The sequence below is a fragment of the Labrus mixtus genome, chromosome 4, assembly GCF_963584025.1.
Source record: "Labrus mixtus chromosome 4, fLabMix1.1, whole genome shotgun sequence".
NCBI classification, from domain to species: Eukaryota; Metazoa; Chordata; class Actinopteri; order Labriformes; family Labridae; genus Labrus; species Labrus mixtus.
Genome location: NC_083615.1, coordinates 7,426,379 through 7,489,917, shown reverse-complemented (window position 1 = coordinate 7,489,917; position 63,539 = coordinate 7,426,379). Strand labels below are relative to the sequence as shown.

The 63,539-nt window shown below is 42.6% G+C and overlaps 5 protein-coding genes across 10 annotated transcripts in view; 3 read left to right on the top strand and 2 right to left on the bottom strand.

The window, feature by feature from the left end:
* Positions 1-2,900: 2,900 nt before the first annotated feature.
* zmp:0000001167 (protein phosphatase 1 regulatory subunit 12A) lies at positions 2,901-19,528 on the bottom strand. 5 transcript variants are annotated; one of them, XM_061035511.1, is made up of 25 exons: positions 19,184-19,527; positions 14,897-15,027; positions 14,561-14,679; positions 12,862-13,018; positions 12,555-12,699; positions 12,400-12,474; positions 12,215-12,294; positions 9,370-9,575; positions 9,175-9,284; positions 8,876-9,079; positions 8,671-8,753; positions 8,444-8,533; positions 8,200-8,301; positions 8,005-8,100; positions 7,841-7,931; positions 7,617-7,742; positions 7,445-7,538; positions 7,236-7,339; positions 7,079-7,138; positions 6,965-6,987; positions 6,806-6,869; positions 6,331-6,435; positions 5,531-5,581; positions 5,243-5,293; positions 2,901-4,228 (listed from the first exon to the last, which is right to left on the bottom strand). In XM_061035511.1, the coding sequence occupies exons 1-25, from the start codon at positions 19,457-19,459 to the stop codon at positions 4,142-4,144; spliced, it is 2,730 nt and encodes a 909-aa protein (XP_060891494.1). In that variant the 5' UTR covers positions 19,460-19,527; the 3' UTR covers positions 2,901-4,141. The 5 variants fall into 5 exon arrangements, with proteins under 5 accessions (XP_060891494.1, XP_060891496.1, XP_060891498.1 ...); XM_061035513.1 differs by having other exon boundaries at positions 9,370-9,551; XM_061035515.1 differs by lacking the exon at positions 5,243-5,293 and having other exon boundaries at positions 19,184-19,528.
* Positions 19,529-21,041: 1,513 nt separating this feature from the next.
* On the bottom strand, positions 21,042-28,044 carry pnpla2 (patatin-like phospholipase domain containing 2). The gene is made up of 9 exons (XM_061035517.1): positions 27,632-28,044; positions 26,721-26,953; positions 25,863-25,928; positions 24,774-24,983; positions 24,600-24,660; positions 24,186-24,368; positions 23,070-23,202; positions 22,706-22,828; positions 21,042-22,245 (listed from the first exon to the last, which is right to left on the bottom strand). The coding sequence occupies exons 1-9, from the start codon at positions 27,816-27,818 to the stop codon at positions 21,945-21,947; spliced, it is 1,497 nt and encodes a 498-aa protein (XP_060891500.1). The 5' UTR covers positions 27,819-28,044; the 3' UTR covers positions 21,042-21,944.
* A 2,351-nt stretch (positions 28,045-30,395) lies between these two features.
* pidd1 (p53-induced death domain protein 1) lies at positions 30,396-41,630 on the top strand. Its single transcript, XM_061035510.1, has 15 exons — positions 30,396-31,316; positions 31,450-31,863; positions 32,017-32,169; positions 32,302-32,347; positions 32,462-32,663; positions 33,486-33,635; positions 33,727-33,900; positions 34,014-34,161; positions 34,579-34,714; positions 34,848-34,998; positions 35,109-35,232; positions 35,358-35,473; positions 36,582-36,689; positions 38,725-38,921; positions 40,152-41,630. The coding sequence occupies exons 1-15, from the start codon at positions 30,719-30,721 to the stop codon at positions 40,384-40,386; spliced, it is 2,952 nt and encodes a 983-aa protein (XP_060891493.1). The 5' UTR covers positions 30,396-30,718; the 3' UTR covers positions 40,387-41,630.
* Positions 41,631-41,781: 151 nt separating this feature from the next.
* slc25a22a (solute carrier family 25 member 22a) lies at positions 41,782-55,673 on the top strand. Of its 2 annotated transcripts, none has more exons than XM_061035508.1 (11): positions 41,782-41,939; positions 47,613-47,818; positions 47,914-48,039; positions 48,194-48,249; positions 48,903-48,993; positions 49,675-49,729; positions 50,453-50,513; positions 50,886-51,030; positions 51,130-51,284; positions 51,373-51,448; positions 51,717-55,673. In XM_061035508.1, the coding sequence occupies exons 2-11, from the start codon at positions 47,799-47,801 to the stop codon at positions 51,868-51,870; spliced, it is 939 nt and encodes a 312-aa protein (XP_060891491.1). In that variant the 5' UTR covers positions 41,782-41,939; positions 47,613-47,798; the 3' UTR covers positions 51,871-55,673. The 2 variants fall into 2 exon arrangements, with proteins under 2 accessions (XP_060891491.1, XP_060891492.1); XM_061035509.1 differs by lacking the exon at positions 41,782-41,939 and adding an exon at positions 42,779-42,930.
* A 3,546-nt stretch (positions 55,674-59,219) lies between these two features.
* Positions 59,220-63,539, top strand: part of syt7a (synaptotagmin VIIa) — an 87,542-nt gene continuing 83,222 nt past the window's right edge. Inside the window, exon 1 of the mRNA XM_061035507.1 lies at positions 59,220-59,586. Coding sequence (XP_060891490.1) covers positions 59,553-59,586 — 34 coding nt within the window. The 5' untranslated portion in view covers positions 59,220-59,552. The remainder of the gene's footprint in view (positions 59,587-63,539) is intronic.

Genomic DNA, 63,539 nt, shown 5'->3' with positions numbered 1-63,539 from the left:
CAAGCTGCTGTTGTCAAATGGTCTTTAAAAAATGTTGCTTTATGTTGAAATAACCTTTTCACTCTATATTTATTTCCACTTGCTGCTCACTCAAATTACAGTAAAGAGCACTTTGCTAAATTTCTTACTTTTCAACTCAAATGGTAAACCTGGACCACAGTACAGAAAATTACTGTACTTTCAATTTTGGGTATGAAGCATTGGATGTGCATTTAGCAGTCCATCTTTGAAACATTGTGGTTTCATTGTAGATAACATCCAGCCTAATCTAATAGTGACGTCACCTGTAAGTAAAGACAAAGTCTCCTCGCACATGTTTTTGTTTATTACCAAGTATACATGAATTTGTTTTTGTTACAGTCTGACAGGTTGTCTAAATACAGGCTGCAACATCTGCCACTTTATGCATACATATTTATTATTAAAACACCAGGACTGTGTAGCTGAGGCTGTAAAAATACTCTGCAGGTCACCGTGACAGTGTTTACATTCTCATCCTGTCTTCTCCAAGAAGCATTACGTCACTCCCTCCATGCAAGATCATGTCATCTCTACTCTGCTGACCAAATCACACTTCATTCAGTTCATCACCACCTTTGGGTTGGGGTAAAGACTTTGAAGATGTATGTGATGTAGTATAATTATTACTGTTGTTGGGGTCTGAGGCAGGAATGATCGTGTCTTTATGGCAGCTATGTGTGGAAGTTATTAATGCAGATTAACATTGACCCCAAATAGTTATGATTAAACACACAACACTAAAGCAGCACTGCCCTACAAAGGCAAAAGGCAGTAACTTCAATTTTTTCAAAAATTTGTTTTTGTCATTTTTGGAACATATGTACAACAGATGTGCTTTATCATGTGGACAGATATCTTGAGTCAATTGTGTTGTTGTTTTTTTGAGAAAATAGTAGGTTGTATTTGCCTTAACTTCCAAAAGCCCTCGAGAAACCAAAGCAGAGTCCAGTAACTTCACTCATCAGGGTCTTTGTACTGCAGCATTCAGGAATGCTCAAACTGAGTTAAGGTCTTCTGCCTTTGTTTTACATGCGGATCAAAGTGAAGTTACTGTTTCACTGCAGTGGAGTTAAGGTGTTATGCCTTTGTTTTGATATCTGTCATCAAGCACTTAATTGTGCCATGATCACTAGATTTCATGTATATGTTATCATTATTTATCATATACTGATTTAATATAGTGATCAGCAACCAAGGGAGCTAACAAATGGAAGTTAATGCTTTTTGCCTTGGCATGACGCCTTATTATTGTACAGGCAATGCAACGGCAGAGTACCTTAACTTCCAAATAAGGGTCAAAGGTCATGTTTGAGCTAAAGATTTTTATGTACATTAATAACCTCATTAAAAAGACAAAGAATTGCCACATTTCCAATATTCTGCCTGCAACTCATTTGGCTGGACAACAAAAAGACTTTAAAGTCATTTATCTCAGTTCTACACTCTTTGTAGGGCAGACTGCAGGCCAAGAGTTATCAGTGTCCGCCTTTGTTGTGTGTCAATTCTAATAAGTCTCTTTCCTAATTTTCTATCTATGCATGCATTCATAAAATGTTAATGTTCTATTTTGTATGAAATAAAAGCAAGTTAATAAGGCAATGTGATCACCTCAGGTCAGCTATTATTCGGCTCATTAACAGGCTGTGTTGCTTTGCCAGTTGAATGTTTGAAAGATAAGAGCTTTTAATACAATAGGCAAGGAGGGTTTAATGAAGGGTATTATGGGAAATGTAGGATTCAATACATGTTCAAAATATGTCCTCCTCTATTTTCCCAATTTTATGGCAGTAAATGACCTTTTAGTTGCATGTTCACAGTTTTACACAACTCTCATGAAGACACGATCTTAAGAATAAAATAAATCAGTTGATTGTGTCTTATTGAGCATTTCACAAACAATGTTTCCAATAAATCAAAGCATAATGTTATACAAATAACCTGGAGCCTTCTTGCAAGGTCTTTGGATAACATGAGCTTATTCTGGGGTTCCTTAGTTGTTCATGAAAGCAGGGCTATTTGTAATTTATTTTAAGTCAACCAATTGTTCAAAATGTATGAAAAAGTAATTCCCATGATACTTTTTTTTTCAGCAAGTTATATGAACTGCAGCAACAAATTTGGTACACCACTTGGTGGCGCTGAGGAGCTGTTTGTGTAGCGTCTGGCATCATGCCGGAGGTCAGAGCCACAAACCCTGGGAAAAGCAGTGCTTTGTCCATATAAGGCTGCAATCCATCCGCTTCCCTCTTCCTCCCCAGCTCCCTTCCCCTGTCTTTCTCAGACCTGAGGGATATTTACAGAGAGAGCCTTAGCCAGCCTGCCCTTCCTTATTAGGAGCTCAGCCTGTTGTCAGTACTTCTCCCCTGCTGTACAGTGGTCCATCTCTTGCTCTCTGAGATGAGACAAACAGATGAATGTCTGCTGTTCACTACACGTTAAAGCTAAGTAGACAACAGGACTCTGACAGCATTACACAGACGTCCACTGAGTAGAGGCAATGACACTGACGATGTACGGGCCCGCCTGGGAGCAGCACCAGCTTAATGCAACAGTCTAAACACACTGGAAATACATCTGTGTTGCATTGCTTCTCCTATTTCGCTTGCTGTGTGTGAGCGTAGTAATGCTGCAGCTGTTCTTCTCTTTTTTTTCCCCCCAACCCGAGTGATGTAGGACATCTGGCTACCAGAAAAGGATGATACAAGTTTGGTGAAGCTAGAGCAGCAAAAAGGCAAACAAACTCATGACTGCACATGAAATAGAAGACAGGAAATAAGTTTCAGTGTTGTGGATGGGTACAACGTTTGTAAGCAGCTTATATAATAGTGATATTTATCTCAAATTAAACCGATGTCACTACATAAAAACCAGGCAGTGGCTATAAACAATTTTTTTTATTAGGGTGCAGACATCCATTCAATATATTAGAAAACCAACATGTGAAGAAAGGCTACATGGGACTGATGTCAGAAAGGGTATTATTCAAGCCTAATATTTATACACATTTAATATACATAACCATGCTCGCTTGCACGAGAGGAATTGACGATAACAAACTATGAAAATAATATCTTCATAAATGGTAATAATTAAACCCCTCCATAGCATGAAAAGCCTTCGACAGAACAGCAATTTCCATAATTGTGCAATGATCTTTGACCTTAAGCTGTAGGTTACTTCTCCCTCCACTACACCTCAGTGAGAAATGAGTTTGTCTGGAGGACGGACAAAGCCTCACGGGTCTTTTATTGCTTTGTAAGGAGTAAAGTGCTGTGGTCAACTGACCGGATTCTGCGGTCATGTTCTTTTTTTTCTTCTTTTTTTTTTTAAAGAGCATGGAGTGAGTCTGTTGTCACAAAACTATAAGTATGAGGGGAGGTGCATAGGTGGAGAGGTAGGTGGGTTCAAACACTTGCATGTGGAAACAAAACAACCCAACAGCTTCATGGACTTCCCCCTGTCGTCAGGACGTTGTTGAATGTAAAGACAGAGCCTGAAATGGCTTTTTTTTTTTTTTTTTTTTAATTTAAAGAAGATCTTCACCAAAAACCTGCTTGACGACGTTACATTTGAACTGTGAGGGGGTTTAAATTGGGTTTTAAATTTGTGAAGAATGTGACGTGAGTGTGTTCACTTAAAATAAATACTATATATGGTGGGATCTTTAAGGCCCAAGCTGCCTTGTGCGTTCGTGGAATGTGGCATCGAGGAAGTGTGTGATGCACGCATGGGAATGTGTGTGCTTGTTAGTGTTTCCCTGATGCAAAGTACATAGATGTTGTGTTGTGTGTGTGCGTGTGCGTGTGTGTGTGTGTGTGTGTGTGTTGCACCAGCTGTGGGCATTCTGGCTGTTGTCAAGTCTCATGGTGCTGCTGTTTGAGCCTCCTTTTACGCCATCCTGTGACAAAACGGGCATTAAGGCACGCAGAAAAAAAGCCTCTCCAGCTGTTCACAGGGAGGCGTCACAATCCAAGTCAAGCTGTGGTGTTCGTGTACATGTAGGACATTCTCTCCCCCTCTCTCACTCTTTGGCACTCGGAGGAATGTGTGGAAGGATGGACGGATAGATGCATTGAGGGAGGGGGCGTTCCCTGATCTTGGTGTCTCGCACTCCCTCAGTCTATTTGGAGAGTTTGCTGATGACACGGATCAGTGCTCCATTTTCATCTTTAAGACGCTGGTTGTCTGCTCTCAGGTCGACCAGAACCTGGTGGGTGGGGGGGGGGGGGAGGAGGAGAGAGAAAATGAACTTTCCTTAACAAAACAATTACAATTATTGATATGGTTGTATTGCTTATATTAACATTAACATTATGGATGTTGATATTAAACATGATCTGCAGCTAAATCAGCAGACCAGGTGCACCTCATTCAGGTTGAGGTTTATTTTTATTTGTACCCGTAGATAGATTTGTTTGCAGCCAGCAAGATCGACCTCCATCATGGCACACAGATTGCAAGACAAATGCAACAATGAACAACACATAAGAGAGAAGGCGATCTAAACCAACTCAAACATGTAACTAAAAAAGATAGGAAGTGATAGAAGCACTCAAGGTTCCACCAATCAGGGCACAGGTGAGAGAGAAACCTCCACCGATAAGACCAATTAAAAACACAAGTAAATAATCTCTCCAGATGGGGTACAAATACGTTTTGGCCATAAATAAATAAATAAATAAATAAATAAGGTGTTTGTGCAAACGTGGCTACAGCTTGTTCCCTGCAGTGATAGCAGCAGGAACAAAGCTGTTTTCATACCGCTTTGTTCTGCACCTTGTGACTAAAAACCTGAGGAGGGGAGGAGCTGAAAAGCACTGTGCAGAGGGTGGGAAGCATCATTTCAAATCACGGCAGCTATCCACTGCAACTGTCTTGTATACAGGGACGCCAGGAAGGGTTGTGACTCACCAATCAGACGACTGGACCATTTTAAGGTTGGTTTAAGGAGTTTTTCTCTCACGTTTGACCGAATAACATATATTATCGTATTATTTCATATTATATGTATTATTTCCCAGAAAATGACTCATGCTTCCCAAACTAATCACACGTCAGAAAAAGAAGTCCCATCTTCTGAAAACAACGTGTTGGATGATACAACTCGACAGCACAACTCCGCGCCAACACTGGCCTGCACGAAGCTAAAGCCGAGCTAAAAAAGCAGAAGCATGCAAAGTCTCTGTGGGCGTGACGAGATTATTTCCGAACGTCTCCTCACCTTCAGCTGCTCTTCCAGCTCTGCCATTCGCCGCTCCAACATCTTCCGGTCCTGATGCCAGGGAAACGCATGTGTGTGTGTGGGGAGGCAGAAAGTGGTGGAGACATGAAGCAGGGCCACAAACGAGTGAAAACCGGTGAAAAAGTGGTTCAAGTGGAGAGAAAAGAGGAGAGAGCGTCAATGAACGGTGGGGTGGCAGATGTGAGGCATATGAAGCCGCTACAAAAAAAACAACAAGAGGAGGCATCACCAGCTGGGGGGGGGGGGGGGGGGGGGGGGATGCGTTACCTTTCTCTCCAGCTCCAGTAAGGCTGAGCAGTCACTGAAGCGCTCCTGTCGCTGTTGGATACAACACAAAATGAAATCAACACAAACACGATCACAGGAAGTGTGGAAAAGAAAAAATTCAAATTACAGCATCAAGAAACAAAACCACAAACACTGTAGGTACAGTGACAACTACAGGACAGGGGTGAAGGTGAAATCAAAGCGCAACCCTGACAAACGTAGCACTGAAGTCAAGAAATGAACTACAAGTCATAACAGACGCATCAAGGTTGTAAAGACAAAGCTCCTGAGGAAATCATTAAGTTCAAGTGTTTTAAGCTTACTGTTATTTCTTTATTCTTTTTTAAATATATATATCTCAGGCTTTTTGCCTCCTCTTGACAGGACAGCAATAAAGACAGGAAATGTGGGAAGAGAGTGGGGGAAGACATGCACCAATAACGCCAAATACGGGAGTTGAACCTGTGAACAGTTGAACGAGGACTGTAGCCTCTGTACACGGGGTGGCTTCTCGATCAACTTAGCGAAGCCAGCACATTATTTCTTTTGATTTTGAGAATTGTAAAATTGAAAGCTTCTTTAAAAACTAATGAAATAAAAATAGAACCTTTATTTGTTATCGGATGGACAGTTTGACAAGTTGTGGCTAACTAAACTGAACACACAGCCCGCTCTGAAGTGAACTTTTCTTTGAAACACGAAGCACTCATTAAAGGTTCGTCAAGAGGCTTTCTTTTGGTCTCTACATGAGTGAGGGTACAATTAAAGTTTGACCACTCAGTGTGTGTCTGTGTCTTCACCTGTGTGGCCTTTTCCAGGTCCAACCTGGTCTGACTGACAATCCTCTGGGTGTCCTGCAGCTGAGACTGGAGCTGACTGTTTTCTCTGGACACGTCTTCGAACATCTGACACACGCAGACACACACACACACACACACACACACACACACACACACACACACACACACACACACACACACACACACACACACACACACACACACACACACACACACACACACACACACACACACACACACACACACACACACACACACACACACACACACACACACACACACACACACACACACACACACACACACACACACACACACACACACACACACACACACACACACACACACACACACACACACACACACACACACACACACACACACACACACACACACACACACACAGCAATTAATACAAAATAATATATATTAAAACGAAACAATTCTGACCTTGACATCAGCTCTGTCAGCTCACCTTCTTAAAATCCCTGGACTCTGAGCTCCCGCCCTGGGACCAGTCGTTACAGGATAAGTCCAGCCTAAGCGGTGGAGCAGAGGATGAGCGGTCAGAGATTCTGCTGTCTCAAAGATTAAAGAAGGTTGTGAATCAAACAGGTCAAAGGCTGGAACTCACCTAGAACTTAAGTGTTGGTCCGTCTGGAAACAAGAAAAGACACGCAGACAGGTTATGGATGCGTCTGAAATTGCAGTCCACTGAGACAACGAAAGAATGCACACAAACACACACCTGTTGGTCCTGCCCACTGCCTGAGAACTCTTCCTCTCCACTGGGATCATTGTCATCGCTCTGTTGATGATACACACAGCGCATCATGTTCTAGCATTCTACTGAATCAAGTCTCTTATTTCTTGTTTTGTCAGTCAGAATGTTTGCAGGGATGTACCTCCCCGGTCTTTTGTGCTTTTCTTCTGGCTCGAGCTTGCCTCCTCTCCCTTCGCTCCCTTGCCCATCGCTCCGTCTCACTCTCCCCTGAGCTGGCTTCAATCTCTGCAGACAACAACAAGACGTTTTGGAACAAATCAAATGCGTTCAACATTGTAACCGCTCTACATTTTGTAAGAAAAAGGGGGGGGGGAGAGTGGTGGAGCGTACCTCTCCTCTCGGGCCTTGCCGTGCCAGTGGGCTGCGTGAGGCCCAGCAGGTCGGACTTCTGCAGGCTGGCGATACGAGACCTCCAGCTCACTTCCTGTAAAACGCAGCGTCCCGCTATTTAATGTCACGCGACTTTAAGAGCTGGCCTATAACCCTGAAACACTGCGCTCACCCCTTCCTCTCCCTTCTTTGGCTTGGCTTCCTTCTCTTTCTCCTTCTCTTCGTCGTCCTTCTCTCTCCCTTTGTTGTCCGTCTTCATCGTCTTCTCCGCTTCCTGCAGATCCGTGAGCGTCACCCCCTTTATATAACAAAGAGGCAAGCCTGTCTCATTATCCAGTCCACCGACAAATGGAGCGTATGGAGTTGATAAATGGTTTAAGCAGGTGATGTTTGTACCTGGGTGGAGCGGCGGGACTGCCGTGCGTGTCTTGATCGAGCTTTCCTCTGTGCTTCTGCCTCCTCATCCCGCACTGGTGTCAGATATGACCTACACACAGAGAGGACCACGATTTACAAACACAGAGCCCTTTCACATGAGCGCAAACAGAACAAGGACTCACTTGCGCCTCTGTTTGGTCTCCTGCTCCCCGGCGATGCGCGAGTTGAAGGTGGTGACGGCCGACTGATCCTTCTTCTCTGCCTGTTCCTGAGGAAGTCTGAGGACGAGAGGTGGGAGGTGGGATTTCAGATCCTTCAGACGAGTGAGGGAAAAAATGAACTGGAAGTTGGAAAAGTGAAAAAAAAAAAAAAAATACCTCTGGGCCAAGACGCTGTTGAGGCGGCTGAGTCCGGAAAAACTCGTTCCTGTGCTGGTCGAGGTCACAGTGGGATCATCCAGTCTCCGTCCATAAGATGAGCTGGTAAGACAAATCCCATTGGAAACACAAAGGCATCTTTCACAGCCACACGCATTAGCAGTCATTGTCATGGGGGGGGGGGGGGGGGGGGGGAATAGGAGAGCAAACAAATACAAGACGTGCAGTGGGCAGCAAGACTGACCTGTGAAGCAAAGAGGGGGTGGAGCTAGTGAGATCATTCCCTGACTGACTATGGAGGCGCCTGGTGTAAGAGGAGCTACGGCTCAGCCAGCTGAGAGAGAGAGAGAGAGAGAGAGTGAGAGAGAGAGAGAGAGAGAGAGTGACAAGGGCACGTATGCAGTGACTCAGAAAAAAAAAACAGATTCTGGTTTCACAAGCGCGGGGGAGCACATGAGGAAACCGGCCCACCTGTTGGAGTTGTCAGGGCTGCTGTCTGGTATACTGAAGAGCCTCCGTGTCGGGATGGGCGGCACGCGAGCGAGCCGTGGTTCCTGAGGGCGAAGAGGATTATGAGGTTTTTTTCTTTCATGCGAGTCTTGGCGCGGTCACGTGACAAGAATTTGTTCAATGTTTTCTAAGTGTCTGACTGATGTGAGCGCTCGCCAATGCAGACCTTGGTATCGGCCTCGGAGCTGAGGCGGGGGCTGGAGGCGGAGCGGGTCATGCCCAGGGCGGTTTCTGGAGGTCTGCTGGAGTCCTGGGTAGAGTCGGAGATTCCAGCCGAGCCCAGAGTCACTGAGCTGCCTGCTTTCCTCAGGGATGTTCTCCAGGAGCCTGGAGCGGGAGCCTCTGGGACTTGAGGCTTGCTATGGTCTTGCTATACACCCAGGAACAAGTTATCATTGTTATATTTCATCATTGCTAAAACAGAATCTATGTTCTCTTTCTATTCTCCTTTTCTTTATCTTTTACCTTTTTCACTTGGCTTGCAGGAGTGCTTGTTGACATGGAGGTAGGAAGCAGGCCAGTGGCGTTGCGTTTGTTGTTCAAGTTGTTTATGATCTCTCGGTTTTTTGCTTTCTCTACACAACAAAGTACAATCATTGTAAAAAAAAAAAATCACAAGCCACGATAGTCCCAAGTACAGACACAGGCCTCTTTCCTTACCAGACTCCGCGTCACTCTCCGATTCGCTCTCCTCCTCTGAGCTGGAGCTGCTGGAGGCCTTCCCTTGGTTCTGAGTCTGGCTCCGCCCCGTCTGGCCTTCCTCCTCCTCCTCCTCAGCCGGGCTGCTGGGCAAGGCGGGAGGCGGGTGCTTCTCTCGCTCGTGGAGGCAGATCTTCTCCTTGCTGCTCATACGAGAGATAGAAGTCCTGCAGGGGCGGGGCCAAGGTGGGGTGGAAGGACAGGTGGCATGCAGGGAGCTGATCAGTGAGGGCTATCATTCCATGTGCAGCCGATTAGAAGGAGCATGCGCCAATCAACACTCAGTGTGGAAAACGGAGGCCTTGTCTGTGATACCGTTTTAAGCACTGCTGTCTCATCACAATATCAACATTAAGCTTTATTTTACTCCAACCTTCAGCCTTTTACTTCTAATCCCTTGGGGACCATGGAGGCTGTAGTCCTCCAAGCGGGCAGCCAGGTTCAGGTCTGCCCTGTGGCTTCTTTCCTGCATGTCATTCCTCATTCTCTTTCCCTACTCTATCCACTGTCCTATCTCTCCAATAAAAGGCACAAAAAGCCCCAAATAAATCTTGAAAAAACAATCCCTGATATGTGATCATTCAAACAAAGCCCACATAAAAGACAATGTGAAAATAATTATGCTTTGAACAAGTACCGTATTCTCAATTTTAGCTTTAAGAGTGCAAAAATATAAATTGGCTTGTTTGTTTTAAAGTTCTGCTAGTAGGGGCGCCACTTGGACCAGGGGTTAGTTCACGCGCCCCATGTGCAGAGACATGGGGCAGAAGTCCTCGAAGTGGGCGACCTGGGTTCAAATCCCACCCTTGGCTTACTTTCCCTGGTGTTCCGCTCTGTACACTGTCCTATCTAAATACAGGCGTAGGCATTGAACGCTGAAAATAAATGTCCAAAGAAACAAAAGTTCTGCTCGTATTCATAGCTTTCAGTGACGTCATCAGCGCGGAGTGCTGCGTTGAAAACCCTGTAGAACTGCGTCACGGGCTTTTCATTTAACATCTCCTTTAAACGACAACATCACCTGACAACCATAGCAAAACCAGGGTTTTTAAGATAAACTTTGAGTTTGGGGCAGTTGCGATACTTTAACAGCACACAGAACACTATTTATATCGCTAGAAACGATATAGAAGTCTGTGCCGGTGTAACGGTTAAAAGAGTTACCATGTTAACTGATGACTGTCAGCCGGGTGAGTCTGGTTGTCGTACGTTACGTGTCCTAACGAAAGCCTATTTGTTTAGCTTTCATTTAAACATATCTCTTAAGTAATTTTGACACTATGATATGACAAAGAGGCGTTTGTTAGGACACTTTCAGTCGCGTTTGTCTGAAAGTCATCAGTTAACATGGTCACTCTTTTAACCGTAACACCAGAACGTCACTTCACTGATCTTGCTGGAAAAAAAGAGGAGAATTCCTCTCCTTACACCGCTGTAGGAGGAAAGTCTACAAACATACAGGCAGCTTTATGTATTATTGATCGGTCTGGGTTGATAAAAGGGCAAGACATTTCTCATCATTCAAGCATCGGTGAGTGTCAATTTTAGTGTTCTGGGGCAGTAATTTGAGTTAACGGCAGGAATATTCAGCTTTAGTCAACATAATAATTGATGTCAGGATGAGGAGAGGTCCGGTGTTTCCCCTCACAGGGGAGACACCGGAGACACCTCGCGGAGGGTCTAACTGCAGTAGTCCACAAAAGTCCTCCTTTCAGGTTTTTTTTCTCGGATTAAATTTTGTAGAAGCAAAACTCGGGCACGTCTCCTCGTCGGTTAGCGTATCACATTAAACAACAACTGTATTTCATTTGAAAAATAAAACAGATAAAAACACGTAGGGGGCAACTGAGACGAGTAACTTCTCAGTAGCGTACAGAGGTAGGGAGCCTCCAGGTGGGCGGTTCCATAAGAGTGTGACGTCATGTGAAAGCTATGAACACATTTATCAGTTGTCAGAGAGTCAACCATGATGCTAATACAAAGGTTACTATTGGCAAATCATTTCTACTCACTTCATTATACCAATAGATTTTGTTTTAACAGCAAAGACCTGATGGACGATTTGGAATAACGCAGTATCTCATTAATTCAATTTTTTCACTTAAAGCTCCTGTGAGCAGTTTTTATGAACATACTGTTGCACCTTATGAGACCGTCAGCCATGACACTGTCATCAACTAACTAATTCAGTTATTTATAATGCCTGTTACCACTGCCATTGGGTCAGAGTAAGAAAATGTAATGAACAGCAAGCTGCTGAAACAGCCTTTGCTCACATTTTCCACTGCAAAGATTCATAGTTAGTGATTCACCTGGCCATCAAAACAAAGAAGGATATGATATCTTCCTCAGAAAACACTACTTGCAAAGTTAAAACGAAGGTTCCTCACAGTGTTTTTAATGCTTTATTTTATCTTTCCCTTCATGATCCTCCTCTGGGATGGCAGAGTTGCTCTAGAAAGCTGTTTATAATCGTAATCCATCTTTCCCTTTTCGTTCCTGTGCGTAGGACAAATGATTCCATTAAAACAAAGTTGAACTTTAGCTGACATTTTGGTTGATGTACTACATTCTTTTTTTCCCCTTTACCCAATGTGTAAACACTACATGCTAAAAGCAGGAACAGTATGAAATGGGGACTATTGCCGACTGCTACATCCTCTACTCAGTGGCATGTCAGTGGAGGTAAAAACATCGCACATCTGCATGCAAACTGCTGCTACTGGAGTAACTGGGATTTAGCGGAGGAACAGCATAGCACGTGCCCACCAACACACAAACTCATGCCCCGCACACTGGCACTAACCTGCGTGTACGAGGTGGTACCATGGAGATCTGCTGGCTGGTTTCAATAACAGGAGTCTGTTTCTCTTTCTCGCTGCGTAACTGAAGAGGAATATAAACACTCATAAACACAGAGGAACACTCGGCGCTGTAATGCCATCAATCTTACCAGGTTTGTCTAATGGAGCGAGAGAGTCGTGGACTCACAGCGTTCTGTTTCTTCTGCAGCTCCTCCAGAGAGTCCACCAGGTTCTCATCAGCAACGTCTAGAGGGGTTTGGCCCTGCGTGGACATCGACAGAGTTTCATCAGACACAGCACGACGATGAGTTGTTCAACGAAACGGTTGCTGTTAGAGCTCACCACGTTGTTGACAGCGCCCATATCGCACATGTTGTCTGCAAGCAGGGTGCACACCTCCTCCAGCCCCCAGTGAGCGGCCGCGTGCAGGGGCGTCCACCCGTCCACGTCCCGGCCGTCCACGTCCACCCCACACTGCAGGAGCACCCTGAACGAAGGCAGGAGAGGGGAGGAGGGAAGAAGGAGGGAGGCAAATGAGAGGGGTAGAGAGGACGAAGAATAATCAAGAGGAGTGAGGTAAAAAGTAATAAATAAAAAGCTGTTCCGACTTTTGTGTGTTACCCAAAGAAGATGAAAGTTAACAACTCACTTCAGGACTTCTATGTAGCCTTTGGCAGCGGCAACGTGCAGAGCGGTTGCCTTGGTGTTTGGGTGAGGTGTGAGAGTGCCGCCTCCTGCCAGCACTGCCTCGGCGTCCTGGAGCATGATCCTCTCCTCCTCCTTTCTGGCCAGATCCACGTCAATGCCTGAGATGAAAAACAAAAGAGGGTCAACATGAAAATGTAAATCTGATGTGAGACATTTAAAAACAGAAAACACTGTCTTAGTTACACATAGCAACACATACTGTAAGTAGGGCTGTCTGTATTAACTAGACCAAATAAGGTCTGGAATCACTGCATTCTTATTGATTTATCACATGCTACTTTGTCCCTTTAGGCGCACTGTGGATGTAGTGTCGCCCTGTAGTCACAGTGATGGAAAAGAACGACACTGCTGCACCTTTGAATGTCTCATTTCACTTTTAAAAACTCAGCTGACGAGTCAAAAGTAAAATATCCATCCTATGACATCAAACATTTCACGTTTGAACCGTTCCTTTGAGCGGTTTTCATTACATTTTCCGTGGTTGAGTTAATGTCGTAACCTTCGATCTACCGCAGGGTCCTTACTATATTTCAAAATAAAAGCAGAAAAAAATCAAATTCAAACAGCAAGTAAAGTACTCTCGGCTTAAGACAGTACAAATAAAACGTGATTAATTGCAATTAAGCGATTTATCGAGATTAAAAATATGAATCTTTTGACAGTCCTAACTATGAGCTTTCATTTTTATTTAATTTAATAAATGTTTTATTTGTAGTCTATGACTTTGGTCTCATGAAGGAACTCAACCATGTGTGTATTTCACAAGTGATAAAGAGCGTGGAGCCTTAGTGAGGTACTATGAAGGTCACAGAACATCAGAGCGACTCTGTCCTCGTTTCTTTGCCTATTTCTGTCAACTTGGATCACTCTAAATGTGACCGCCACCAAAAGAAAATAGAAACAAGTTTTGAAGCCTACACATTTCTGAGATTGGTTTTAGAGGTTTTTTTTCCATCAAAGCCAAGTGCCCTGAGCTTTATAGGAATTCCAGATTGCTCAAAACAATATTACTGGATGCCAAGAAAACCTAAAGATCTACACTGTGCTGACATTATTTCAACGCTGAAATTTGCAAAGTGTTGATCTGAAACTTCATGTATTTATCATGTAGACTATATGAAACAGGCTGATAGTGTCAGTAACGTCACCAATTGGTCTCTTGAGAGGAGTTTTGAAGCCATACAATGGTGCTCAAAACATTAGAAAGGTCACCTTAACCTAACTTTCTATCAATAAAGAAACCAAAAAAAAAAATTGCCTAATGGCAAACACCCACAATGCACCTGTATCTGTGCATCACATCAGCCACGGCCCTAATTATTGATAACTCTTAGCCTCTGTGTTTTTATAACTCAGTTTTTGTTTGTCATGGACAGTACCAGCTGAACATATAAAACAGAAGAAGAGACTCCAGTGTGCAGCTACATGTAAACGTAGATGTGTATACATTTATTCAGTGCCTTTTTTTTTTTATTGGACATCAATCTGCCTTTTACTCACGCACTAGACTTTTCAAGTTATGCAGATAGACAGTGAACTCAGGCTCACTGTCTATGAACTCACTACCCTGCACAGAGCAGAGGCAAACCGCTGCACGCATCAAAATAGCAGCGTATCTTCTGCGTGAGGCGAAACCTCACCTTGTTTTTTGATTTCAGCTTTGAGAAGCCTCTCCATGACGTCTTCTGTGGCCACGTCCAGAGGAAGCTCGCCTTCACTGTTCACCGCCCCAACGTGAGCGCCATGCTCGATCAGGTACCTACAAAAAAAAAAAAAAAAACCCCACAATCATCAAACAGTCATGGGTAAACAGAAATACACTACTTTGTATGCTTACTGTATATTACAACTAAGTATTTGTTTTACAATATGCTCAGCAATGTCTCCATCAGAATGGACTTAAATGTGGTAAAGACTTTCTAAACACTGAGGACTACATAAATCCTGCTGTCAGTACGATGACAGACAACACTCACTTGGTAATCTGGATGAAACCGCAGGAAGCTGCAGCATGTAAAGGAGTCCAGCCCTCGTTGTCCCCTCTGTTTATGTCACTCCCGCTCTCCACCAGAAACTGCACCATCTCAGCGTTTTCATCGATGCAGGCCTGCCAGAGGACACAGCCACACGATGGATTACTCAACGGGTCTTATTGTTTGTCACTCTTTTGCAAGAATCCCCAAAACGCACATTTCAAAACGGAAACCCAGGCAGTCAAATTTCAGTTTCAGTTTGGTAGAGAAGGTCTTTGGCACACTTTTGTTTTGGTTGGTTTTTCTTGAAAAGGAAAAAAATGCAAGCATTTCCTAAATCTATTAAATTCACCTGAAGCACGGTGGCTAAAACAATGACTGCTGTGTTTGCTTAGTGCGTTGACTCTTCCGTTAAGCGGGCTGCTTAAACCCCTCAAGTCGTTTTCTGGCACGACACGTGGAACGAACAGTGAATCTATTTAGCTTCTTTTCCTGAGGCCAGGTCTAGCTGAGATCCCAACGTGAGCCAGTAGATGTCCCAAGATGAATCCCATGAGGGCCTCATGATATTATGTGGTGAAATGATGCTTTCATTTCAGCTATATTTATGAGAAATAAATAACCTCATAGGATAGGAGGATCTGTGTTTGCTGTCTTTTATGTCACTGTATTTGCTGTGTTTACTCAAGCTTTTTATGCTGTAAAAAAAAAAAAGCTCTGGTTGTCAAGTCTTGAGTCAAAGATTCATGCCAGAACTAGGGTAAGATTAGTTCATCCTGGTTTATAAAGAAAAACCTCTCCAGACATTTCTAGTAACAAGCTTGATTCTTAAAAGAAGGCAGGATGAGGCTGATATCTTTACTGGCTACACAGAAGAAAACAAAAGTGCTGTTTGTTGCCTTCATGAGACAAAAGGGTTTCATCTTAGTGCCTCGAATGACTTCAAAAACAAACATTATTTGAAGTGTGCACAAGCAATAAGCTCAAAAAAAGGTTGAGCTTAGTTTAATTCAGGAGACGGTCAGACTTCCCTAAAAATAATTATCACAACATTCAACTTGTTCTCGATGAATGTGAAACAAAACAAAAAGGTTTAAGTGATTGTCATCATGCATGTATATGGGCTGCTTACACTTATTACCATTATCCGTTAATGTCTTATTTCAGAAACCAATGCGATTGCCAGTAACAGTGTCTCAGAGTCATATAGCTTTTCCATCTGAACATAGTCCAAAAGATATTTACTGAAAGAGAGTCAAAAAGCAGAAAAGAGCGGTGCTTTGAGCTAAATGCTGGCATGAACGCTTTGAACAGTGGAAAGCTAACAGATTGATGTCATGCATGTAAAACATTTTTACCATGTTCACCATGTTTGCTTTGCATACTTAGAAGGCCTGCACCTGATATGAAAACCATGCAATGTGCCACAACATCGTCCAATATGGCAAAAAAGCATCAAGAATATTTGCTGTGACCGACCGACAGTGCTCTGTTCTTCAGGTTTAACACAACACCTGTGTTTGCAACACGTCCCGTCTTTAAATAAATACAAACAGCAGTCGTTGTCAGCACTAAATAATTGGCACCATTTGATCCGAGGGGAGATGAGATAGATATCTTGAGCTCTGCCTCCAACAGAATCAAAACTGTTTGTGTACAAATATAGTATATATAGCCATTATACCCAATCCAATAAGTACAATGTATGCATGCTAAGACAACAATTTGCTTAATTACCGGTACATTAAAACAATCTAATTTATTGCAATAAATTCAGACTTTAAGATGTTTATTGTGAATGCTCTTATACCCTTAAAAAATTAAATTGTGAGGCGCTGGTGGCTCAGTGGTTAGTGCGCCTGCCCCATGTGTGGAGGCTGTGGTCCTCCGGGCGGGCGGCCCGGGTTCGGGTCCCACCTGTGGCTCCTTTCCCGCATGTCATGCCCCACTCTCTCTCTCTCCCTGATTTCCGACTCTATCCACTGTCCTCTCTCTCCATTAAAGGCAAAAAAGCCCAAAAATAAATCTTTAAAAAAAATGAAATTGTGGTCAAATTCAAAGGCCTTATACCTATTTACTAATTACCAATAAACACAGAGTAAAGCATATATAACCTTATTATTAGTGATGCATGTATTTGGTCATAACCAAACAAAAAGGACAAACAAGAATTTGGACCTGCGGGTGAGACTAGATTAAAAGTTGCAGAATTTTCCATTCAGCAAGCACAGGCTAAAAAAAATGACTTTATGACAGAGACATATATTATTAATGATTCTCTAATTCACTGCAAAATATTATTCTGTGCGGGGGAAGGGAAAGTACGGGACTTTCTACTGTGCTTTCTATTTGAAAAATAGAACAAATGAAATCCATCTGTGTGCTTCATTCTTCATTCATGAATGTGATACTGTCATATCAGGGGGACAACGTGTTACATGTTGTCTGTCTCATTAAATAACACGCTTGTCCTTCCTGCCTCTTACCATCACAGTTACTCTGCAGGACGTCCCAGCAGCAGCTACCTGGAGCTGCATAGAGCTGTGTCCATCAGGACGTCTTAAGCCACCTCCTCTAAGAGGCTTTGCTTTTGGCTAAATCAACTAATCACAAAGCTTCTGCAGGTCTGCAGTGTCCCTCATAATGTAATATAATTAGTGCGGTAGTAGGGGAAGTCATTTTAAGACCCTGTAATGAAGCCCGTAGTACGAAAGCAGAGCCACAACCTTTGGAGTCAGAAGCAGCATTCACTGGCAGCAGAAGAGGGGGGGAGCCCTCTGAACAAGTGCTCCAAGTGGAATGAATGAACAGAGGGCACTTCTTGCACCCTGCGTGTTGCGAGGGTGCACACACAGCCTCCCAGCAGACTCCTTCACTGGGTCATCAAGTGACTCATTGTGGAAATCGCCTCTGACAACAGCGGCTTGTGCTGCTTGAAGAATGTTTTCCATGTCTTCATTCCGAAATCCCTGAAGTCCCCGCCATGGGGAATTGGCAAGGGGAAGGAGAAAGAGGCAGAGGGGAGGAGGAGGAGGAGGAGGAGGAGGAGGAGGAGGACAAAAGGAGAGAGAAGGCACGGTGAAGAAGACAGAAAGGCTTTGGTTGGAAAAGTTTGGAGAGTGTGGGCCTATATTTAATGCGGGTTGCCGGGGCGACCGATGAGCAGAAGGGGAGGGAGAGAGGGCCACACTGGGTGACAGTCCCACATGGGGAATGGCCAGGGGACCCAACATCCAGCAAAGGAGCGGGCTCACTGACTCCTCTGAACTAGCGTCTTCATCAGATACAGAATCCACTTAAAATAAAAAGGGAAACACAAAATCTTCTCTGAGCATGACATCATCGGGAGTGCCCAGGCCCTGCTGAACTACAAATCCAGCTCCAGCGGGCAGGGAAATTAAAAGCACATCACCTCTTTATGTTGACTCATGGGTTTGTCGATATCAAAGTCTAACCCATGTGACGGCGAGTTGACCGTTTTGCACAGACAGCAACGTGTTTATTGCACAGGGCATTATAAAGACAGAGGAAATACTGCATCACAGAGAGGGCCTGTGTGACAGTGATGTAGTCCAGGCTGCTCCTGTGTTATGATGACTGAAGTCAAGGGGAGGGGGGGGGGGGGCATGAGCTGGAACATGCAGCCTATTTGGGAGATGCAAATGCAACAATCCTCAAAGTGCAATTAAAAAAAAACTTAAGGTCAGATCTGCCTCTTCGATTCTGCATGTTTTTCCACAAACCTTCATTTCCAAGCATTAGTCTGAAAAACTATGAACACGACTTGTTGATATGATGGAAAAAAAGAAATCCTTGAATTCAATTGCCTCATCTTTTTTTTTTTTTTAACATGAGCATGCCAGTCCATGTCTAACAATGATCCCCAAAAAAGGTTTAGAGGTATCTGCTGCTCACTTCTCTCATCATTGACCTGCATTGTGAGCTTGTAATAGAAACCTATAACTTCACACAAAAAGCGGATGGCCCAGCCTACTAACTGAAAAACTAACTGTCCTCTTACACAGGCCACCAGTACTTCTGCTGGGACATTTAAAAAAAAACACCAGACACGATAAAGTTATGGGATCAAGTATGGTAACAAACATTAAGTTTAAATCATTGTTACTTCTTGGCCTCTGACTCGTCGATGAATTGATCTTCTTAGTTTAATTTTTGCCGTCGAAGCTTTGACGTTGTTTGAGCAACAGTTGACTTTTAAAACTCTAAAAGCTCCTCGATATAAACGTGACGACCGGGGACAAAGTGAGCAGAAAGAAGGGTTAATCCTACCTGGTGAAGCGCTGTCAGCCCGTCGATGTTGGCGTGGTTGATGTCAGCTCCCTGCCGAAGCAGCGCCGCCACCTCCTCCCGGTCTCCGGCAGAGCAGGCGGCCATAAACACGGCTCCTTGGGCGAATCGGACTTTCGCCCGTCGCGTACCGGAACCGCCTAAAGTTTCCCGGGCCTCCGATCCCGTCTGATCCGTCTCGGAGCCCAGCCATCGCTGCAGCTGATCCTGCCGTCGCTGTTTGGCAGCTTCGGACCGGGAATGGTCAGTGGCCGCCATCTTCCCTGGTCTGTCCCGGACAGATTCAGCTCATGGTACGAGCACAAGCGGAGAGAGTGGATGATTTGGAGTGAGCCTCCCCCGGGCTGCGCCCCCTGGTGGACAGACTCTGGAAAGGAAGCCTTGAACTTCAAGCCCTATGCTGCCTTCAAAGACTCCTCGAAATATTTTCTTATTTAAAGGGAGGGTTAATATATCTTCATAAACTACATTGTTTATTTTTATTTTATTTTATTTTATTTTATTTTATTTATTTATTTATTTATTTATTTATTTATTTATTTATTTATTTATTTATTTATTTATTTTATTTTATTTTATTTATTTTATTTATTTATTTGTTAGGGACAGTGCATATTAATGAACAGCTGTAACAATTACAGCTGTAAAAATGCCAGATTATAGCAGAAGTGCTAGTTTCCATCTGTTGTCCCTAAACATTGGCATCCTTATTTTCAACAAAAACACAATTGATTGATAAAACTTTATTGTCAGAATGTCTGGAGTTTGTCTTGCATCCCAGCAGCTACAACAGTTTACAGTTTACAACATAAACATCAAAGAAAATATACAAAAATAGACAAGATTACATTATACAAAATATGATCACAACATAAAGCCTACATAAAATTATCATTACATCACTTTAATGTATAGGCAATCACGAATTACCTCAGGCTAACAACAATAAATGTATTGCTTACCTATATTTGTTTTAAATATATGTTTTCCCCAAAAACGTTTTAGAAATAAAAATGTTGCACCTTGTTTTGTAGGTGACATGAGAACTGCAAGCATATTACTGCTCGTCATTTTAATGTATGTTATTATTGTTTATATAAACTAATATGTGAATTTGTTGTGTTTTCTAAACGTGGTGTAAACAAATTAGTCGACAATGAATTAATATTTCAATTATAAGGAGACGCTCAGAAATAGTATGCATTACAGCACACAACGTTGAGACTCACTGTCATGCTGTTCACTTTATCACTGATAGAGAAGTTTGATATAAACCAAGCACACTTCAATTTGAACAATACTCTGTTTTCCAACCTAAAACTTCAGAGGCAGACTTTAATAGCTTCTGAACAAAATATTACAAAGGCTTTTTTAACAACCTTCAGAGAAAACATAGTAAACGCTGCTTTAAAATTCTCTCAATGTATGGGTTTTGAAAAAAATCAAGAACCTTCAGGGAATGTCTCGTGTTCTTAAACGTTTACATGAAAGTTAAAAAAAAAAATGTGATGTAAGGAAACATTCCCTGAGGTTTTCGGATTGTTTTAGTTTATAAGGGACTTGCGGTTAAACAAGTTTCACATCAGCACACAGATAATAAAACTGTGTGAAGACTTCGATGCTTAGGGGATTCCTGAAGTGCGCCCCCAGTATTGACAGTAAAATATGCCGACCACTGAATTTCTGGTCGCAGGTCTTTCTTATCAGTTATTGATTTAGAGTTATAGAGTCAAGTTAATATGAATTTGTTTGAGAGAGGAACTCAAATATGACTCACTTTGTTTCGAGGTCCCAATGTCCTCATGGACCTTTTATAGAAAACACAAAAACAGTCACAAACAGAATTCCATGTTTCCACTTTACTGTCAAATTGTACAATAAAGTGTAAGGCATTAGTTAAGGCTCAATCACACAGGTATATTATTTCTTAGTACATAGTGCAAGACAGGTATTGAAACAGGTAGGTTGTTTGATGCCATACAGCTACATCAAATAGGAAAGTGCAAGTTTTTGGATTCATTACAAAAACATATAATGGCTTGATTTTTCGAGGCATAAAATTGTTGAATTCATAAGGTGATAGCTCAAAGATTTGTAAATTCCATTTTATGTACATTAAAAATGACATCATCAAAAAGAGTTCGGAAAAACATTTACATTTCAGAAACAAGTTTCTATTGAAAGGAAAACTGATTTTTTTGTTGTTGTATTTTTCATATAAATAAGTGCAAAGATATACGACACTGACATTCGATACATGATATACAAAGCCAATGTTTTTTCCACAATATTGCATTGACTCTCTTCTGAAATAAAAGCAGTAATTACTTTAAACAAACAGAACATGGACTCAGTAACATGGACCCGAAGCAGCAGTAACTCTCAGCTAAACTACCGGTCTGATTGCATTCCACCTGAAACATAAACACTATGCTACTTTAAGTGTGCATTTTGTCTTGCGTACATCCCAAAATTCAAGTTTGTACACGACAGTTTGAGCAAATGTGCAAGTTCAAAAGTAGACACATTGCAGATTATTCTACAGAATTCACTCAGTGCAATGCATTAGCCAAAATACATTTAATTTGATACCTTTTTGCAACCACTAAAAATGGCCCATTAGCTCAGCTTAACCGTCATGTCATGATGTGAACCCAAAAAAACCAGATGTAATTCTTTTGAACTATTCCTGGATTTAGAATAAGTATGTCTGAACTGTAGAACAGGAGATCTGTCAAAGCTCTCAGGTGCCGCTGACGACTTTTCCAGAGTCGGCAGCAGGTAGAACGCTTAGATAACCTTTGTGCAAGGTGAGGCCTTCTGGGGAGAGGATGGATTGAGGGACCTTCTCTGCCGACGTCTGTCCAGTTCTGAAGGAGCCTTGTAGGTCCATGTTGATACACAGAACTCCAGACAGCAGCTGCCTCTTGTACTGCTCGAGGCGCATGAAGGCTTCAAGTACTGAAGAACCAGGAAACAGGCTGCTGGAGCTGAGCTGGGACTGGGGGGACTCGTAGTGATGCAGTTTCAGCTGCCAGGATAAACTAGAGTAGAAGAAACATGTAGAAGTGAGGATGATTTACCAGAGGCAACTATCTCACCAATTGTTGTTCAAGCAGAGGTTACTGTAATAAAATAATATTTTTAATAATGTGCATAAAATGTGACATGTGTCCTGAAACAAAGGTATAAGAGATTCAATGTTGGACTTATACTCTGTGGGTGGTGAGACTGAACATAAGTTCTTACTTTGCTCAGAGTCTGCTGGATGTGAAAAGAAGCGACTGATTTGTAATAAGCTGGACGTGTCAACATAAAGGGAGGGGATTTTTTATTTTGTTCACAACTTGTCTTTGCTGCCACCTAGTGGCTGGACTGGACATTTAATGTATTCTGGCATTACAGGATGTAAAAAAAGTACAAAAAGAGTATTTGTAGTAAATTCTTAAAATTGGCTGACTGATAATATAAGTTTCATGTCTGTGTAACTGCATAGTCACCTACCGTGCAGACACATGCTGGGAAATACTTTTAGAAGCCTGGCGAAGAACATGCTGTAGCACTTTTAATATCTGCTCTCTGACCCATCCCATGTCTTCTTGCACATCTGGCAGCCACTCCAGGAGTCTATACATAAGATATACTCTCATTAGTGATTTTTTTTAAATGTTACATGATAGTCACTTCCACTAAACAACAACAAAAAATGTCTTAAAATCATGTTCAAAATACCCAAAGACTTTTATGTAATACAACTTTACTTTTATTAACAAAACAGACATGCAGATGTAATGCACTGAAGTACTTGTAGGACTGAATATCAGATAAGAAGGGAATCAGGACCAGGTGTAAATAAGTCCTAGAGTACCTGAGAGTCAAGGACATGGCGGACTCCAGAGGGAGGGTGTAGGGGAGCATCAAGACTGAGGCCATCCTGACAGGAAGCATGTTGCTAAGCGACTGCCCCAGACTCCTCCTCTCCATACAGGCCTCGACTAGAGCTGCAGGGAGAGGCAAAGAGGATCAGAACCGCTCAGTCACTATACATATTATTAACCTTCTTTGCGCTCCATTATTCATGACTTTAATGAGGCTACAATATACAAATCAAATTCTAATTTAGTTTCTTGTGGGTTAATGGAATTTCTGAGTGATATTGCTGTTCTAATACAACTTATTGGAATACATTATCTCAGAAGACATTTACTAAATGATACGTGAACACATTTTTTGAGCAGTAAATTAAGAATGATATGACTGTATTCTGGCAAAAAAAACATTGATGTTGGTATTAATATTGATGTATAGTAGTATTTAAACAGCTCAACATGCTGTCAATTAACCCTTGAAGGCCATTGCTGGCATGAAGTCACCCTGTTTGGACTCATTTATGTTAAGTATAAATGTATACTAAAAAGAATTTCAATGCCCTCTTTGCAATGTCACAAAGTGTCTTTTATTCCAAGCTTAGAAATATACATTCTTAGAAATATGTTATTAATACTAAAAAGAGGTTTCTGACTTGGTGGTAAAATTAAACTTTCATTTTGTAATTATAATCAAGCGGACTTACTGGTCTTCATGTCGTGATAACATTTCCAAATTCTCATGATAAATACTCATGATGATGTAAAAGAACTCCGGAGGAGAGAGTAAGAAATTAAATACGGGGAAAGAGGCAGAGGGTCAGACTTGAACCCGAGCCACCTGCTTCAAAAGACTACAGCCACTGTGGGGTGCGTGCCCCCATGCGCAGAGGCCTCCAAGCAGGCGACCTGGGTTCGAATCCAACCTGTGGCTCCTCTGCCGCGCGTCATTCCCCACTCTCTTTCTCCCCGATTTTCGACTTTTCCTCTGTCATGTCTCTCCAATAAATGCACAAAAGCCCAAACTAAAGCTTCAAAAAAAATAAAGCTACAGCCTCTGTATGGGACTGTTCCTTGTTTTTATACTATGTTGTCTAAGGTCTGAAATGTGATGTTACCTTTGTGCAGGGTTGGTGGAAGGTGCTCTATGATATGCTCCTCTATTGAGGAACTGGAATCGACCAACACTGCTACCGCTTCCACATGTAGCTTTTCCTCCTCTTCATCATTATAATCCTCATTTTCGTTGCCATTAGTCAGCAGGGGTTTGTCTCTCTGTGGTTCATTGAAGTGAAGCAGTCCTGAAAACAGCAGCAAATGTGACAACACTTATTTTCTCTTATCTTTAATCAATAGCGAGAACATTGCTTGAAAATCAAAACACTTTTTGATGATGTTGTGCTCATAAATGGACCGAAAATAATCAATCAGTTCTGTGAAAGCATATTAGGAAGAAAATGTCTGAATCTACTACAAAGAGCTTGACTGGCTTTAGAGAAGGATGTAAAACAAAGAAAACTTCTGTTTCTTACCATTCTTCTTTAAAAAGTGCAGAGCATCTTTGTAACCCTGCTTACACATGGCCTTCATAACCTGCACTCGAAACAAAAACAGACATTCATCGATGCAAGAAATTGACTGAGTTCTCTCCAGTTCATCCGAGTGGAATCGTTTATAGATCTGCACGTGTTTGGGCTGGTTCCTACCATCGGGTCTGGAGGGAAAAGGGCCCTGGAGACTCTGTAGAGGTTGGTGAGGGTGAACTGGATGCTCGTGTTGGTGAATCGCAGCTCGTGCATGTTGGTCGAGGTGTCTCGGGGGCAGATGTCGCTCTCTCCAGAGAAGGGCGACACAGTGATTGTGTTTTTCAGCTCGTACTGAGGCAGGTTGTCTGAGATCCCTCCGTCCACATATCGCTGAATTCAAAAAAAGAAAGGATGACTATCAGCATCAGGACAAACAGAAAATAAGTTATTGTAAACCTTCTAAGGGCATTAAAGGATACTAAGACCCAAAGCGAGCTTTACACTGGTTATGGTAACGGTGACATCATATCCTGTGGATTGATTACTGTCTGTTGTTTTCTTTTTCAAGCTAGAGGACTTTTAGGCACACTGAGTGAGTCAACAGATGAACACGGCAGCAGATTTTTGAACCTGTGCCACCGGAGCGTATGAAAGGACAGAACAACCTTAAAGCCTGTGCCAACACGGTCACGTCAACCTCTGCCACTCACAGTTTGGTGACAGGCGCTCCACACACACACAGGCATATGTAGGCTCTTATAAAACCCATCACAAAGGCCAAAGAGGGAGGGTGGGAACACTGGTGTTGTGCAAAAATAGTTTCCCAGAAAACCTTTGTGCTACAAGCATGACTGACGACAAAAAAAAGTAAAAGGGTGTATTAATAGATAAATAAATAGAAGTTCTGCTTTTTTTCCCCTAGTGTGAGATGATTAACAAACACTAACTCCTGGGGAATTATGTAATGATGGTTTCCACACATGTGCCATTCAGAACAAACACATTCTTGAGGAAGGGAGGGCACTGATGGGGGGGGGCAACTATAAGAAAAAAGTGCCAAAAGTAGAAACAACATAACACTAAGAGAGGAAATACAGAGCAGTGTTCTGGCAAAGCAGTTTGATAGCATGGTTCATGACACCACTCCAACATCAGTACATCATTTAGGGCTCTTTACTTGAGATCTATAGAAATGAGTTTATACTAAATTACAGGACATCACAACGTAAGGATAGTGAACACAGGCTGAATAATATTGAATCTACTCACCACTCCTTGCAGTGTGGGTGGGATGAGGCCACAGTAGACTGGGATGAAGGCACTGCAGACACATGCCTACTTAACAAAAAGAACACAAGAAACATTGTTTTCTAATGTACTAATGAAAAAATGTAACATTTTAAATATTATAGTTGGATGGATGACAAAGATATATCACCCAACTATTGAGAGAGGCATTATATTCTTTTGTTGTTACAATTTTATTGAGCAGAGGCTTTTTTTTACAGACAGCAAAGTACATCATGATTCACATTCATGCCCAGGACACTTCCATATGTGACTGACTGTTTTAGGGTCAAACCACCAACCTTCTGGGTTGACTGTCTCTACCACTGAGCCACAGCCGCCTCTATTATGCTGTGTATAACTTAAGCGTAAAGCTGTATATTACAGGTTATCACAAAATGTATTTTTAACTTACAGGTTGTTCTTTGTTGTGCGTAAAGGATCATATTCTTGAGTTAAACATCCAAAGCTTTTCATCAGTAACTAAACTAACTACTATTTTTCTTATCAATTTTACAACATAACACACAGAAAAACATCACATCTTCACATTTAAGAAGCATAAAACTGTGAACTTCATCTTGACTAGCTGGTAAATTGAATTGTATTAAGGAAATATAACTCACAACCAAATGTACATTACAAAAAACAATTTGTCAAAATGTTCTGGATGTAATTGACCTTTAAATCGCCCACAATATCACATGATGAGTATGGTGATATGAAACCCCCTTCATCCTGACAGCTGAGTTCATCATGATAAACAAACTCTTCTCTTAAGTACACAAATATGAAAATACAATCTGCTATCTCGTGAGTGAAATCAAACTGAATGCCCACCTGCACCAGCTCCTCCTTGTTGTTGAAGTGAGACACCACAACATTTTCTCCGTCCGCCACTCGGGTCAGAGAGATTCCTAACCGCCCGCTTGCCTGATGGTGACAGTCAGCTGGCAGAGTTCGCTGTAGCACATGACGCACGATCTTCACCAGGTTAAAGGAAGGGTGCATGGGTCCCAGGAAACGCTTCCTCGCCTCTTTGGCAACATCAATGATGCTTGCACCAGCCTCTCCTGTGAAGACAACAAGACACTGTTACTGTGGATTTAATTAGATAATTGGATAAAAATGTATTCAACCCAAATGATGGAATGAATAAATGTCTTTATTCAGATTTACTTTGACTACATCATGAAATGAAGGATACAGGTTCAGTTAAATATTACTCATTAACACTAGGAAAAGCATGAAATAGAGTCCCTTGATTTTGATATGTAACAATTACTGTAAGGGTTTCTGTTTCCCCTGCACCAACTGTGGGACAAACTTCTGTTTTACTGTTTCACATAATAAACTTCATAGATTATTAAAAAAAAAAAAACTTGTCATGCCTCAGATTAAACCACTCAACATTTAAAACTATTGGTTAAATTGACTACTTGAAATGCTACTTACAAGTTACTGCAACTTTATAGAGTAGGTTATAAAACTTTGCACTACAAAAAGGTTAAGAACCATACAATTTCCATAACTTGTGCAATTTAACTTGAAGGTTCAAATTAGAATGGTGGACTTGTTTTTTTTTTGTTGTTTTTTTTACAGAATAATCTCAGTGTGGCTCATGGCAATTACACATGCATGTTTCTGGAAATAACATTTTCAGAAACATGTACTTCAGCAGAGATTAAGTGTCGAAAAGCATCCAGTAAACCTCATACAAAAAGCTTGAAACAGCACACAAATGACCTTACCAAGACATACTCCGGTCACCAGAGCAGTGGCGGTGATCGCTCCGGCTGAAGCGCCATAAACGTGCCGGGCGTTTTGCACCAGAAAAGGAGCCTGCTCCACCAGACAGCTGGCGACACCGACGTGGTAGATACCGAGGAAGCCGCAACCTGCGAACGAGATGTTCCACGGAGAGTCTAAAGGAAACATAGCGGGGACTGTCCGCGGCGGAAGGGACTAAGGTCAATGTAACGAACACAAAGTTGGCCACAAGCTGCAAAAGAGCCAGAAGTCTCCTTTCACATTTTGTCAATCCTTCCTATTAACATGCCGCCTTTTTGAATAACGCGACTTTTTAGAAGGTAGAAGTAACTATATAGCGTTGCAGGACACGTCGCTAAATCTTCATTAATTGCAAAAACTCAAATCATCTGATTCTCGTCACTGTGTGCTCCCCTGCGCTAGTTTAACAACGATGTAGTGAACACGGGGACTTGTTATTGTCCATGCTCGGTTGGGGTGTACTGGGAGGAGGGTGTGCACAGTCAACACGACAAATCACGACGGACAACGGAAAGAAATGTGGCCAATCACAGTTAAGAGCGTCGAAAGACTGACCAATCACAATTCACATAGTTTAAACGCCAGGGAAGTTTTGACAGCTGTCATCTGCTCTACAGAGCAGAGTTTTTGTTCTTGTCCTCTTCAAAACAAATCTGTTTGTGTTCACGTTTTCTGTTATCCCCACATTCTGTAGAGGCTATAATGGGCCCTTTTCGCAGTATCTGTTGTTATTATTAGGAATAATGAGTATTGGTTTTCTTATTTGAACTAACTCAGTGTTTACAGATCGATTAAAGCGAACCTGATAGTGAGCACTAAAGTTTGCTCTTGTGGATTTGTTCCGGTATCTAGTATTGATCTGTATAAAGCAGCAGCATCATATTTCTGGGAAACTTTGTTCAATTCCAAAACATAACCTTGACCTGGACTTGGGTTGGGAATCAGAGGGTCACCGGTTCAGTACGGAAATTGGTCTGGTAGCTGGAGAGGTGCCAGTCCACTTCCTGAGCACTGCCGAGGTGCCCTTGAGCAAGGCACCTAACCCCCCCCACCACCAGCTCAGGAGCGCCCACTGTGGGCAGCCCCCTCACTCTGAGACCTCTCCATTAGTGCATGTCCATAGGATCCTGTTTGTGCATGTGTGTGTATTTCGGCCTATGTTTGTGTAGCATGTTAACTAGACAGAGTGTAAAAACGAATTTCCCCTCACGGGATCAATAAAGTATAAATTATTATTATTATTAATTATTATTATTATTATTATAAAATAGGCAATGTAATAATAGCCTAATAGGTTGTATAGCAACAACAACAATAATATGGTTTGTAATCACCTCAGTACAAAATAACAAATGGTAGGGATGCATAAATAAGTTGTAAAATCACATATATTTTACATCTGAAACACATTCAGCAACAACAATGACATGTTTTTTTTTTCCCCTGGAACATTTCCTTGAATTGTGCTTTCGCAGAATAATGCTGTAAATGGTCTATCTTTGTGCTGACAGGTTCAATTGAGGACATGAGTCCTTGGAGAATTTATTCCACAGAGTAATAGCACACGGTACTCCTGTTCTATCAAGTATTTGGTTTCTATTTTTTTTAATGGATAACCTAACCACTGGTAAACCTCCAATATCTTCAGGACAGCTCTGGAAAAGTACTGAAACTAGATGGTACCACAAGGTAGAAATATTCTGTAAAAAGCCCTGCATTCAAAGTATAGTACATACGTTAAAATAAAGTATAGGTATAAAACTGTTAAAGCTCCTTTGAGAAGTTTTTAGCTGCTTATAAAACAGGCTGAAATTAGTACTGATGCCTCTCTATGACCTACAAAAGGAAAAGACATTCAACAACAAGATTGACACAGTCGCTATAGTAATTCTGAATGCTCATAAACATTGCAGCCGGGTCAAAGGGAGGTAAGGCATGCAGCAGAAGCAGCCTTTGTATACATTTTCCACAGAAACACCCAGAACCACCTCCTTCGGATGTGACAGAGGCTTTACTCGTGATCCAGCAGTTTACAGTCACTTTGACCTTTAGCCTATATATCCTCTCAGTCAATGCTGTGCTGTATTCTGGTCAAGGACCCTAAATCACTCGGGGTTAATGCGTTTGGATTAATCTTGTATTCCACGTGAACGTTTACAACAACCTGAAAACCTATTTTCTGAACACAAGACAATCTTTTGAAAGTGAGCATTAAACTTGCACAGAAGGGACTTTCCGGTTCTGGTTTGCAAAAAAGAGCACTGTGGTGTAAATGTACTACAACTAAGGTAGGCGAAATAATCTTTTGAAATAGAGATGGAAAAAAATGAATTAGCCTACATTTTCTAATATGTCTTTAAAGTGTGGGTCAGTAAGCTGTAGGCTGTTGTTTGTGGTAAGAAAGTGAATCAGTCCACAAGACAAACACTTCGGATTTAAAGTGGACTAAACAGCGCCCCCTGGTGGACGGCCAGGTTCCGGCAGCGAGACAACACGTTGACACATCTGTCCCGCCCTCAGTTGAAACTTTGGCGCTGCTTGCTTCAGTGCGCTTGGTTTTATTCACAGCAACAACCGGAGAGGCGGGGCGCTGCTTTGCTTCTAAGAGAATTCAATTTCCGCCCAGTCCTCCGGCGGTGTAAGAAGTGACAGAAAACGAACGAGCAACTCTGATGCGAAACCCTTCTGATAAAACACAAGGAAGTAAGTGAGGAGAATGAAGAAACAGGTCAACTTAAGGACTCATTTTAAACATTGTTTAGTCGAAGTAACATGCATTAGTGCTCTAACTTTTATGTGAACCGTAAAGGGACCATTATATATTCATTGTGTGCAAACAACGTAAATATGAAGAGGGTGAAACATAACATTGCTTAGCCTTTCATGGCAAGTCCTTCAACTCTGTCTTGACTTTTTAAACTGACCGTGTACAAATCACGTCATGAGTTACGTTGCAGACTCATGATGTCGGAAGAAAACCCCGGACCAGTGCTGGATACTCAGGGAACTCTCAGTTAGCTTATCTGGTGTTATAAACACGAGGTGCAATGGACGGTGGAGCTCCTGATGGAGAAGATGGAGAGCAGGCGGCCTGTTGGATTAAGGAGACAGACAGGTCGGAGGCTGCAGAAGAGGCAGTGACTCCTGCGTGTTTCCCATCGGGAACGAAATCAAAAGGTGGAGAAACGGACCCTGTCGTGGACCTTTTGTCTCCAGAGCTCTGGAGGGGACTTTCACACCAGGATCAGGGGAAACCAGAAAGGGATGCCCCCTCTGAGTCTCCCTCCAGCCTCATGGACACCTATGGTCCCTCAATCTCCAGCCTCTCTTCCTCCTCTTACTTGTCCGCCCACCGCAACCACAGTGCCAATTTCTCCTCATCCTCATCCTCCTCTTCGTCTGCCTTGTGCCTGACTCCACCGCTGCCTCCCACTGTGGAGCTCCCAGCTGTGTTGACTGAGACTAGACTGACCCTGGATGTGTACCAGGGAGGAGCGGCGGCATTGCCTCTGATTTGGGGATCCATACCGGGGAAGGTGAGAGGAGTCCAGTACCTGAGGCTGGGCTCTGAGGAAAAAGCAGGGCTCGACGACGCACTGGATGTCGTATCTCATCTGACAGAGCTGCGATCTCTGGCCATTCGGGGTAATTTTCTTCATGCATTATAAATTGCTTGTTAGCGTGGATGGTTTAATAGCTCTATTGTAAAAACACATTTTGAAAACAGTAGAACCGAGGTGAGATTCTCTCTTTTTATCTCTCTCTTTTTTTTTTCTAGGACACTGTTTTTATGACTCCCAAGGGGACCCACTGCCTGGCCTCCTCACCACTCTGCCTTCGTCATTCTCCTCCCTTCGTCGCCTGGTGCACCTGGATCTCTCCTTTAACCAGCTCTCCTCTTTGCCCTCCTGCCTTCTCAGCTTGCCCGCGCTGTCCTCCTTGCTCCTCTGTCACAACCACCTCGCAGCTTTGCCTCCTGACGCGGGCCAGCTGTCCTCCCTCACCTACCTCTCCCTCTTTGGAAACGAGCTGGTCTCGCTTCCTCCGAGCATTGGCAAACTGAAGGCGCTCCAGACCCTTGATGTTTCGCATAACCTCCTTCAGCATCTACCTGATGAAATTGGCTCTCTGGAGGAGCTTGTTAAGCTGGAATTGTCTCACAACAAGCTGAAGCAGCTTCCAGAGAGCATGGGTAAAGGAGGCGAAAGAGAGTGGATGCACCAGTGCAAGGCTGTAGTAGAAATAACAACAACCTGGGATTGTGTGTGTGTGTGTGTGTGTGTGTGTGTGTGTGTGTGTTAAATTCACAAATGCTGCAGTAAACCGTTTCTCTTTTGTCGCCCAGGTGCCCTCCTCTCCCTCAGGGAGCTTGTCATCTACAGCAATGACCTGCGACTGATCCCACACTGTGTGAACAAACTGCCTCTGCTGAAAATAGATGCGCGTGACAATCCCATGGGACGACCCCCAACACCTCCTCCTCTCCCTCCTGCTCCTGGTGAGCAAAGAGAAAAAGGGTTTCTAATTAATACGGGCTAAATCAAAGGACTGTGTTGCGAGTGTTTACATTTGCTGTCAGCACATTCACTCTTTTCTTTCTGTTGCATCCCTGTTTTTTTTTTTTTGCTAGATAAAGCACAAATTCCAGAGTTGCACCTTGGATTTAATCAGCACAGGTACAGTGTCACTCTCAGCTACGACACATCGTCTCAATCGCTGCAGAAATGTGGTGAATCAGATTGCTCAGACTAGGTAGAATCTGAACACATCATGCTCCTTTTGCTCCTCAGTTTCTGTGTTTCGTCTGCTGGGGGTCATGTGTTTCTCCCGGGGGGGGCTGAGCTGCTGTTCCCCCCGGGTTGCCTGGTGACAACCAGAAGACTGGAGTGGCTCGAGAAACGTCCAGGAAAGAAGCTGGTGCAGCTGGAAGAGCACGACATCCTACTGAGTCGTCCACTGGAACTCCGTCCTCATGGCATTACCTTTCTAAAGGTATGGAACCAAATGTTTGTGGAACCTTATTTGATGCATTTTGCGTGGTTGGGGGCAGCACTGAAGTGTTTGAAGTCACTCTTCAAGCCGATTTCCATTCATCCCGATTTTCAGTTCCCAAGATTTATAGTAGGAACAAATTAATTTACAGCCTTGTTTACAGTTGCGGTAAATTAGATAATTTGCCAATTCATAAAGCTGTACAGAGGCTCAACTGTTTAAGGCCCTGTGTCCACCTCCGGGCAGAAAAGCGCTGGCTGTACGCTCGGGAGTGTTTGCATGAAGCGTTTGTGCTCTGAGAAGAAAAAGTGCTGCGAGTCCGTCCTGTCTCCATGACAACAGTTTGTTGACAACGGCCGCTGTATGACCGACACGGCTCCGTTACTTTTTACTGCACGTTTTATGCACAGAAACGGCAGAGCGCTTGTGAAAAATATGCTGGGCACTGCGCTTTTCATCCAGGAGGTTGCTTCTTTCTCCTGTGAACGCTCTCTACCCTGAAAAAAAAGACACTAGGTGGACACGCCTAAGTTATTTTGATGCTTGAAGATTTGCATACTGAAGGGTCTGAATTGGTATCACCTAAGAAAATTTGAACCACTGATCTTTCCCCGACCTTTTTTTGTATCCTCTGTTTGATCTATTATGGTCCCTGGCTCCTATAACCTACCTTCACTAAGTGGTAAATGTGGGATTTTTGACACTTTGTGAAAAATAAACAGAAACGTTGATTTGGGTGTGTTGGTTGTCACAGGTTGCTCTTCTTGTGAATGTGTTCTTTATTTGTGAATGTACTGTACGTCAACTTTTGAATCTCGACAGCCTGTGGAGGTGTGTCTGCCTTATCATCGGACAAAAAGAAGAGAAGTGGCGGTGCAGCGGTTTGACGGACAGTCATGGAGCATTCTGCCCACTGTCCTGCGGAGGGGGAGCGAGAGCCATAGCAGTCACCCTGGTGGACGTCCAGCCAGGGTAAAGCGTAATACCTCCCACACTGCGGAACAGTTTGTCATTTTGCTTTTCGTGAAAGTAAAACAAAAATGACCTCTCTGTCTCTGTTTAGCTCGCCTGCTGCACAGTGGGCCAGTTCTCCTGGTTTATGGTAGTGTCCCGTCCAGTGAAGGACAGTTGCTCTCTTACGCAAGCTGGAGCTCTGCTGGTGAGCAGCTCTGATCCGGGAATTAAGCTCCAATTCCCTCCAGACTCCACCGTGCAGACCCGCACTATCACTTTACAGGTAGCACAAGAGTATATGGGCGTTTATCACAGCTTGTCCTCATGGATTCTGAGGCTTGTTAGGCTTTAGTTTTACCCTCTTGTGTGTGTGTGTGTGTGTGTGTGTGTGTGTAGGTGCTGCAGGTGTCCGTGTCAGAGGTGCAGGCGCTGTGTGGTGATCCTCAGGCCAGCGTAAGCCCTCTCCTCTGCCTCACCCAGACTCCCAGCATACAATTCCTGCAGCCTATCAAAGTCCAGATCCCTCTGCCATCAGGAGTCACAGGTCCAGTAAGCCCTATATCTGTACCTTCACCCTAAAGCCGGGCGTGCACTTTACGATTTCAGGCCCATTTAATCTAGATCAGACTAGACTAGAGTCCTATAACTCACCATCCGAGCAGCTGCTCCTAACCGGTCAGATGATTTTCTGGCATGTTTGATACTTTGGTTGTTCAACTGCTCACACTCGTACAGTGATAACAGAGCAATGGGTCGATTCCTCTACTTTTCTTTCTCCTCCAAATTATGCATACACAAAGAAGAGCATGTACATATGAGACAACTGAAATACAAAAAGATCTGACTTCATCCTCCATCTGCAGGAGTTCTCTATTCACAATTGTGAATTCTCGTACAGTGTACGCCGGGCTTAATACGTGTTTATTACAGAAGAGGTTAGCTTTCTCTGGTTCTTTTGCAGGCCATACGGTCGATACATCCTGTTTGTATCTGCTACATGGAGACCCCGCAGCACAAACCTGGACTGACATCACATCTCAGGTGTCTCTCTATGTCACCCATGTATATGCCATTTTCTACGTCACACATTTCTCTTGGTAAGTTCTTACAGTTGCTTCTCCTTTATATGTTTATATGTTAACTGCACTTACACTGTACTGATAGTTGTGTGTGTGTGTGTGTGTGTGTGTGTGTGTGTGTGTGTGTGTGTGTGTGTGTGTACCTTCATAGGTACTGGCTGTGGTATACCACTCAGCGCTGTGTTAGCGGGGTGGTCAGGAAGGTCTATCAGAGGCTAAAGCAGTTTAAAGTCCAGTTCCTGGTCCTCCAAAGGAAGACTGATCCTTCACAAGTTATGCTACAGTGTTTACCTTCCAACAAGGTTTTTAATTCTTCTCTGCACTATAGCGATGCAGTTTAATAGAACGTATAGTGTCATTGTAGTGTTTCGTGTAAATAATTAACAGTGGAAGTGTGACGCCTTCTGCCCAGGTGGACAGCAGAGTGCAGTCTTTATCTGAGCAGTATGATGGACCTCAGCCTTCAGACCTGTGTGACCTGCTGGAAGGAGAGCAGTTCTTCGCTGGCTTTGAGAAGGGCCTAGACATCAGCACAGGTGTGAATTCCTCTTCAAGGCTCTATCTTGCATAAACATTATTTCTGCTGCTCCCTTTCCTGTTTAAGATCTAATGATGTGCTGGGTAATTGTCCTTTCCTGTTTTTTTTTTTTTTTTTCTTCAGAGCGGCCTGACTGTTTGGAGGGACGGCTTTGTTTCGTGTTTTACTCCAGCCTGAAGAATCTAAAGGAAGTTTACATTTGTCCAGCTCAGGGTCAGAAGGGGCCAGTGAGGGGACAAGTAAGACATATTAATATCACATTCAACATTTCAGAAAGAAACTCCGTCTAAATAGTAGTAGCTCTACCAGAAAAGCTACCGGGGGATGTTATCCAAAGATAGTCTTCAATACAACCATGGCTCTATTGAAAACAGGAACAGCCAACCACTAACTCTAGATCTTTTTTAAAAGATGCCTATTTCCTTATTGTTAACAAGCACAGGGTTCAGAAAAGAATACCAGTGCTTTCCTGAACCTTTATGAGGTCTTGTTCTCCTAATGGAAAATAGATGCCTTATAGGCAAATATGTTGACTGTATGTTTTTTTACTTTATCCATTTTCACACTAAAGTAAAGTCAGCCAGCATTTAAAAAGAAGATAAAAGGGCTGCAGATGGCCTAGCGGTTAGGTTGAACCCCATGTACAGAGGCTACAACCCGACCTGTGGCTACATTCCAGCCACTCATTCCTCACTCCCTCTCTGGACTTCCTCCTTTATCCACGGCCCTATTAAATAAAGGCAAAAAGCCAGACATAGACCACAGCTCTTTCAATGAAAAAATCATTTAAAAAGTAAAGGATAGTGCTTTGTAAATGATTGGATCTACAGCAGGACCTGTGAGATTGAAGAAAACAGAAGGTAATTTAGGGTGTAATTATTGGGGAGGGGGGGAGGGGATCGTCATCAACTAATGTCTTCTTGGGGAAATTAAAATCACTGACCTGAGCAGCTTATCTAGATCAAGTCCAAATTGTCACTTGAAGAGAATTCTAACAAACCCTGTAACTTACACGCTCTCTGGTGACACTGTCTGAGATGTGTTGATACAACTCCATGTCATCTTGAGGTCACTTTTTGGTTTATTAGTATTGATTATCAGTGCAAATTAATGTGTTTTATAAGGTTTTTACTGTCATACATACACATACATTTAGCCCTTAATACTGTATTGGGAAGATGATTTAGTAGTATTGTAATGCATGTATATGAATTTTACGTATCTTCAAGGTGTCAAGTGTAACAATGACTGCCCAGCTTGCTGCCAGTAAGAAAAGCTGTTCTTTCTGCCCCTGAATCAGTCTCTAAGGACACACTCGTTGGAAATATGTATTTACTTCTGTTACAGGTGTCTTTTTACAGAGGAGAGGTTCCCGACAATCTACCAGAGGAGGTGGCGAGGAAAAGGAAAGGACAAGACTGCCAGTGGCTCACAACTTTACCACTAAGACTTCCTGTGAGTGTTCCGGTTTCAGTAGCACTTATTTCATACAAGCCCATTTCCTTAAATGTGGGACAGAATGTAAGAACTTCTGCAAAACATTGACACCCCATGTTTGATTGAAAATAGCACAAAGATAACAAATCATACATCCATACATGAAACTGAGAAATGTCATGCTTTTGAAAAAAGAATATGCCCATTTTGAATTCTATATCAGCAACACCTTTCAAGAAGCCGGGCGGTGGCAACAGAAGAAAAGTTGTGAAATGTTAAAAGAAAACACCTTGTAGAAAATCTTTTACAAAAAGGTTTACAGCGTCAGGCAGCAGGTTAGTAACATGGCGTGATCTAAAAAGAATCTCTCAAAGAGTCGGAGTCTAACTGAATTAAGAATGGACAGGCGTTCCCCTCTCTGAGAAAGACTGTTCTGGGAAATAGTGCAACAGTTAAAGAGAAATGTTATCATTGGAAAATTGTCAAGAATGTGGAGGATTGCATCGTCTACAGTACATATTATAACTAAGTTCTTCAGAGAATATGAAGAAATCTCTATACACAAGGGACAATGCAGAAAACCAATATTGGATGGCCATTATCTTCTGGCCCTCAGACGGCCCTGCATTGAAACAGGCACGTTTCTGTTGTGGACATCACTGCATGGGCTCAGGATCACCTGTGACTATGAGCACGATTTGTCACTACTTCCACAAATCAGGTTAAAACTCTACCATGCAAAGAGGAAACCATACACCTGATCCAGAAACGTTGCTGACTTTTTTTTTTGTTGGCCTGAGGTCATTTAAGATGGGCCGAGGCCGAAGTTGAAAACTGTCCTGTGGTATGACAAGTCAAGATTTGAAATTATTATTTTGTAATGAAGGCCGCTCTATCCTCCGGGGCGAAGGAGGAGAGGGACCATCCGGTTTGTTATCAGTACATGGATTTGCAATTTCTTTTTCAAGTAAAAAAAATACTCAAAACTGTTGAACAGCTAAAATCCCTCAAAAAGAAAGAAAGGGACAGCGTTCACTCTTCTAAATATCAGAAACCTGTGTCTCCTCAGTTCCCAAGATACTTTCAGAGTGTGTGAAGTGTTTGAACAGTGATTCAACAGAGTGGTAAACATGACCCTGTCCCACCTTTTTTTGAAACGTGTTGCTGGCATCTAATTCAATATGGGCATATCATTTTCCAAAAATAATAACATTTCTCAGATTCAACATTTATTCAAAAAAGTTTATGATTTTGGTGTGCTGTCCTGATATTCTTTCAATACGTTAGTTTCAACATTTGAGAAGTGTCCCATAGCGATATATCATCCGATATCTTTCTTAGATCTATTTCGATCTATCGAGATAGATACACTCATTTATTGTGTTGATTCGTCACTTGCAGTAATCAAACACTTGAGAAAAGATATATAATGAAGAAAAGATGGACACTCAACTGGAAAATAACTGCACAGTGATGTTGCTCGTTGTAATCCATAAAGCGCCCTCTGCTGGTGACAGCCAGGAAGAGAAACTGCTAGTTTAATCAAATGAAACTCAAATGAAATGTTATTTGACTGGTGAAAAATTCTCATGATATCAGTGTATGTCCCTGATAGAATTAGCCTATACTGATAGTCACTGGATATGCTCAAATCCTGATTATTATCATCTGGCCGATTAATCAGTCAGGCTGTAGTATTTTCAATTAAATATGGGGTTTCAATGTTTTGAAAATCACATTCTATTTGTATTAAAATTTTACTCAAACCAACTTTTAAGGAGGTACGGTTGTAAAAGAACTTATAGGTTTTAATGTTGGTAAAGGTAATTGTAGAAGTAGGAGTGATTGATATGAGCCTGACAAAAAATAATGAAGGCTTTTCTCTCAATAAAATTTGCTTGAAATATATATCAATAAATCCAAATGATAATTTAGCCCTTAAATTAGTTGCTGTTTTTTCTGAATTCTGTTTTTGAGCTGCAACCACAGAGAACATTTAACCTGCTCATACTGCACTATCTCTTGTTGTTTTCTTGGTGTTTTTTTTTCACAGGCTCTGAACTCAGAAAATCATTTCATCATGGAAGAGCTCCAGTATCCTCCTCTGAACCTGGGTGACCCAGAGAGCGGATACCTGACAGAAGCCAACCTGCTGTCCATCTCTCTTCAGATAGGACAGGACTGGCGTGTTATTGGCATCAATCTTGGCCTAAGCTACCAGGAGCTAGACCGCATCCAGTACAAGTTCAGGTGGGGATGACAAAGTGCGGTTGTGTGCGTGCAGTTGTATGATTTTTTTTTTTTTAATTCACTGCCAGAATGTGATGCTACAAGACAGGTTTAGCCGAACATATCTGGTTTCATTGCAAACTGTGATGTCTTCGTTAGAAATTAAAGTGACTTTTCAAAAGGACTAGTGTCTGTTTTTAATGTTTACAGAGTTTGAAAGAATAGGCTGACCTTTTTTATATGAAAGCAAAGCATTACATAACCTCTACTACCTGATCTTTTAAATATCTAAAGATAGACTATAATGTGTAAACATGTGAGATAGATTTACATATAAATGTCCATTATCAGTAGAAGCATCTCAGAGGGGAGCAAAAACCGTGTTTTAGCACGACCAAAACCCCCTGAGGGAACGAGATGGAGTGAGTCATAACGTGACTGAAGGAGGGAAATACTCGAGAATTTGATTGTTTTAATCTGCACCGTCAGCCTTCACTAAGCCATCTGGGACACTGCAGGAGATTACATACAGACTGATGCTCATCTGTCCCTCCCCCTCCTTCTCACGCTCAAAAAAAAAAAAAAAAAAAACCTCCCATGACGCTTCCTGGAGGTGAAGGAGAAATGCGTTATATAAAACCAAACATGCATGCTGAGTAGAAGGTTGTATGTGTGAGGGTCTTTTTTTATAGGAATGAAAGTAGTTTGATGGGAGTCTCCATGATGATTGTTTTCCTTTGTGTCACATGAATTTAGTACCGCACCTGAATAGGCTGTGTTGGTACATTTCTTATTGTAGGAGAGTAAGCTTTCTGTGATGTGATATCCACTTATGTTTAGCTCAAATTAAATATTTACACCAGCCCTTTGTAGGGGGTGGGGACTCTAAGTATTGATTTTTGACTATATAAATTATTGAGGTAATATTGCAAATACAAATCATGCTTATTAAAAGTTCAACTAAGCAATGTGGACTGTATTACAAGTTCAGTTTGTCACCATTAAGAGACCCATTTTTTCTGACAGTTTTGGCCAGCTGACAACATAGAAAAAGAAAGAAAGGCAGTATTTGCTATTGCATTATCAACACACATTAAAATGTAAATATGATTTACTCTATGACTAAACTTTTGTCATAAACATCATAAAGTCTGACCTCTGGTGCTTCCTCACCCGACTATCTTAAGAATCATTTACTTCTTCACTGTCACCGATGTAAGTTTTCTGGTGTATGTTCTGCTCTCCTCACAGGGACAACCTGGGAGCCTTGGTGCTGGACATGCTGTTCCTCTGGGCCCGGGGTCAGCGGACTGCAGGACCAGGGGCCGTGTCGAGGCTGGTGGAGGCGATGATAGAGAGCGGCAGGAGGGACCTGGCGGAGGAGATTGAGGACATTGTCAGTATAGGAAAGAGAAAGTACTCTGAGTCATTGAGGAGAGTGGGGCTGGAAGCAGAGAACTTCTCGCTCGGTGAAACGCAGCAGTAGATGAACTCACGCTGGGCGCAGATGGCTGACTTACAGTTGGGTGACCTGTTTGTTTACAACGTGGCCCCATCACGGTTATCTCTGCTGTCTGAACAACTGTCCTTAGACACAAACAATCGCACCTTTTCTAAATCATGACTGCAGGAACAGGAACATCTTTGTCCTACAGAAGAGAGTGGATATAAAATTATCTGCATGAAGAAGTGAGCCTGTGGACCCCCCCCCCCCCCCCCCCCCAACTATTTAAAAATCTCATAGTATGCAGGAATACATGTTGGAAGTTTGTTTCTGCTAGAGGAAGATGAATTGATGAAAAGTTGTATTTAACATGAAAACATTTTATGTAAAACAATTTGAATACAAAGACAAATTTTGACATTAATGTGGATTTTATATTTTTTTTAAATGTCTGTTGTAATGTTGAGCAGAACTTTTACTGAAAGCCATTTTTAACAATATGTTTTGATAATTCAATGATCATTTCAGTTGCTTTCCAGCAAAGACGTCAAACATTTGTTTATTCCAGTTCCGTTATCAAATGATTCTCTGCTTTTCTTTCTTTTATCACAGTAAATGAAGACGCTAAAAGGATTACCGCTGTTGGTTTAAAGAATAATTTTCCAACGTCTTTGATACATTAAACGAATAATCATGTAAATAAATAACAAAGTGACCAATAATGGGGGAAAAAATTGGATGCAACTACACTTTTAAATTATTATCTCAAGATTTTGCCTCAGTAAGTCCAGTTTGAACTTGTTCTAATTTTTTGTTGTTGTGATACTTCCAATAAGATTCCACTCTTTCAGCTGCCGAGTAAAGAGGCAGAGGAGCAAACGCAGGGAGCTGATGTGCTGTTAGGACCTGGATCACTAAATGTGCAAGAGACTGTTTTTGTTCACGGTTCATTTCATGCGCTCCTCGTGTGCCTTCGGTCACCTAGAAACTTGCTTATACCTGCAGCAAATTCTCAGTGATTATCAGGGACATTTTATGAATTTTGACTTTAAAAAAAAAAAAAAAAAAAGTCTAGTATAACTGTGATGTGAAGAGACGTGTCAGCTGTTTTCATTCTGCTGAGAGTCGTGTAGGTAGTGACTCACCCCAGATATTTCTAATGGAGCATATTTTTCTATTTATTGTTCAAGGTCATTGGGTTGAGATGACACGTCACGATGACGTTGCACCCCATCCTTCATCCCTACACTACTGCAAATAAAATAAATAAATCTGTACTTCTACTACATACCACTAGAGGACCCTTTTAAATCCCCTTTCTGTGTTTTATTCGACGCTTGCCCACCCCCACCCCCCCCCCCTCTCCCCCCCCCCTCTCCCTCCCTCCTTCCCCGCCTGCCTGCCTGCCTGCCTGCTTCCACTCCCACCTCCTCCACCTCCCTCCTCTCTGGACTCTCAAATGCTAGTAACACCGGTAGGTTAGCTGCTGTCGGTCTGTCAGTCAAAGATACACAGTGTGAAGACTTTGATTTTTTTTTTTTTTAAAAACAGTCACATCCAACACCGGGAGAGAGGAAAGGAGACGACCACATGCGGTATGTAGATAACGGGATGCGGTTGAACGTCTTGACATGGAATTTGCCGGATGTGTTATTGTGAAAAATGCCTCTAACACCGTTATAATCTTACCTGTGCAGAACACGGGACGCGACGTACCGTGCAGATTTTCCATTCCTCTACGAAAATGAAGACGATAAAGGATATGAAAAGATGGCTAGTATTTCACAATGTAATGCAGCGGTTTGTCGCTTCGTTGTGAGAGAGAGCAGCAAAATCATTTTCCGTTATGTGGCAAGCCTAACATTTTCAACATATTGTGGGTTTTAAAATGTGACAATTGTTACGGTAGAACTAATTAAAGCTGCTAAAGATGTTGCCAATGGACGTAATGCAGAAATTGTTACTATACAGTCGTTAATATGGCATGGCATGTTTTAACCCTTTAAATGGACTCGCCTTTTGGGCTCAGGTGTAAATGTTTCTGTGTCGTGATAACCGAGCTGTGAAGGTTTGTATGGACAGTGGTTTGGTTTTGGCTGTTACCAGACTAGAAACCGTATTTCCTTCTGGACTGTAAAGGGGGGGTGGGGGGTGGGGGGCATTGCGACCGCCCTCTGCCGGCTTCCGCTCAGTAGTGAGGGGTGTAGATATACTCATGTGGGCTGGGATGCTGATAGTGGAGAGTAAAACCCAGTTCAACTGAACCCACCTCCCCTTTTCATTGGTGGAGAACTCTGACGACCTGGATAATCATTAACATACTGTACCTTCTTAGCAGGCCTAAAGGAAGGCACGATGCAGTCTCTTAATAATCCTTATTAATGATGAATATTTGTCATACTGGACTCGAGGCAAGTCCTATTTGTGCCCACCTTGCCCATTCTAGTAGCCTACTATTCGCCATCTCATCTCCGAAGAGGCCTAACACAGCTCACTCGGCGAGGGCTCACTTTGCAGCCGATCAGGTTTTCAAGAGTACCTGCAAACTTACGGCAACACATAACAAGTTTCCAGGGTATTGGTAAGGTAAGGTTATACAGAGGCCGGGCAGTGTTATAAAGCTTTCCTGCAGCCTTGAAATAATTGATGAGGGGAGCCATTCTTGGGTGTAGGGTGACATTGCTGGCACTGCTTTACTTATTTAGCTTTACTGATGAAAACATACCGATCATTAAAGTAAAAAAAAACAAAAACACACACACAATTTAATACAGGCCTACATCTATATAGCATTCATGACGTGTGCTAAAACCCCAGAGGCTTGGACGAGCAAATGTCACGGGTGTGTGTGCACTGAATGGCGAGGATGTACAGCCGTGCTGGTGGGAAGATGATTGTGATGCTTTGTGAAAGTTAAACTCCATCTGGCCCTTCATGGCTCTTCTATAATCTGCAAACTGTAACCAGATGCTCAAATGCTGTATTTGGCTTTTTATCGACGGAAAGCCTTCGAGCAGGGGTTTTATTTTTTTCTATCGAGGATGTAGGAAAGCTGAGAGGGAGACGAAACAAAAGAGATGCAATGGAAAGCGCCCAGGGTGACTTCAGAAAACTGGGGCACCATCAATACCTGTAGTGTCTGAGGGACCAAACACTACACCGCCTCTCTGCACTGAAAGGACATTTTGGCCCGCCTGTTAGTTGAACTCCTCGGCTTGTTATTTCTGATCTACAGCAGGTGATAAACGAAACAATGCATTTTACTGTGCAGGCATTACTGGCTGTAATGTGAACTCCGTGTCTAGGACCTGTATGTGTAAATGCATGGCTGTGTCCTGATGGTAACTCTCGGGCCGCCGGTTGTAAATGGAGATGGTGAACAAGCTTTCATAAGTAGGCATTAGGGTTTATAATCCCGATGCAGCAGGGAAGAGGAAATAGTAATCAGAGTTATCTGTGACGCCAAAAAAAATTCATCCCTCGTTTCCGCAGTGCTCTAGATGTCCCGAAATAGCACGCATCTCATAAACCAGCATTTGGGGGGGAAAAAAAGCAGGATAACCCCGCTAGATCAGCTGTCAGTGCAGAGAACTATTTACAAACCAATCCTTTTAGAAGATTGATCCAACAAACGGACACACTGACGATATGAAGCTTAAAGTCAGCTGCTAGCTTTGCTGTAGATGTGTACGTTGTTTTTTTTGTTTTTTTTGGGACATTTCTCTGTGATCTTGCAGCTCAGAGAAGTACCCACTCATCTGATGGAGATTTGCAGGAACGCACAAGTGACTGAAACAGTGGTCAGTGCAGGTCCTCTCTCATTGGCTTAGAGCTGGCAGTGAATATATTAACCAGTTCATGCGAGACAGATGGACTGGTATTTACAGCCTGATCCAGCCTGTGTTGATTTCTCATTGCTGTCTTCTTTTTTTTTCCCACTATGGCCACAGTCACATGAGCGGAGTGCTGACTACAACAGCACTTGGTCGCTTGCTTTAGCCACACACTTCCTCCTGTCAATCACCAAACTCCCTGTCACTCAGTTAGCGAGACCTTTGCCCTGTTTGCCACAACAAGACAGAGAGGTAGACAATGAGCCGGGGTGGACGAGGTATTTTTTTCTCCTCTAGGTGATTTGAATGAAGGAATATAGTTTGCATGCTTTGCATAGGAAATACATTGGCATCTATTTCTGGGTAGATTTTCAGTGTCTGCAGGGTTGTATTTGTGTTTTAACAAATGGGTTTTTTGAAGAGTTTTTTGAGCCCCGGTCTCGACTGTATGAGAGTCTATGGTTGTTCCCCCCTTTGCCCCATGGGACAGCATTTACATCCCCTTACACCTGTGAGCATTTACAGGTAAAAACTGGTCATCATGTTTGAAAATCTCTAAAAAGTTTCTTTTCGAAGCCTTGACTGTAATGTCCTCACTTCTAGCTGGAGATCGCTTGCTGCTCTGCTTATAAGATTCCACATAACTTATCAGGGTCCTTGTCAGTAAAGCAGCGTTTATTGCCTCTTTCTTCAAGGTAAAGTGACGAGCAAGGGTCAGAAACAGAGCCGTTATCTGTTTGATAAAGTATTTGAAGGCTCTGCATGGCAGCCAAGTTTCACAATCACCTTGTCTTTAGTTTACTAATCAGTGCTTATCTTGGTACAAACTCAAAATATGACCTCTGTGTGAGTCGGAACAAGAGATCTTTTCATCTTTTCAGTCACTTTAAACCAGTTTTCATTCTTATTTAATGCAGATTCCCCTGCAGTTTTGATCCATTTGATATTCTTGTGCTGTGAGAATAAAATGACTGTCTTGGAGATTTGGGTGATGAGTACTGCCACTGTGCTGTTGGACACTGCAGACGCTGAATCACTTGATTCCACAGACTCTCTTTTGTCATGTCAGGACAGCAGACAGCCAGGCCGTGTCCGTGAGTCAAGTTAAAGTCCTGGTGCAGATGTAGTTGTGTGGTGTTGATGAACTGAAGTGGACGACTAATGCCGTAAAACTACAGCGGTGAAGGAGAATGCATTGAGCTTCAAACCTAATGCATTTCCTCCTCACACAGAACAGACAGTTTTGTAACTAAGTAGTGACTGCAATCAGAAAATAGGGAAATAGAAGCATGCAGTAGAGTGAGGAGGTGGGTGTTTCTCACAGCTGTCGGGTGAGAAAATGTTCAGGATCAGTTTGAGGGAGACGAATGACAGAGGAGGGCTGTGAAGTCGGCTGTGTGAAGCTCCAGGGAACAGAGACCAGAGAGGTCCTTCCCTCCTCCTCCTCCTCCTCCTCCTCCCTCCACCTCTGGAGCAGCCAGCGTGGGCCTCAAGTCCCCATCCAAACCAAACAGAGCCAGACCGCAGCTGTAGTCATCAGAAACCTACAAAAAAACGCTCACACTGTGCGATCTCTTTGAACCTGAATGTTGGGGAGATAAGTTGTAGATGCACTTCACAATGAAAAAACCTGCAAGTCAGCAGAGATCTGAGACGGAAAAGCTGTGTTTTGAGAGTCGTGACTCGTGACTGAGGGAAATGATGGTGGGGGGGAGGGCTGGTGTGGAGTAGAGAGGAGGAGGCGGGTTGCATACGCAGAGGCAGCTTGTGATTGGTGGATGGAGGGGGTGGAGAGAGTGAAAGGGGAAATGGAAATCGTCTTTTCATATTGAGGACATTATGGACCAGAAATAGGGAGCATCTTGGCCCCATCAGGCATATTTCTTCTGTTTACACAAAAAACGACTTTCAAGCCTGCAGATGATAAATCTTACCCTGTATGTTAAACAATATACGATTCCAGTTACGCAATGAAAGAGCTTCTGCATAAACCATGAGTGTTCAAGGACACACATGACGCACAGATGTTGGTGGTGATAGTGGATTAGTTTTAACACAGAGTAATCTCTCCACAGAGATATCTACAGCTCAGTTTCAAAGATGCTGCACAGTGGTTGTCTATCTGCTTTCATTGTTTTAGTCAGGGATGAATATGTTACTCTTGATTATCAGCTGTATATCTGAAATATCCTATAGTCTATTACGGGAAAAAAAATCAGCTATTTTGATTATCGCTTTTTTAAGAGGAAACAAGCATTTCCTCAATCAAGTTCTCCAGTTGTGAGTATTGATGCAATTATCTTCTTATGTTTTCAGAAACTAAAGATCTGGATTTTATGTGTTGGACAGATTCATTCTGTTAACCAGCCACTCTACTTTTACGGAGGGCTGTCTGTTCTTTATGCAACAGTATTTGAATTGGACTCACAGGCTTGATTGATTTTTTTTCTCTTGCTCTTTGGAATAAGTTTCTCTTTTTTTTTAAAAAGAGATATTTTGGGGCCTTTCATTTGATAGGATAGTGGATAGAGAAGGAAATCCGGAGAGAGTGTGGGGAATGACATGAGGGGAAGGATCCACAGGTCGGATTGGAACCTGGGCCAACCGCTTGGAGGACTCCTTACATGGGGTACTGTATGAACCAAACTCTAGGCCATCTGCGTCCCATTATTTTCTCTTAGTATTTACAAATTCATCTGAGGTGAATCAGGCGTTGCTTGTCTGTTTTTTTAGGACTTGGTTTCAATTTCCCAACACCTGGCAGCACTGATAGCATGTCATGTCACCCCACCTGCAACCTGGGGTTGTGTTTGGTTTGAGCTCACCTACTGTATGAGGAGAGGCAGAAAGTTCTTTTTTTTCCCCAGCCCTACAGCCTCTGATCCTCACTGGGGAGACTTACTTAATCGTCCTGCAAAACCTTCAGTAAATACCAACAGCTATTTCCGACCAACAGTCAAACACCAGACTAGTTCTGTAGGACTTTTAAGACTGTAGAATTTGTGTTTTTTATTGTCGAAGGTGGGGGCGTTAGTGGTAGTTACGGATGCATTTTCAAATGAAAGAACTCTCTGTTCAGGTTGGCAGAGTCACTGAGCGGAGAGCCCATCTCTGCGTCTGCTCCCTGACAGTTCTGTGTCACTTCTCACGTCTCCAAGACTGCAGCTCTCTTTTTCATCTGTTTATTTAGGAGGATCACACTTCAATATTTGGATGCAGTCTAGCTGTTATTTCTTTGGACAGATGTGTCTTCTAAAAACATGTTATGAAACCAACAATCAAACCATCTTTGGATTTAGTCAAATGAGATGGAATTATGTAGACACGACATTAAGCGATGTTGCGTTATTATGAAGCTCTCCTTTTTTTGTATTACATTTCAGAAAGTAATCTGATCTTGTCCTTTTGTGGTTTTTTTTTGTTTTTTTTTTACAGTTATCCCCTAACTGAAACTAACAGCCACTGCACAGAAAAGAGAGCCGCCAAAGCATAATCAGACTACAGTAATCCCACTGTGAGAGCAACGCACGCTATTGTTCCAAACGTCGGGAGCCAAGGACGACCACCGAGTGACTAGCTTACAGACATATTGACTCTTTGACCAGCCAGGGCTTAACATAAATGGCTGACAAGCAAATCAGGTAAGGTTTGATAAAGCAGCACTGCAGCTTTATTCGTCATCTGTTGCCCTCTCACATGTCACGTTTTGGTCTTAATTGTTGTCTCCTCCTCACAGTTTGCCTGCCAAATTGATCAATGGGGGGATCGCTGGCCTGATTGGAGTGACCTGTGTGTTTCCCATTGACCTGGCCAAGACTCGCTTGCAGAACCAGCAAAATGGAGCCCGCCTTTACACCAGCATGTATGAAACTCGTGTGTTTCACTGTTAGATTTTCAAAGTCTCCAAATCATTGTTTTCTGCTGCAATCTTAATAAAGCCTATTTTTTTTTTAAAAAAACAGATTGTTTGGTAGCACTCTGAGAAACAAACCTCAACTTCTGTATTTGTGTTTCAGGTCAGATTGCCTTATTAAGACCATCCGGTCAGAGGGGTATTTTGGGATGTACAGAGGTGAGTTCTGAACCTTCACCCGAGTCTCTTCATTACTGGGTTAGCTCATAGAAGGTCATTTTTTTATATTGTTTGTAGGACTCTGTTTCAGCTTCATAGTCATGGTATATACTTTGTTCTAGGTAAATATTTTTACACTTGAGTATTGTGGTTTTATGTATTTTGATACCGTGTTGTTTCTCAAAAACAGTTTGTTTTGGTTTGTTTGTTCTCTTTACTGAAAGATAAGAATCCCTTGCTGTAGATTTTAGAAAAAGTGCTACAATGTTGGATGTTTAAGGAACTTTGATAAATAAAAATGCTGGTCCCACTGTTAGAAAAAGGATGTTTCAAGTTCTTTTCTTTTACTCCGATTTATATGGGTGATGTTTTTTGTATAATAGTTTACCAAAAATTGTTTTTAGAAAGATCCCAATAGAATGCCATTCTTACTGTATCACAAAATATAACAATACTGATATTGACTTAAATTCCCAATACCGTCGTGCATATTGTATCACCAAGTTCTTGCCACTTTATAGCCCGAGCACTGATATCCAAAACTCAGCTTCCACAGCCTCATTGTCTCTCTTCCTTCTCTATTTCTTCTTGTCTTTCTCTTCTTCTTGCCTCTCTCTCTCTCTCTCTTGCTCTCTGTCCTTTTGTCTCTTCAGGAGCGGCGGTGAACTTAACACTAGTCACACCAGAGAAAGCCATCAAGTTGGCCGCTAACGACTTCTTCAGGCAGCACCTCTCCAAGGATGGGTGAGCCATGGAACTGCTGACAAGCTGCATGTTGCACACACACACACACACAGACACACACGCACACGCACACACACACACACACACACGCACACACTCCCCTCATTCACACCGTGATTAACTGTCGTGTTTACTAACATGTAACCTGACACATTAGCTCGCTGTGTTTTCACCGAGCCTCTTGTTAATCCTCCACCGTTGTGTCGCTCCCTCTTCAAGCACCGAGCGTCAGTGCTCACGCTAGTGTTTTAACTGTCTAGTTTAAAAATACAGAGTGGCTTGTATGCCGGTCGGCTTCTGTCCTGCATGAAGTCACGTCACCAGCTGCTTCAATCCATCACCCATCAGTGCCCCCTCATGTGCACTGCTTGCACAGATACAACTAAAAGTTTTTCTAGGGCATTTCTCTCCATCTCTATGGTGACAAACACGCAGGCTGATGAATGATTGACTTCTCTTGCCTGGCCACTCACCTTGTGAATTATTAATCTGCCCTTGTGCCTGACATGTTGATATGGAAGACAGAGATTAGCATCACCAGCCCGGGGTGGTGACAACTCCTTCTCTTGTGTTTTTTTTTTTTTGACAGTTGAAATAAAAATGGCCACTCTCTCACACTGTCAGTCTACATCATGAATCATCTGATCTTCTTGTTTTTTTTAAATATCTTTATTGTTTCAGAAAACTCACTCTGGTCAAAGAGATGCTGGCTGGATGCGGGGCAGGAACATGCCAGGTGAGTGAGTGAGTGAGTGAGTGAGTGAGTGAGTGAGGTGTTGCTTTAATTGCATCCTCCTGTTCTCCATCTGGACCTGCTATCCATTAGCGCTGCCTGGGTCAGCTCACGCACCAACCACATCGCCTCGTTCGTCACTGCCTACAGCTGGAATAAGCCACGACCAGATTTGCATGAGAGGCTGTGAGCAGAAACATACTTGCAACTTGTCTCTGCAGATTATCCCGTTTTAACTTGTGTTCAAGTGTTCCATACCAGGAATGCTTTTTTTTTTAATGAACGTAATATTGTCCTTTTTAGCAGGACATAACACAGTGATCAGATAAGACGCTGTGAGAGTGCCAGGCTATGTAAACTGCAGATATGTGCTGCAGTGTGAGCCGTAGGGGAAAGGCCTTTTGTCAATGGGGGCAAAGGCTTCAAGCCTAAGGAACGTGATTAGATTAAGTGCAGCAGACCTTGGATTAAGATTGTGGCTGAGAACACGGCCATCTCACCCGTAATCCTGTTAACTTGTTACTACTGTGTGGATCACCGAGGCAAACAAGAGGTGACAGACAGCTAATGCATGCTAGTAGATTTACAGTGGACACACGTTTTGCCTGGCATGCTCAGTGTTAAATCAATCCCCCTGAACTCTTTTGTGTCGCTGCTTTGTAACACAGTGTGGATTTGTTGCGCCGCACCTGACACGTTGTGATTTGTTTTTCATTTTGATCGTAGGTTATCGTCACCACTCCTATGGAGATGTTGAAAATCCAGCTCCAAGATGCTGGACGCGTCGGTAAGAGAAAATGAAATCCAGATGGTGTTAAAGCAAAGAGTGAAGGTCGATGGGGGAATGTGAGAGATACACTGGAGTGAGAGTGGCCTCATGTGGTCATACCAGAGATTACAACATCCTTATTTTATTTTTTCTGTACTAGTTTTCAAAATGTATGTAGCTTTGTGTTATTATTGTTAACTTTACATCAAACAGTTTGTCTCTGTTTTGGGGATATTTTTGCATATCAGCTGAAGAGGGACAGGGGAAATTGGGAGGAGAGATAGTGGGGGATGACATCATAATAGTGGGGGGTGGCAACATAATCCCTAGGCTATCTGGCGCCCTAAAAGCTCTTACTATTCTTAATGTTTTGTTTCTAATGCTCCACAGCGGCTCAGAGGAAGCTGATGCCAGAGACGGTGGCTGCAGGTACTGTGGAGACCAAGTCCCCAACAGCCATGCAGCTAACCAGAGAACTACTGAAGGAGAAGGGCATTGCCGGGCTGTATAAAGGCCTTGGAGCCACATTGCTCAGGTAAAACAGATATTGTGACAAAGTGCTAAGTTTACAAACCATCTGTAAAGAACCACACACACACACACACACACACATAACTTTCTCTTCTACTCGTAGGGATGTTCCTTTCTCCATCATCTATTTCCCCCTCTTCGCCAACCTGAATAACCTGGGCAAAAGAGGCTCTGAAGGACCTGCACCTTTCTATGTGTCCTTCATAGCAGGCTGCGCTGCTGGAAGCACGGCGGCTGTTGCTGTCAACCCCGTCGATGGTGAGCAGTGGGACTTTGAACATTGTAAAGGCCGTGCTTTTAACCATTAAGCTGTGATTAATAACCACATGAGCTCTGTGTGTTTCAGTGATAAAGACCAGACTGCAGTCTCTGAACCGAGGAAGCACAGAAGACACGTACAGTGGAGTGACTGACTGTATCAGGTGACCTCATTATGTCTTTGCTGCTGCGTCATGTGTGATATAGTGTGTGCGGTGAAGTCAGAATGTGTCTCACAAGGATCTGTCTTGTTGTGTGTCTGTATGACTCCACACATTTTACAAGAAGAAATGAAAACAAGTGCCTAATTCACTCCAAAATACATACAGTTATTAAGAACATACAGTATGAGGTAAAACACTGTGCACCGGATTTAACTAGTGCTTGTTGCATCCTTCACCTTTTATAATGAGTCTTTTTTATGCTCTACAGGAAAATCTTGCGTAATGAGGGTCCATCAGCCTTCCTGAAGGGAGCCTACTGTCGAGCCTTGGTCATAGCGCCGCTGTTTGGCATCGCCCAGGTGATCTACTTCCTGGGTGTGGGTGAATTTATCCTCAGCTTCTTGCCTAACAAAGACAAATAAAAGGCAACCTCCTCTCTGCCTTTCCCTCCCATAACGCATCACAAACAACTGCGTGAAGATTCATCTCATTGTGAAAAAAGTGGAAGGGTCGAAGCACGACTCATTCAGTACATTTCATTTTAAATTTGTTGTGTTGAATGTTGAAACAGTTTAGGACAGAGCCTTTTTTTTTTTTTTTTTTTTTTGCCAAGCTGCCTATGGTGGCACTACAACTTCCAGTAGGCACGCTCAGCTAGCACTCTGGAAATGAAGCCACAAATATCAGTTGAAGTCTTAAAGGAATAACGCTTTATGATTACGACTTTTCTTTGTTTTGTGCAATTTTTGAATATGATTGTGAAATTTATGAAGTAGATGTACTGCCGTTGGTTGCTGCAGTTCAGCAAGGCCTACAGTACCTGGTTTTTACAACAATACCATCTGGAAGACCATAGTTAGCTGGCTCAATAACATGCACATTCTTTACTTAGAAAGATCATTAAACACATTAGAAGGGGCGTAATGAAATAGTATTTAAAGAATCTCCCCTTAACCTTATGTCTTAAAAAAATAGTACGCTTAGAATTGGAGAAAATGATATGCCTCTGTTTCAGACAAAGACCCCAGGAATGTGTTGATGTGCTTCCAGCACTTCTCCTCTGATCTTTCCTGTGAAACCACATCCCTTCCTGTAAGTGGATGTAATGAACTTCGATTGCCTTGGCTTTTAAAGTAGATCAGGTTCCATCTGATATTTTACACTACCCACAATGGTTTGGCTGTTCTGCCTCGTATCAGTTACCCCGTGTTTCTGGTGAACAAACAGAGCGCCACTTTTTGTGGGCATTATGCAACAGGAAAACTAAATGTATGCATTGTTTTCCTCGACACAGACTCTTAAAAACACTGCTTCTATACCCTGCTTGTTAAGGGTCAAAGTCATTATCAGTTGGTCTTGTGGCCACGCCCCAAACAGTGATGTCACAGCAGTGGTTCGGTCCTTTCCATTTCATGTTCGTTGTTGATGAATGATGGACCGCCCTGCTGTGACATCACTGATCGGTTAGTGGTCAGATGTGCAGGGTATTTGGACATTTTAGTGCAAACATAGAGAGCAGTGTGGCTGCAGTTTTCTGCCCAGTGTGATTCATTGTTTGTTCAGGTGAAAGCATTAGCTGTGAACACTAAATGGCTTGAAATGATTTCCAGTTTATTGGAAGATATTTAGCAATTTGGCTGACAAATCACATGAGTACAGTCCACCATTGTGGTGGCAATAACACCTTAACTGGAGTAGATGATAACCCCTCTGAGCCAGACATATTTATTATTGTTTACAGATGATCACGCTCACTTTAAAATTCTACTTTGAACTTGAAGTCAGTGGCAAGACCCCAAAGAGGTAATGGAAAAAAACGTTTTTCTTTATCAGACATTGAACCAATGTGGTTTCAGTGTTTTTGAGTTTCACCAAACATCTCTAATTGTTTGCTTTAGAAGGTTTTGTTTGCTTTAAGCCGCTGTGGAGAGCAGCCCTTGTCGTATCTTGTTTGTGCATCACAACACTGAAGCCCTGCCATTGGTTTATCTCGCCGGAGATCAAGGTGACTTTGATGTGTATTATCCAATCACATTCCTTCCTCGCTCCCACTGCCCAAGCAGCTCTTCATTTGTACTGTTGCACTGTAGATAGGCGATGCAACTTCTCAATGTGTTATCATTTGTGGGAGTGAGATCTATTATATCGATATTCCTTTCTATAGACAATATAGTACTATATATTTGTATGTGTTGTTTTATTTTTTCTGTGTCAAAGTGTCCACCTTATCTATATTGTACATATGCAGATCAAATGAACTTTTACGTTGTAGGATTTATTGTTTGTTTTGTACATGATGGCTTATTTGCACACCTACCTCTCCAGCTCCCCCTTCAACCCATATTGTTGTGAGATTATGTCGTGGTGATGAAGACATATCAATTGAAGGAACATGTTTTAATGCAGCAAGCATCATTTCAACTTAATGCAGCATATCAATGAGGGTTTTTTTTTAATGTATGCAAAGGGGAACAGAAGGAGTAGATCTAGATTCTTCTCCCCGGGGGTTATGGGTGAAGTTTCAGTCTGTTTGCTACAGTTTTATCCACCAGGACCATACAAGGTGTCATAGAATGATACTAAAAATGTAGCTGCTTTTAAGTTGATGACCTGTGGCTCTACTTAAACATCTCTGGAAATGAAATGAACCCTGGAGAGGGCTAATAGGGACCTGCTGACATCAGCCTGTAACTCATTTTGAATGGTGCTTCTTCCATGAGGTAGCTGCAATATGAAGGCGGCGGCTGCTAACGACCAAGGCTGTGCCGGCAGAATTGCATGCTAGTGAATCTCTCAGCGTTATCAAAGTCTTAACTGAAAGCCATAGGTCAGGGAGGCACATCAGAGCTGCCAGACGTCCACTGGCGCCCCCCAGCCATGTTAGCAGATGACAGCCGAGCCACAGGAAAACGGCACACACACAAAAAAAAAAAACCCTGCCAGCTTCTGTGTGCTCGTCTTGATAAATCACTGTCTTGTTGTTGTTGTTTTTTTTGACATTCTGATTTCCAGTTCATCTCATAAACAATGTTGTCGTGATCAGAATGCCAATTAATGTGTTGTTGAGATTATTGACTTGATTTTTTTTTTTCATCCAGCCCCACCCTCACTCCTCCCTTGTTGTTTTCAGATCTGATATGAGATTTTTTTTTTTTTTTTTTTTTTTCTGTTGAGTCCTGAAAATGTTGTGCAAGTCATTTTGTTTTACTCAGCTGTGAATTTCATTGACCTTGTGCATTTGGTTACGTGTGTGTGTGTGTGCGTGCGTGCGTGCGTGTGTGTCTGACTGTGCAGTGCTGTAGTTGATGTGTAGTTGTTAGTGTGACACTGCGGTATTTTTTTTTTTCTCTTTGATTGTCAGACCAATGCTCGCTCCCTTCTCTCCCTCTATCTGCCACCTCCTCTCCCCTCACAACCGGGGAGTGTAGGTGAATGGAGTGGAGCTTTGAAACACCAAATGTATGACTAAGAGTGTATACAATCAAGAAAGCACAAAGGATTATTAGGCACAAGAGGCACACTTTGAATACACTTACACAGAGTCCTGGGTCTGATTTATTTCAGTGGAGATTGTTGATTGAGATTTTTAAGTTCATCTGTCTGTTAAACTTGATTCACAGGGCTGAGACGACAGGATGAGGGTGTCCGCTATGTTACCCACAAAAATGTATATCGCCTACATATTCTAACTGAATCAGATATGAGAATGTAACTTAGATATTATGAGATTTTATTATAATTATAGTGAAGAGTTTATTACATTTTAATGGAAAGCTTTGTGCTTTACACATGAACCGGAAAAGACACAAACCAGCTCACTAATATGCAATAAGTAGAAGTCACAGACACACACACACACACACACACACACACACACACTCTCGAGGTAGACAAAAGAAGAAAACAAACAACTTCCCAACCTGTCAATCACTCAATGTATGATGCAGCCGGGGACCCTGGAGGCCTTCTGGGGTCTGAGCTCTCCTCACGGCCTCTGTTGTTCCTCCAAGAGGAACTGTGCATTAAAGCACTTTAACAACAAGCACCCACACCCCACTGTCCATCTAATAAGTCTCTCTCTGCGACAAAGAGGGCGGTTATGAATATGTGTGGTGAATGACACAGTTGTCATAGACATTATTTACAATGAAATGGAAAAAAAAAAAGAAGAAATAATGTGTTTCCTGTCACAATTTTGCTGTTCAATAAACTGACTGTCCTCAAATCTCCTGTTGTGGTCTCTTCTGAAGGTTACTTTTTTTTTCTTTTTCTTTTTTAACACTCGTGCTTTTTTATCAAGCTGTGTTTAAAAGTTCTTTTTTAGAAGTGCTGTGAAAAACCAAACAGCAGGGTGATGCTTTGAAGAGTGCGAGGATGACATTGTAGCTCCTCGGGGCTCAGGAGAACAACTGAGACTGTCGAGTTTTGGTGAGGATTTGGTTTCCTTGCCGAGCCACCAGGTGTCAGTGTGGGGTTGCAGGAGAGATGCAGTCCTGCACTGTTCTGTGGGAGTGGGACTATTGTTGCTGTTACATACTACAGGTGTATGCTAAGCTTGGGCGGTGTGACAGTTAATCACGCGCTCCGATCTCACTCTGCCTTGCTATCTTATTCTCAGTAATGCTGCTTCATATCTCTCTTTCTGCGTCACCTGTGATCTGTGTGGCTTCACTCGATAAACAAGGTGTTCAGAAGTAGCACTATAACAATATGGAAATCTGCTTTCTTATGGATTTCACTGACTGTTCCGGGTTTATAAATCCCCTTGTGATTCCTGCACGTTTCAGCTGAACTGATGTTATGACAGGGGTTTATTCATTATTAATCCCCTTCTGTTTGCCATGTATTCACCATTATAGCATTAGTTTCCAGGCACTATTTTGCAGCACCCTGCAGTATAATGTCATCATAGCACTTTCCTGTAAACCTGCACACACACACACACAGAGTCACACACATCTCACACACTGCTTGCTCCCTACATGTTTGTGTGTTTGTATGCGGGTCTTCTTTCAGCCAGAGTCAGATTTCTTATTGAATTTTTGCGCCTCTTCGAGAGACTCCTTTCATCAGACTATCTACTCCAGTGTTTACACACACAGGAGATTAGCCAAAGGCTCAGTTTACCACAATGACAAGACTTTGAAATACAGAAATGAGCAGCCGCCACTGTTCTTCTGCTCATTCAAATCCCTTTCATGTGTCATGACTTAAGCTGCCACCGTGAACTATTATTAGTCTCTCCCGCTTCATAGCCAGAGGAGGAGGTGGAAAAGGTGCAGGGAGAGGTAGTCTAAGTTGAGCGTAAAAGAGAACGATGCAGGGAAAGAAGCGGGCAACGAAGAGGTGGAGACAGTAAAGGACCATCGATGGAAGGAGCAGAGAGCCAGGGGAAGAAGAGGACGGTGTTGATGCGTATATAGGTCACTAAATCAATGGGAATCAGGTTTTTGAAGGGGAGAGAAGGGGGTATTTATAGATGACAGTGGAGACAGATGCATCAGTGACAGGCACAATGATGCTGGGAGCACAGGACAAAGAGGGGGGGGGGGGGGGATCTGCAGAAAGTCAGTGGTTAAATGGGTCTGCTGAGAATGCTCCTCTAACAAATAGCAAAAGACTCCCAATAAATAGCGTGCACTGCAAAACAAAAATATAATCAAATGGAAATCACTGCAGGATGCTCTGAGCAAATGACCTTCTCAGCTCTATTGACAAAACAGGCAAACTGTTAAATGCGATATTGCAAATTCTCGCAGCATTTGCATCCACAGTACAGCTCGGCTCATTTCCTATTGAAGTGTAATCTGTGATATCAGAGAGCCACATGATTGAATGGAATATTAGCTTTCTATTTTGCAGGCTTGTAAGGAGAAACCTGCATATTTATAACCGAGAGCCGTTGAAAGGCTGCGATAGTACAATAAAAACAGTACTGCCTGCACTGTGAAGATTTCACTTCTGAGGTTACTGGTTGATTCACTGTGAGGATTTTAATTTTCAAATCAAACCTTAATCACATGACTTCTATGTTAACCATGCCATTTTAAGCAACCATACCATAACTATAATGCCACTGTAAGACAAAGAACTGACGCTGACTGTGCTGCAGTCTTAATAACTGTCATGCTTTATCCCATTTATTTGAAAATGTCCCGTCCCTCGGTCTACCCACGCTGTGTGACAAGAAGTTCCAGCACAAATTGGAAAAATTTCTCTGTGAACAAAAAAAGGGAAAATAATTGAAGAAAATGTTTTAAATTGCCTTCTGAGTGGATTTTTTCTTCTTCTAGGACTAAGTCAAGGTCATGGACAAATTGTTCCATCAACATTTACTTACAGGGGCTGCCTACGTGTGATGTAAGACAGCCTGAAAACTCAGGGTTATCTTCATCCCATTTATGCATCTAATTTGGAGACTATTTGCATAGCAGTCACATCACCTTGCATCAAAAGCTAGCTGAGGACACACACAATTACTCCTTAAGAGCTCTTAATCTCTGCCCTGTGCCTGGTAATGTGCGCCATAAACTCGCACAGGACAGGGTGCTGAATACGAGACCATCTGACCACCATTTGGAGAAGAGATGCGGATGTGCAGCAGGTGTGGCATGGTTGAAGTCACAGGTCCAGATGGGTTCCTCTTTTTCTGGCCTTACATCAGTGTTTACTGACACCAAAGTAGAGTTCTCATATGATTCTGCTGCTCTAATAACTCATGGGTCATTGTGGTGGAAGGTAGCTGAATACATGTACTCAAGTGCTGTGCTTTCACTTCCATCAACATGTCAGTTTTTACCACTTTATAATTATTTTTTTGCGCTAACATTTCAGAGGAAAAATGTTGCCCCATTTGACTCCACGTCATGAACTTGACTGGTACTTTTACTCTCCTGTGAATAACAATAACTATCATTCTCAGTTCATCTGGATTATTTTACCTAAAACTATCATTGTTTACTTTTCACATAGTCACACAAGCAATAACTACCCATAATATTTTCCCTGTGCCCAAGGTGACTTATTCAAATGCACTGTTTTTAACAAAAAACAAAACATGTTAATTTGACCTTTAAGTTAAAAAAAAAAAAAAAAAACCTCAAACATGAACAAAACAAATCTCATTGGAGTGGCTGGAACATGTCAGGCTTTGCTTTGTGTCTTGATAAACGACTTGAAATGATTCACAAAAAAACTAAAACAATAGTTATATTTGCAGACAAAGTGCTAAATATATGATCTGCTCATAAACAAGGACATCATTTTGTTTGATTAAACTGCCATCTGGTGTACCAGGCAGCTAAAAATGTAGCTCAAAATAAAGAGAATCACAAAAAATACCCATTAACCAAACATTTACAAACTAATCCTATAGCTATTAAAGATTTCTGTTTAATTGCGGGGTATGTTAGTCTTGTTCTTTGTAATATCAGTGGACCTTGTTGCAAATACATAAATAAGTAATAATATAAAATATTAAGATGTAGGCTATTGTTTAATAATATAGCCTAAGATTCAGAAAGAGTTCATTTTGCATATTAAAATGTTTAATGTTGAATGCTGGACTCACTTTCCTCAGTGTGATCATAAACAGTGTGGTATGAATGTGATATGAACCTGTGTCAGTGGGTTCGTTCAAAATCCCCAAGGTGGGCTTGTTAGTACACTCTGCATTATCAGTTTTTTTTTTTTTGGGGGGGTTTGGTGAAAAACGGATAGAGGAACAAGAATCGAGCACCGCACATGGCAAGCAGAGCAAACAGGCGGTAAGGAGGACTTGTTCTTGTCACAGCAGCGAAAGTCACTTTTTCCCATCATTGTCCTCTGAGCCGCACAGTGAACCGGTGGTTATCACAGAGACAGAGAGAGAGACAGACAGACACACAGAGAGAGAGAGAGAGAGAGAGAGAGAGAGGGAGAGTCTCAAAGTGGTTAGCCTACTATCCGCTAGGAGGAGAGGAGAGGCTGTTGAGGAGCAACAAAACAATAAACAGCTACTACTACGAAGCACATCAGCGGAGTTCACGATACACGCCAGCCTGAGGAGTACCCACAAATAATTGAGACAGCGCCGTCGCGTTCGCCTCGGAGTGAAGTAACAGCCATGTATCTGAACAGGGAAGAGGACAATAGCAAAGGTAAGAAGATCCTGTCAAAGAAAATGACACTCTTTGCGGAGATCATCCTGACAGTTTCAAGGTGTTTCATTACTGACCCGCTAATTCTCTCCTCTGCCTCTGACATGGAAAAAGGTGGGGATGTGCTGTTACACCTCCATTTTAAACCTATGTTTTTTTATTTTATTTATTTAGGATCCTTTAACCGGTGATGTTAGTCAAAAAAAAAAAAGTGTGGGCTGTCATTATGTAATATCAGTGCAGTTAATTGCCCTCCTAGGAGGATGCTTATCATTAGCCCGATCCTGCTTTTGTTTCAATGCACCGTGAACGATTTAATTGTTAACCTGTTGTTGACAGAGCAATTTAACAAAAGCGTGATTCTGCCAGTTTTTTTTTTTTTTTTTTTTGCCTTTTTCCTTGTGTTGCGCTTGTTCTGGACATCTACAATAGCGACTTAAGGGGGCAACACAACACAAGGTCAAAGCCTTTCGCTGCAATGAAACTCAAGTGTATATAGGTTGTTAACGTTGCTCTACAGCTTCCGACGTCCTGCAGGAATACTGAAGGGGAGACGGGCTGCAGCTTTTACTGCTTAACGGGGGAGAGACAACCGTGCAGGCAGCGAGAGGGGTACAGAGGGTACAAAGGAGGCATATTTGAGTAATCTCTCCCACGTGTTTCTGAGGCGTGATTTCTTCCTCTCATCGGGCGCACACAAACACTCCCGACTCATGTCCCCCTGCTGTTCCCACGAAGCAGAAATGACTCTCTGGGGCTAAGAGGTATGCTAATTACCACACAAATCTTCAGGTTATACGAGAATAACACCTGCTGCTACCGAGGAGTGGAGGGGAGGATGGAGGGAGCGAGGGAGGGAAGGAAGGGAGGGAGGGAGGGAGGGAGAGTAAAAGAGCAAAAGGCAGAGCGGGAGGAGCAATTTTTTGTTCATTTCCCTGTGATGTGAGATAATGTGATCTCACCACACAGGCAACAACACGATACTGTACGGGGGGAGGGAAGGGGGGGGGGGGATGTGTGTGCCCACCAGCAGCAGCAGCAGCAGCTGCATTTGTAGGTGGCAGAGGACACATGGGAGTGTCCCCCATTCAATTCCAAAAGAAATAATAATGAAATCATGAAAAGCCTAACACCTAGCCTTGTTGAGAAAAAAAAAAGGTGCAACAATTATCAAATCAAAAGTCATTCTGTAATATGCCAGGAGAAGTTCCTTGAGCGGGTTTGGGCAATAAACGGCTGTGAGGTCACTTTAAACTGACCCCCACAAAATGTAGGTAGCCTAAACAGGTAGGCTAAAAAAAAGTAATTACTAGTGAGAATTGAACCCCAGTGTAGCCGCATGATGTCACGACCTTGTTGGCAAGCATAGTAACCTATAATCCACTTTTAGCAGTTGTTAGTGGGAGCCCAGTTGTGCCATCATTGAACTCCATTTGTCACCCTTAAACAAAAAACAAAAAACTAATTGAAGCTAATATAAATACACAAATGTATGACCACAAACAACTTTCTCAACCAAAAAAAACCTTCATCATCAATATTAACTGTCTAATATGTTTAGTGTAGAAAATGCTAGCATCCCATGGTTTGTCACGTCTCTTGTCTGTTCTCTCAACATCAGCACACTGTGGCGTTGACATTGTGAGCGTTTTCGTCAAACTGCCATTCGGTGAGCACCTTTGTGCCTTAACACAGTCCCTCAAAGCTGCTATCATTAGCTCTCTACTTGTTGAAGGTCAAAGAGGGGAGCGGAGGGAATCGTTTGGAGGATAACATGACTTAGTGTGTTGCACAACGTGATCAAAGAGGTCATGTCGGTTTGCTCATGTGGGGAGCGTGTGAGCCTCAGCATGAGGCAACTAAAGTAGCAGATGTCGCTAAGTCAGTGTGTAGATTTGCCTAAAAAAACATTTTTGTTAAATAAGTTATTAGGCCCAGGCTAAAAGTAAAGGCGGCGTCCAGGGATTCAAGTTGAGTTATGAGTTGGTCGACTACTAATGAGTCGGGCCTACTCTTTTAAGTGAGGACGTCAATACTTGATCCACACCCCTTTAATTGATTGATGTGAGCGGGTGTTCCTTTCAGGCAGGTGTTTCCCTCGCCGCACTGCTGTGGTCTTTAAATTCACACGGTGTCTCAAGGTGGAGTGGCAGGGAGCAGGGGGGGGGGGGGGGGGGGGGGGGGGAGTCTACCAGGGCTGTATTGATTATGGCCCGAGAGGATTAGAGAGAGGGTGAGGACAAACAGGATGATCACATATGAGCCTGACAATCACACAAACTGCAGGCGACGGTCACGAACACATCTGGAAAAAGACTGGATTTGAACTGAGATCAATACTGAACTTAAGAATGAAGTAAAGCGTGAAAGGTATCAGGGCTGAATATAGGGGATAAATGGCTGCCTGTCATTGTCTCATGAGTCTGATGGGTTAAATGGTTTGTTATATACTAGCTGGATCACATTCAACACCTATTTTATCTACTGACGATCAGAATGCTGCAGAGCGTTCTCCTGCGGGGTTTGATTTTGACCATATACTAATGAATATTTAACTCTTAATCACTTTAGGATGATATTTAAGTTATGTGTGCTTCAATCAGCCATCATTTGTTTGTAAACAAAATATCAAGTGCTAAAAGCTAAGCTTTAACTAACAAATTCTGTATATGTACGTGATAGGTGTTGCTATGACTTACTTTTGAGGCTTAATACTTGAGGGACCAGTTGGGGATTTACAGCGTAATATTCATAATTATGCTAACAGACAAACTCATATCTCAGTTAATTACGTTCTTAGTTGCAAAGTAACAATACTGTACAACTGTGCAAACCCAGTGGATCGTGTTTGCATGTGACTTTTGCACATGACGATAGTGTGTTTTTCTCCTTTTTTGAACCATCACCAGCAAGTGTGAAAAATCTGTCAGGCAGGCGGCATCGTCACCTCATGCACAAGACCGTCCCTACTTGTGAAATGTCTGTGCTACACTGAGCGGAGAGAATCGCGTCTATATTCCTCACTTAAGCAGGAATCTTCAGCTGAGGCCAGGGGACTGAAACACTGTGCCGTTTGCGGCTTGTCAGAAAGCAGACGAGCAGTAAATGAAGAGCTTTACAGTCTGCTATGTTGCAGATTGTCGAGATGAAATGATCGAAATAGATTTGTTGGACAGGAGATGATGCATTGTATTGATCCATTCCACTGATGCAGGATGATTCAGGAGGTACAGGTCAGGTTTGGGGAGACATGTCCTGTTAGAGGACCTGTAGTTTCATGCATTATGCATGTAATTAACCTGCTCCTTATGACGGAAACAAGTGGAGGATCATCAATACAGCTTTATGGCCCCTCCAGGTGGAGCAATGTCACCTTAGGATTATTGCACAGTCCAATTCAATCTAATGCAGGACAGCAGCCAGTACAGTAATAATGATGTCCCCTAAAATGATGACGAAATCACTGTAGACCTCCAATTGTTTGCTCAGCAGCATAAAGAATTACCCCTCTGTGAGACATTTTGTTATCTCCCTCCTTTTTGTGGTGCTAAGTCAAGAGATGGAGTTTGTGCATCAGGGACAAATTGCCCTAAATCTATCTGATGTGTGGTCCTGCTCTCTATCTTGCATCCCACACTATCTACCACTTGTATATGATGTGTAGTAATACTGTCATGTTCAGTATTGATTAAGGACGATGCCAGCCTTGGATTTGGGCTGCAGTTCAATTCTCCGGCCAGGGCCACAAATCTAAGTGACAAAAGTTTGGCAGGCTGAACCTGCACTTAGAGAGCTCTTCAGGTGGAGTTTATATTTTAAGGCATCTCTGCTGATGAATGTGCGACCTACAAAGCTTTAATGCAATTTAAGGAGGAGGGGGAGGAATACAAAAAACATGTCCAGAAGTTTTCCCCTTTTTCAACCCAACTAATCTCACTTCAGACCTTTGAAAG

What these genes read in the sequence shown, in the direction of transcription:
- zmp:0000001167 (XM_061035511.1), bottom strand. Translation starts at nt 19,459, where the DNA reads ATGGCGGCCACTGACCATTCCCGGTCCGAAGCTGCCAAACAGCGACGG. An exon ending in GGCTGACAGCGCTTCACCAG is followed by an intron (nt 15,028 to 19,183) that starts GTAGGATTAACC and finishes GTCCTCTGGCAG; the next exon opens with GCCTGCATCGATGAAAACGC. An exon ending in TGCAGAAGAAACAGAACGCT is followed by an intron (nt 12,295 to 12,399) that starts GTGAGTCCACGA and finishes ATTCCTCTTCAG; the next exon opens with TTACGCAGCGAGAAAGAGAA.
- pnpla2 (XM_061035517.1), bottom strand. Translation starts at nt 27,818, where the DNA reads ATGTTTCCTTTAGACTCTCCGTGGAACATCTCGTTCGCAGGTTGCGGC. An exon ending in TTTTCCCTCCAGACCCGATG is followed by an intron (nt 24,661 to 24,773) that starts GTAGGAACCAGC and finishes TTTCGAGTGCAG; the next exon opens with GTTATGAAGGCCATGTGTAA. An exon ending in GCCATGTCCTTGACTCTCAG is followed by an intron (nt 22,829 to 23,069) that starts GTACTCTAGGAC and finishes TCTTATGTATAG; the next exon opens with ACTCCTGGAGTGGCTGCCAG.
- pidd1 (XM_061035510.1), top strand. Translation starts at nt 30,719, where the DNA reads ATGGACGGTGGAGCTCCTGATGGAGAAGATGGAGAGCAGGCGGCCTGT. An exon ending in GCAGCTTCCAGAGAGCATGG is followed by an intron (nt 31,864 to 32,016) that starts GTAAAGGAGGCG and finishes TTTGTCGCCCAG; the next exon opens with GTGCCCTCCTCTCCCTCAGG. An exon ending in GGGCCTAGACATCAGCACAG is followed by an intron (nt 35,233 to 35,357) that starts GTGTGAATTCCT and finishes TTTTTTCTTCAG; the next exon opens with AGCGGCCTGACTGTTTGGAG.
- slc25a22a (XM_061035508.1), top strand. Translation starts at nt 47,799, where the DNA reads ATGGCTGACAAGCAAATCAG. An exon ending in ATGGCTGACAAGCAAATCAG is followed by an intron (nt 47,819 to 47,913) that starts GTAAGGTTTGAT and finishes TCCTCCTCACAG; the next exon opens with TTTGCCTGCCAAATTGATCA. An exon ending in GTATTTTGGGATGTACAGAG is followed by an intron (nt 48,250 to 48,902) that starts GTGAGTTCTGAA and finishes TTGTCTCTTCAG; the next exon opens with GAGCGGCGGTGAACTTAACA.